This window comes from Rhinolophus sinicus, linkage group LG04 (assembly GCF_036562045.2).
Source record: "Rhinolophus sinicus isolate RSC01 linkage group LG04, ASM3656204v1, whole genome shotgun sequence".
NCBI lineage: Eukaryota > Metazoa > Chordata > Mammalia > Chiroptera > Rhinolophidae > Rhinolophus > Rhinolophus sinicus.
In genome coordinates, this window is record NC_133754.1 from 158,788,914 (window position 1) to 158,859,901 (window position 70,988).

Genomic DNA, 70,988 nt, shown 5'->3' on the forward strand with positions numbered 1-70,988 from the left:
TATCTTGGGATTCGGGAAGGGGAAAGCGAAAAAAATTCCTGAGAATCTGTGGGAATTCCTGCCTGGAAACCCTACCCCCAGAGGACCTCAAGGAGGCTGGGGAGCAATCTGGGAGAAAGGTGAGGAAGCCACGACGACCTGTACAGGACTGTTTTTATACAACCCACTTGGCTCTGGAGAAGGAGATTGGTGTTTGCATGGGGTGGGAAGAGAGGGGTGGATGATACTGTCAATATATTAATTAATGTGAATTATTTATTCTGTACATTTATTTACATGGAAAGATGTTCACAGTACATGTTGCCAAGTGAAAATGATAATGACAATACATATAATCCCATTCTTGGGGGATAAAGGAAAGTCTACCTTCGTGCCCATCTGCTTATTGTTACTTACATGTAAAAAAATGAGGATCGAGGTGGTCCAGAAAAAAAATGATGTGAATTTTTGTGCCCAATACTTAAGATATTTGATGCTTCAGGAGAGAATGATAGAAGAAACTAAAAAACAAACAAACAAACAACAACAAAACCCCAATAACATTTGTTTTATGATTCAAAAACCGAAGCGTTGGCTGTGTGAAACTCCCCACCCACCCAAAAAGCCTGCATTCGGGGGGCCTCTGGGCATCAGCTTGATGCCATCAGCAGTTGACGTAAAGGGTACTGCTCAGAAAGAGCCAGCGTTTCCCCTCTCTGCCCTCCCCGCACCTCCTAGGTGCGGGGACTACAGAGAAGTAAAGTTTCCCCAGGCTGAAGGAGGAAGAGGAATGGAGGGGAAGCAAGAAAGTATAGAGGATGGTGGGGCTTTTGAGAGGGGGCCTTCTCCCTGACCCCTCTCCCTGGGGCTGGCCTGGAGGTGGGGATACTGATGCCCCATAAACTGGGGGATCTGAGAACAGAGGGGACTAGAGCTTTGCCGCCCTGCTGGATGGAGGCAGAAGGTGCCCACCACCCCACACTCAGCACCAGGCAGAAGCAGGGGATGGAGACGGCTGCTTAGAATGTTTGGGCAAATCCACCAGGGCAGACTTAGAGTCTGAGCAAGAGAGCCACAAGCCCCCAGTGTACCCAAGAGCGTGCCCAGCCTCTTTGCCAGTCCCCACCCCATGCCCTGCTGTCCCTCTGCTTTTCCAGCCACGAGCTGAGCTGTGCTCCTCAGAGCTCAGACAGTCTTGCCCTGAGTGGCCCAGGAGGGGGAAGGGCAGCAAGCCCAGCTCCAGGAGCTGCTGCTCCGAGAAGGGCTCCGCACTGGATGCTCGCATGTGTTCCCAGGTGTGCAGCTCTCCCACAACCCTGAGAACTCACTCTCTTGTCATTTACAGATGAGATCAAGGCTCAGAGAGGTTATGTCATTTGCTTAAGTCACACAGCGTGAAATTCAGACTGTGGTCTCACTTTTTGTTGGTTTCAACTGACTTTAGCACCAGGATTCTTCTCTCTGTTCAGTGGAGACAAAGAGAGCCAAGAATGGCAGTGCCACATTGTGTGCCCTCAGCCAGGCCTGCGGCCACATAGCCGGACAGGAGGAGAGAAAAGAGAAACCACCAGAGCCCCTGTATCTCTTAAGTATGGCTTGCTATATTCAAATTAGATGGTGCAATCTCCATGAATAAAATTACAAATCCCAAAGGGATCACTCCCAATTTAAATGTATAAGAGGCCATTAATGGGCCAGGCTGGCTATTAGAATTAAGCTCCAGTGTCATTTGTGGTGTGGCTATGCTATTATACCAGTAGCACTGGGAATAATAGAAATGTGAGGCACCCTTGGGCAAAGCCCACCTTGAGAGTGCCCCCCTCCCCCACCACCCAGAGGACTGGGTCCTCAGGCTGGCTGGGTGCTGAGAACCAGGGTGCCCAAGAAGCTCTGACCTGCCCTCCTGAGATTAGCAGAACTTCCCTCCATCTGAGACAGACCCCTTCGGGGGCTCCAGCCCCCTGTCATCTAGCTGAGTGACCTTGACAAATGTTGCAGGTGAGTTCCTGCTCATTTTGGGGGGAAGAGGGCTAAGTGTGAATAAGGGTTTTTGCCTTGTGTCAATAGCTGGTCTTTGGCCACAGTAGGGGCTGGTTCTTGTGGTGGCATGGGTAGTTGGGTGGCATCCCCAAAGAAATGGATGGGCCATTACCACCTCCAGCATGAGAGTCCTGAGTGGGACCAGCCTGCACTTTGTTTTATGGAAAGGCATTTTTATAAAAGTCACATAAGACCATTATAGGAAATTTGGAAAAGAGGAAAAATAAAATTACCCAAATCCATTTCTTAATACCATCCCTGAGATATTGGTGTGTTTCTAGCCAGTATTTTCCGTAAGCGTGGGTAGGTGTGGTCTGCTGCTGTGTCTCTTATCTCCATATCACGTGGTAGAGATCGTACTGTTCATGCACATTACCTGCTTTTCCCACAAGCCTCCCTGCCCCCACCCCCATAACACCTCTGTATGTACCAGCTATTGCTCATTAACAATCCAACTGAAAATTCATGGTTTAAAGCAATATGTATTGTTGTTCATGAATCCTGTGGGTCAAGTGGGCAGTTCCACTGGTCTGGGCAGGCTCAGCTCATCTTGATTGGGATTGTTACATGCATCTGTGGTCAGCTGGTGGGTCAGCTGGTTGATACAAGATGGCCTCATTCACATCTTGTGGCTGGCTATTGCCTGGGTGACGGGGATGACTGTGCCAGGTATCTCACCCTCCTTCACATTCTATTGGTCAAAGCAAGTCACAAGACCAGCTCAAGTTCAAGTGGGAGGGACTATACAAATTTCAGGGAAAGGGGCATGATAGAGGAAAGCCAGTAGGTGCTGCATCAATTATTGCCATCAATCCACCGTACTTCTAGTTGTCATAGCTGCCATTTTTGATAGCAGTAGAGTTAGTTCTTCATAGATCTACCACTTTTCATACACGTACCATTAAGTGGGGACGTACTACATTCAATCTGTTTAAACTTTTTCTCTAATAACACTTAAGCAAACAACTTGGTAGAGTCTTAATCTTTAAGGTCACGAAAAGCAATGTTTCCCACCCTTAATCAAAAACCCAAGGTCAAGCAAGAAGATTGAGCCAAAGTGTTTCCAAGCCCCTTGGAAGCAGCACCACCTGCAGACCTTCCTAAGTTCCTTTCTGATCGAATTCAAATGTGTCCGTCCAGAATTCTCAGGCAAGTCCTGCCTGTTGAAATCACTTTCAAGAGTCCCTTTCCATCTCCGGGCCTTGGTTTCCCATCTATAAAACTAGAGGGTTGGACTAAATGCTTGGAGTGTTTGGACTAGAACAGTGTTTCTCAAATGACATCACTCAGGTCTAAAAGCCAAAAAGATGCCAGTGACATCCTTACATGTATTTTTAAATACATAAGAAACACAAGGCACATCTGTAACATTCTTCCTGCCCTGCAGAGACCCACTTTTAAGAAGTGGTGTTGTGTGCAGAGCAGAGGAGGCAGTGAGAGAGGTACCCACTGGCACATGCGAGGGTGACGTTAGATGTGTGTATCCAGGCCAGGCAGCCATCACAAAGCTGCCAGTGATCGCAGGTTTCTGTTCAGCGTCTTGTCTTGTAATCTCAACATGTATTTGTGACCTTGCTCTATGTTCATTGTCTGTTAAATGCACAACAAAATTTAATTCCCATGGTTTGTGGCTGAGCGAAGGAGCTTTGAAAACAGAGGTTCTGTGCATTCTCACTCATGAAGTCTTCTCAGTTTTAAAGTATTTTATTTATTTATTTTTTGAGCAGTTTTAGATTTGCAGCAAAATTGAGAAGGTACAGAGATTTTCCACTGACCCCCCTCCTCCAAATATGCACAGCTTCCCCTATCGTCAACCTCCTGCACCAGAGCGGTACATTTTTAATCAAGGATAAAGCTATGTTGACGCATCATAATTACCCAGAGTCCACAGTTTACATTGGGTTTGACTTCTGGTGTTGTACATTCTATGGGTTTGGACAAGTATATAATGACATGTGTCCACCATTATAGTATCTTCACTGCCTTAAAAATCCTCTGTGCTCCATGTATCTATTCAACCCTCCCCATGGCCCTCCACAGATCCACTGGCCCCAGAACCACTGATCTTTTTACTGTCTCCATAGTTTTGCCTTTTCTAGTTGAAATCATACAGTGTGTAGCCTTTTCAGATTGGCTTCTTTTACATACTTAGTCATACGTATTAAAGTTTCATCTATATCTTTCATGGCTTGATAGCTCATTTCTTTTTAGTGCTGAATGTGCCACAGCTTATTTATCCACTCACCTACTGAAGGGCGTCTTGTATGCTTCCAAGTTTTGGCAATTATGAATAAAGCTGTGTTCAGGTTTTCGTGTAGACATAAGTTTTCAACTCCTTTGAGTAAATACCGAGGAGCACTATTATTGGATCCTATGATAGGAGTATATTTAGTTTTCTAACAAACCACCAAACTGTCTTCCCAAAAGGCTGCCTCATTTTGCATGCCCACCAGTAATGTATAAGAGTTTCGGTTGTTCCATAGTCTCGACAGCATTTGGTATTATCAGTGTTCTGGATTTTGGCCATTCAAATCAGTGTATAGTAGTAAATTGTTTTAATTTGCATTTCCATGATGACATATGGTATGGAGCATTTTTTCACATGCTTATTTGCCTTCTGTATATCTTCTTTGGTGATATGACTGTTAAGGTCTTTGGCCCATTTTTAAATTAGGTAGTTTATGTTCTGATTGTTGAGTTGTCAGAGTTCTTTGTGTATTTTGGGTAATAGCTCTTCATCAGATGCATCTTTTGCAAGGGGCACCCTAAACTTCTATGATGCACAGTCTGTTCAGCTGCATGCAGAATGGTGCTCAATCATTGCCCAATCACCACCTCTTCTCAGAAAGCCCTCCTTGATTTCTCCAGGCAGAGTCAGTTACACCCTCATCTCTGTTTCCAAGTACTTTATAAGAAATTTACAACATGGAATTAATCTCTCTCTGTATTGCAATTTATATACATACACACCTGCCTCATCGGACTGGGAGCTCCTTCAGGATAGAAACTAGGTCAGTTTAGCTCTGTTCCCCCAGTGACCCAACCAAGGACTGCTTGGGTGTAAATTATAATCAAATCTCTACAGCACACCATTGAGATGTCTCACCTAGTTTGTTGTTTAAAAAAAAAATCCCTTTGTAATTGCCACAGAAAAGTACTGTAGCTTAGGAGTCAACAAACTTTTCTGTAACGGGCCACATTGTATTTTAGGCTTTGCAGGCTAAATGAGCTCTGTCACAACTACTCCAACTGCTCCTCTCTGCCACGATAACACAAAACGCCACATGTAAACAAATGGGCCTCGCTTCGTTCCAATAAAACTCTATTTATAAACACTATAATTTCATATAATTTCTATGTTTCACAAAATATTATTCTTCTTTAGATTTTTTTCAGCCATTTAAAAATGTAAAAACCATTCTTAGCTCTCAAGCGACACAAAAATGGCACCTGGCAAGATATGGCCCACAGGACTTAGCTTGCTGACCCTGGTGTAGATGATCAGTGGGCATCTCCTTTTGCAGGGAAGCCTGGGAGTGTCAGCATCTCTCTCCTGATTGTGGGTCCCCAAGCAGGAACAACTGTCACCTAGTACAGCAGCCTCAGCCTTGGCCTGCCCTCACTATGTGGGTGGGAGATTTGGGGCAACCTTGGGGTGATTCACAGACTCCCAGAATGTCAGGGTGGCAAGGACCTTGGGCAACCAACCACACAGTGCAACCTCCTTACTATAAACCCAGGGCCCTGAGGCCACTTAAGCCTGCCAAGTGGTTCAAGGCCACACGCCTTGACAAGTCTGGGTCCCATAGGAGCTGAGTATGTGGTCCTCAGGAGGCTTTCACCAAACCACCCAGACGTGGCAGCAAGAAGAGGTGTATGTCTTAAGCCACAATTCTCCAGGTGCTGGCTTCGTGTTCACGCACCCTCATGAGTTTGGCACTCAGCTGCCCCCATGTCCCCTCATCCAGAATTCTGCCAAGCTGTGGTAGTGTGACAGTGGCCTTCCCCACTCACCCGTGAGGCCCACGTCTATGCCACATGCTGTGGGCCTCACGTTCTGGGTCCCTCCTAGTCCCACTGCCCCCCCCCCCGAGAGCCCAGCCCATAGAGCCAAGGAGGCACCTTTGTACAGGGGTCTGTTTCACAGACCCAGATGGCTCCAAACACGTCTTCTCCATCTGCAGGAGATAACAGACATGCATGTAAAAAAAAGGAATAAATACATATTTAACGATTTAGTTTAAGTAACTGGGCAAATATTCATTTTCTTAAAATGTTAATACATAATTAACTGATAATAAAATTAATTGAGTAAAACAGTCTAAAAATAATTCAGCACTTATTACATGAGGGAATACAACTGCATCGGAAGAGGTTTAATTGTTCCAGAGACCGACGAGTCCCCAGAAGCGAAGAAGGGAAGAGTCTTTCTCCTGCCCGCCCTTCTGGAGTGGGTGGAGGTGAAGAACGCCTCTTGCACCTCAATAACTTGACCATGGATTTGGAGCATATCTCAGTGTCCACCCTAGTCCTGAAAGCACTGCTTTACCACCACCAATTCCCCCCCAAAAAGAAAATAAGTGCCAGACCCCGGGCTGGACCTGGCAGGGAGGTGACCCGGGTGAGTCTCTCTTCTGGGAGGCCTGGGATGACAGGGGAAAGAAGATATGGACACAACATTCCCATCACAACTGCAGAAAGAAGTGAGCGTGCAGGCAGGGTGCAGGCGGAGGAGGGGAACGAAAGCTGGGACCGGCTGGGACCAGTGAGTCTGGACAGCACAGATCAGGACGAACATGAGCACAGGAGAGGCAGTGAGGGACAGGTGACCCACAGGAAACAGCTAGGACTTTGTCCGACTGACACAGGACAGTCAGAGCACAGTGAGAGGTGGGGCTGGAGGGGTGAGCTGGGGGAGGGCAGCAGGGTGCGAGAGAAAAGCAGCTTGGCTCTGGCCAGAGGGCTCTGGGTCCCACCGCAGGCAATGCCTTTTATTACTAATCTCTCTTGTGAATTCAGGTGGGGAAAGGTCTGCCAGAATTCACAGCAGAGAGATTCTGTAATTTTTTTTAGCTCTGTGACTCTGGACAAAGTATTCAGTATTAATGCAGTTGACCATGACGTCTTGAGTGTGTGCGACTGACAGACCAAATTACCTTTCCTTATCTCCTGGGGAGAAAAAAAGGACCATTTATTTGACATATTCCATAATCATTTCACCTGCTTGCCCCCTACAGAGAGTACCGGTGACCTGGCTCCCTCCTCTCCTGCAAGGTACAGGAAGCATGTCATCTAATAAAGCCCACTTTCTAAAGAATGTTTTTAATCTTGGAATAGTGAGTATGATTTTCTATTGTATTTTTAATTCTCTACCTGCTTTTTAAAAGCCCACGTTTCCAGTCTCTCTAATTCTCATCTTGCCTCATCAGAGCTGGGAGGGAGCTCGGACATCACACACTTCCATCTCCTTCTTGGTCTTTGACACATGGAGAAGGCAATAGGTGAAGTCACCTGTGAGGCCATGGGGAGCAAGCCGGAGATTCAGGGCTCTGTGCTCTCAGTGCCACTGGGCACCATTCTCTAAGTGGAGGCTTGGAAACCCCCAGCCTGGGCAACCATAACACTCCAGAAGCATTTTTTAAAAATTGTGGTGACACATAACATAAAATGTACCATCCTAACCATTTTTAAGTGTACAGTTCAGTGGCGTATATACCTTCATATTGTTGTGCAAAACATCACCACCATCCATCTCCAGAACTTTTTCATCTTGCAAAACAGAAACTCCATGCTTATCAAACAAGAACTCCCCATTCTCCCTCCCCCGAATCCTTGTAACCACCATTCTACTTTCTGTCTCTATAAATCTGACTACTCTAGATAGCTCCTATCAGTGGAATCATACAGTATTCATCTTTTTGTGACTGGCTTATTTCACTTAGCGTAATGTCCTCAAGTTTCATAGAATGTGTCAGAATTTCCTTCCTTTTTAAGGCTGAGTAATATTGCATTGTAGGTATATACCACATTTTGTTTATCCATTCATCCATTGAGGGACGCTTGGGTTGCTTCCATCTTTTGGCTACTGTGAGTAATGCTGCTATGAAAAGAAATGTCTCTTTGAGTCCCCGCTTTCAACTCTTGTGAGTACATACCCAGAAGTGAGATTGCTGGATCATATGGTAATTCTATTTTTTACTTTTTTGAGCAGAAGCATTTTTTTTTTTACTTACCACCTCTCTATCCTTCTTCCACTCCTCATGCCAGAGGCCAAGCCAGGCAGCATACGAGAGCATGAGAAAGCAGCCCTCACCCAGAGGTTCATGCGCCCGCCGGGGCTCCTGAGGGCTTCTCCTAACAAAGGGAAAACTGACTGTGAGCAACTCTGTTCCTGCCTGCCAGGTTCTGTACATGGCCGCTCGGGGCTTCCTCCGTGGATTTCAAGCAGTTTTTCTGGGGTTACTGAGACCCTGGCTCTGGACCCTGCCCTTGGGAGCCAGTGGAGTACACACTCACACATCAAATCAAATAATAAATGCCGGGAACTTTCACGTAGTATCTCATTTAATCCTCACCTCCACCCAAGAAGGTCGCTACAATCATATCCCATTACAGATGAGAGCACTGGTGCACAGAGAGGTTAAATAAAGGGCCCAAGCTTCAGCTAGAAAGTGGCAAGGCTTAGATGCAAGCCCAGCTCTGTCCATGTTCTTTCTATTAATGCCTCAAGCTGCCTCTACTGGTGCTTAGGTATTTAGGTGAGAGGTCAAATGTCGAGCTATAGGAAGGACTGTGTGGGGCAGGAATAGGTCCTGTATTTTAGCAGGATCTTGAAGAACAGGTAGATGTTGGAAGATGGAGAAGACGGAGAGATCTGTGTGAAGAACTCCTCGGATGGTTCTCTCTGAATAGAGAAAAAGATAGGTAATAGATCTTAAATATGGTAGAGATTTTTTTGAAGACTGTAACTAATCTTACCACACAGGCCTGGATTGCCATATGGGAGTTACTCCAACTAACAAGTACTATAGTAAATCTAATAATGCACTAAGAGACTAGAGAAATGACCACTGGGTAGGTTTGTGGAACCAGGACACACTGAGAACTAACTGGACTCTACTACCTAAAGTAGAGGCCCTTATAAAAAATAAAAATAAATAAATAAATAAATAAATAAATAAATAAAAAGACAGTAACTAATAAATTTGAAATGTTTACAAAATGGGTAATTTCCTATGAAAATAAATATTTATAAGATTGATTCAAAAAGGTAGAAAACATAAAGAGGCCATGGAAGAAATTGGAAAACATTTTTAAAAGATTTTTATTAAAATACCTGGAAATTTGGACCACTTATTCCCCTTCACTTTCCCCAACCTTTTTGATTTTTCAATTACAGTTGACATTCAATATTATTTTATATAAATTTCAGGTGTACAGCATAGTGGTTAGACATTTATATAATTTAAGAAATGATCCTCCTGATTAGTCTAGTACCCACCTGGCTCTATACATAGTTATTACCATATCATTGATTATATTCCCTATGCTTTACTTTACATCCCCATGACTATTTTATAACTACCAATTTGTACTTCTTAATCCCTTCATATTGTTCACCCTAACTGCAATGGGGGCTGGTAGGTGTTGTGTAGTTTGTGCCCAGGAGGAAAGGGAAACAGGTGATAATGCATCATTTCTTAATGAGTGCCCCACCATTGTCTCCTGGAGTTTTTTGCAAGTTGCTGACACTTTCTGCACATTCTAACGTATGGAAGGCAGACAATAATGGCCACCTGAGCACCAGTGATTTTAAACACATCCCAATTTCAGAAATTTAAAATGTCAAAAATTTAGAATCAATGAAATACTGTATATGAATACTAGACGAAATTATAAGAAATGTTGTATTTGTAAAAACCCATGGAGAAACAAGGACTTTCCATACATGAACCCAAAGGCAAAAAACACAAAAAATAGACTTAATACATGAAAATGAAAAAAATCCCTCACATCAAAAAATAAAATTAAAAGCAGAAGGACCCATCAAAGGGGAAATATTTGTAACATGTATGATAGACAAAGAATTAGTACACTTACTATTTTAAGGGCCCTTACAAATCAACAGTGAAAAAGATGAACACTCCAGGATAAAAATGGACAAAGAACTGTAACAGGAAATTAACCAAAGAAGAACTAAAAATGGTTAAATATATTCACCGCGTAAAACGATTTGGTAGTCAAAGAAATGTAAATTGAAACCACAATATGTTACCTTTTTTAAAATCATCAAACTGGCAGAGATCTGAAAATTGATAATGTGTTTGCAAGGACTGGAAATGAAAGACTATTACCCTTCTCGGAGGGGTGAGATTGGTGCACTAGCCAGCACGTGGGAAGATCTTAAAAACCTGCATAACCAGCAATCCCACTTCTGGAATTTATTCTAAGGTATCAAATAAAGAAATAGTAAAGAGATACACATGAGTCTGCTCATCACAAGGGTTTTATTTTTTTTAATTTAGTTTTTATTTTTATCAAAGTTATACATGCACGTAATTTTTAAAGTTGAAATTTTCTCCGTGGTTTGTTATGAAAATCAGCAATTCCCTGACCTTCCTCTGACCTTCCATCTCCCCACCTTACTCTTCTTTCTCAGTCCCAGAGATACTGCTTTCAATTCTTCTGATATTTACCGTATTTTCACTCATGCTTCTAATGCTACTTCTTTATTTTTGAGGTTTGGGCATATCTAATGATTTCTCATCATGGAAACAGAGGATTAACTCTCTCACCAACACCCTCCCCCAAAATACACCCCCCCACAAGCACATACACATACTCCATTCTCCCCACCTCTCTCCCCACCATACACACGTTACCCCTGGTCAAATCAGCCTCCCAATATAGTTATTTGTCATTCTGATTAGATCAATATTCATTATTTACCTTATTTTAACTAGAAATTTATTGTCAAATGTAGTGTATAGGATTCTATCATTTTATTTTCCTGCACAACATTTCATTTTCCCTGGAATTAATAATTGACTTTTTTTTATCATTGGCTTAGTTTGCTAATTTTTATCACCAATTAATTTTTTTCAGTTTTTGCTTTGCTCTTTAAAAATCATTTCACTAGGACAAATTCCAGAGGAAATAACTGGTCAAAGTATACAAATGATTCCTAAGGGTCTTGCTCTGTTCTGTCAAATTGCTGTCTACTGAAGGGTTAGCCCTGGTGACATGTAGGTATGTATAGGACATGGCACCTCTTGCCAGGAAGGTCTACTCCTGCTGTAGCACAATTCAAATTTCACCTAAATCAAGACTAATCCTAACAAAAGACGAGAGGAGACATTTATATTTGTTTACCACTTTAAAAAATGCCCTGTTTGGCAATGTTGTCAATCTCTTTTGCAGCTCACTTAACTAGACAGCTTTGAAATTGTTTCTTGACATACATTTTAAAAGTTGGAAGAATTCAGACAAAATGAGACTTTATTAATATTTCACATTTGATAAAATATTTACCTGGCATGTTTCAAATGCTCACAAAAATGCTACCACACATGCTGTGCTAGTTTCACCACACCGTCTCCACCACTGGGTGCTATTATTTTGGTGTGTTTTTTTCCCTAAACAAATTGGTCTTTTTCTAATTACTAAATTTGCAGTTCCAGGCCTGGAAGATCCATTTGTAAGGCAAGGAAGGAGGAAGATTATATATATATGCCTTTCTTGTAGCCAGCTAATAATTATATGCTCTACTTTGTAAGAATCGACTTACTGCCAGGCGCTTTTCTTTGATCCTATTAGTCAGGTAAAATTACTGCCCTTGACAGACATGGCCATTCTGGATGCAGTAGGTAGAGAGCAAAGGTAGGACTGATGTCAAGGGGCAGGGGTCTGGTGCTGACTCTGTCCCTAGTTTCTGGCCCATCGTTCCACCTGCGGGCCTTGTCTTTACCCTGGCAAGAGGCTGAGGCCCGGGGCATGGTCGTGCGACTTCTTCACATCCCACAGGTGGGTCCTCTGGGCCCTCTGGAAGGGGGACTGACTGCCTTTTCTTTGTCCCCACAGAACACCAAGCGAGTTGTGATCTTGGGGTTCAGCTGAGCATAGGAGGGGCCACGCCAATCACCCAGGCAGCACATGCTGTGCTTACAGTCTTTGTTGCTCACTCAGGAGCCCTAGAAGTCAGATACACACCTTTTTTCATTCTCCCACAGTTTTTGATCACCAACCGTGAACACGGCAGGGATGCCATGGGGCCAAAGAACCCAGCACCACTTCACCTGTGATGCCAGCAATGGGGCTGGGTAAATCACTTCTGTGGCCTGTGACCGCAGCTTCCTCATCTGTAAAATGGGGATAAAAATGACTACCTCAGAGCGTTGTTGTGAGGCCACACAAGCCAAAGCAGGCTCTCCAGGTGTTCTCTGGGCATGACTCAGGGGCCCACTAGGGAGTTCACTGACACCCAAAACAGGCCACAATGGGGAAAGTGTCAGACTACGAGAGGGTAGGACAAACTTTCCCTGAGGGTTGGGAAGGGTTCTTAGAGGGCTCCTGGAAAAAGGTGGTGTTTGCATCAATGGCAATTCAGTCCTGTTGAGTGATTAGAGCTGCCACCTGCTACTAGATTCCATTTAGAACCTGGACAGCAGATTTCACACCGGAGGGAATGTCAGGAATGTCACGCACCCAGAGCAGATACCCCAGAACACCTAGGCGAAGTCTCCCAACCTCTCTGTCAAATGACAGGTGTGCTTCATTCATTCATTCATTGGATACATATGTCTTGAGCATCTGCCACGTACCGGGCATTGCTCTCAGTACTGGAGATATGTCAGCGAACAAAACAAACCCCCTGCTCTCAGAGCTTACGTTCTTTAGGGGAACAGAGGGAAACTAAACAACAACAAAATAAGGCTATACCAGATTGGCATAAGTGCCAAGGGGATAAATAAAGCAAGGTGAGGGGAGTGGAGCATTAGGGAATGGTGGGGAGGTTGCTGCAAGCAGGGAAGTTTGTAAAGGGCTGATTTTTGAGTGAGATCTGTAGGAAATGAGGGGAAGAATGTTCCAGGCAGTGGGGAACAGCAAGTTCAGGAGTACTGCATGCTCCCTTGACAGAGTATAAGACAGCAATGACCCCAGGGAAGCAGGAGAAGGGAGGGAGGTCAAAGGGCACCTTGTGGGCCTGACAGGAGGAGATAGGACTCCAGTTACCCCATGGGGGATAGGAGCCCTCGGTTTGCTCCTCACAGGAACTGCGTGCAGGGCTCTGGCTGCAGTGAGGAGACAGGAGCAAGGCAAGGCAGAAACAGGGGATGGCCAAGAGGCGATTGATTGCACAGGGGACAGTGGCGTAGACCTGCATGGAAGCAGTGGAGGGGGAGAAGTTGGATTCTGGGTGTGCTTGAACGTATAGCCAAGAGGACTTTTCTGATGAACGATACCACCCCCACACCATTGCCCTCCTTCCCAATCCTCCCTGTGGCCTCACCAAGCACCACCTGGGAGCCTCCTCATTCTGCAGGTGATTGGGGAAATAAGATCTCAAACACTTCATCTGGGTTTTTTCCCTTAAATAAAACCCAATGTAATCACTGTAAGAAAAGCCCCACCTCCAGGGCGCTGCTCCCTCAGGTGGAGGCAGGGATTAGATGAGATTTGCAGGACTGTGTTGACTCCCAATTTAGATGCTTTCCATAAATTAATTACAGAGGCAAAGCCAGACAGAGAGGCCCGGGGGCCGGTTCCAGGGCAGCTCTTCCCAGACAGCTGGGCTGCTCCCCGCTATGTGCTGAAGGCTCTGGAAGGGCTGGGACTCCTGATTTCTGCCTGAAGTTTGCTGCTCTCGGTCCCTGTGGGGTAAGCACCTTCACCACCAGGAGAGGAGCTGGGAGAACGCTGGGGCTTAGGTTTTCTCCTGAGGGCAATGGGAGCCATGAACAGTGGCAGACAGGGAAGGAACAGGACCAGGTTCCTTTTTAGAGGGGACTTCAGGAGACTGGGTTGTGGGAGGGGAGGCTGGAAGCCAGGAGATCCAAGTGGGGCCCTGAGGGAGGGGAGGAGAGAAGGGAAGTGGGGTCAACTAAAGGTGCAGGAGTTACCACTGATGCAGAGGCACCTGCCTGGGCTGCCCTCGTCAATTGTAGCTCTGCCCTTTGGGCCCAAGCCTGGTGCCCACCATGCCCAGAGCCCAAGCTCCTGTTGGTGCAGCCTCTTGGGGCCCAGGTCAGGCCAGTGACTCATTTCTGAATGGTTTTAGCCAAATAAGACAGTTCTATCCTTCACCTCAGCTATTTGTCTCTCCTCGTCACAGTTCAGGGTTTTGGCACTAAACAGCAGCACATGAGAAAGGGATTTCCGGAGGTGGTTTACGGGACTTTTGCCGAAATAACTGAGTGAACGTCACCTGCAGCCTGTAGAAAGCAGCCCCATTCTTCTGAGCTCCGTGCTCCTCCCTGGTCTGTCCTAAATCAAGGATGGGGCCTTGGGCCTCATCCAGGTAGGAAATGCCAACCTCGGCCTCCTAGAATGTGCCTGAACTCCGTCCTCAGGTCCTGCTCAAACCCGTTTCCTCAGCAGAAACTGCATGTCCTGCTCAGTCATCATACATCACACAGCAAGGACATACAGCACCGTGTTTCCCCGAAAATAAGACCTAGCCGGATCATCAGCTCTAATGCGTCTTTTGGAGCAAAGATTAATAAGAACTGGTCTTATTTTAATATAAGACCTGGTATAATATAATATATAATATAATATAATATAATATAATATAATATAATATAATATAATATAATATAATATAATATAATATAATAATATAATATATAATATATACTATAAAACTGGGTCTTATTTTAATATGACAGGGTATAATATATTATAATATAAGACCGGGTCTTATATTAATTTTTGCTCCAAAAGACACATTAGAGCTAATGGTCCGGCTGGGTCTTATTTTCAGGGAAACACGGTAGCTCCCCCAGGAAGCTGCCCAGATCTCCCTAGATGGTGCTGACTGACAAGGTCCAGGGAGTATGGAAGCCCAGCTCCTTTGTCTGGGTTTCGACAACCTGAGACGTAACTACACTCCAGAGACCCCCGCAGAATCAGACTGAAGCTACCCTCTGCGGGACTCAGCTGGAAATGGGGCTGCTTGTCGTCCTCCCCACCCCTCTCCGGCTTCCTGCTCCTCTCCTGGCTAGTTCTAGGAGCACTTCCTGTGTAAATCACTTGCACAGGAATCCTCAGTTCTGCTAAGAGCCTGCTTCTGTGGAACCGACCAGGACACGTCTATGCTTTTACTTCTGCTGTTTCCTTTTCTTAGACCATCCTCCTGGGCAGCTCCCTAACAAACTAGAATGATGCCTGCCAGGCCTCACACAACCTCTCCTTCGGCAGGGAACCTTCCCAGTGGGAATGGCCCACCCTGAGGCCCCCTGGCTCCTGATGGCTCCCAGTGCTCTTGGGAGGCAGCCCCTCCACTCGGCTCCACCCTGCTGCACCCACAGTCCACTCTACACACAGAATTGTGCTGCCCTGTTGGCTCTTCGTTCTGCCCCCAACCTCGCAGCCTCCCTGGGCCTCTGTGTACCCATCTGCATAATGGGGGTGCTGGGCTCTGGCCCAGTGTGAGCACTGCTGCTGTTCCAGTCCTGGATCCTTGTTCCCTACCCTCCACCCCTGCAATATCTGAGCTCATCGAGCAAAGAGGAGCCAGGCTCTTAGAAAGAACAGTTGTTCCCCACTCACAGAACCAAATACTCTGGCTGTTACAGCTCATTACTAAATCCCAGCCATGCCCTGAGAAGGATTAAGGAAACAGCTCTGGTAAAAATCCCCTGCAGGAGCGCAGAAATAACACGCTCCTGCCACAGGGAGCCCCAGAAATCTGACTACAGTAATCTTCTCCTGGCCCTCTCCCCTGAAGCACATTCCGGTGTTTGCATGCCAGTAAGGCCAGCTCGCATCTGGGCGATCGCGTCTGCCTGGCGGACAGCAAGGTGGCAGCCTTCGGGTCTGTGTTCAGGATGTCGGGCGGCATAGCTGCTGGGGAAGTTTGTTCCCATGGGGGAACCGGAGTCCCGGCAGTGGGAGGCCTGGTCAGGCCACTGCTCTCCCTGGAGCCTGCCAGTGACTCAGGAAGGCCACGGTCTCCCCTAACCCTTGGTTTTCCCATTTGAAAAGTGGAGGTGGTGTCCACCCTTGCGGGGGTTCACTCACTCACAGAGAACATGTTTACCAAGAGTCTACCCTGGCTGGGTGCTGAGGCCTCAGAAGAGGCTTGGATCCTACCCTGTCCTTGCCTGGCTGCAGCTGCTGGTTCATAGGCAAGAAGTGTATGGTGAGGCCCACGTTAGCACAAAAGCAGAGGCTTGCAGCCAGCATCCCAGGCGTTAGGGCAGAAGCAGATACCCCGCATCTGAGATGGTGGATGAATCAACAGCTGGAGATGTGACTAAAGGACTCACCAGGGCTGGCTGGTGACGTGGGTCGGGGTCAATCCTGGATGTTGTGGTCAAGCTTTGGTGTCACATTGACCTGGGTTTGAGGCCCAGCTCAAACTTGGTGACTTTGGGCAAGTCCTTCCACCTCTCTGCACCTCAGTTTTTTCTACTTGAACATGGGAATTGTAATGGTGCCCACTCTGAGGGTGGCGTGGTGGTGAAGAGCACAGTGAAGGCCGACGCACAGCTGGACTCAGTCTGGATAGGGGTGCCCACCCCCCCGAAGTCCCCAGGCTGGGCTCTCTGCTCCCCAGAAAAGCAGGCTGTGAAAGGGGCAAGTGGATTCTTAGGCTGGATGCAAGGCTGTAGCAGGGCTGAAAGTCTAAGGGTGATCCAGGTCCACTGAGAGCTGGGACAACTGGGCACCCTCCCCCACCTGGTGAGTCTGGCCTCCAGAAAACCTGTGGGGCAAGTCCAGCCAAGCCTCCCTTTCTGCTTTGGGGAGGCCCTGGCCCTTCAGCTGGTATTTCCACATACTCACCCTGTCCCCAGAGACATGCCTCACTGGGCTCTAAAACTCAAACACATTTCCCAGGGGCCTAGGCTGGCCAAGGGGGTCCAACTGGGACCTCTGCTCCTCTCTGTGGTCAGGGCTCAGTCCTTTGTATGGTAGCCTCAGCTTCCAGCCGCCACATGGGACCCCAGGCAGGGGCCAAGATGAAAGCCACACTAAGCCTAGCTTGGTGTACCTCGTCTGGGAAGTTCTTTCCCCTCTCTGGGCACCAGTTTGCATATCTGTATAATGGGCGAGTAAGAGATCTCTGAGGTCCCTTCACAAGTCATTATAGCCATTGTACTCTGAGGCCCAGGGAGGTGAAGGGAACCCAGGCAGAGCCAAGACTAGAACCCAGGCATTCTGCCACCCAGGCTGGGCCTCTAGAACCATGAGGGCGAGCAGAGGGAGGACCCCTGGTAAGGCTCTGTGAAGCCTGCGTCAATAAGGAGAAGCCTGGAGCTCAGGGCTATGAGGTACAGCCCCTAGCTTCTCACACATGCTCCACCAGCATGCCTTGCCCCAAGCCCAAGCCAGGGGCAGGCACTCCCATCAGGGCGGAGAAGACAGTTAGATGATCTAGACCAAATCTAGCTCTGCCCCTTACCAGCTGTGTGACCGTGAGCAAGTCACTTCACCTATGTATGTCAGTTTTCTCGTCTATAAAATGGGGACTCTGAAATCTGCCTCACTGGGCTTTGCAGGAATTAAATGAACTCCTGTGTGTGTGAAGTGCCTGGTATGAATCACTCACTCACTAAGATCAAATACTCACTCCCTTTCCTTGGGGCGTCTTCCCTTCCTCTTATGTCATTATCTGACTTCATCTTCTGCTGCCCATCTCAGCTACTTCTACTGTTCTTTCCTTTTGGCATATGCCCATGCTTTCCAGCCTCCAGACCTTTACTCATGCTGTTCATCCTGCCATGCCTACCTTTTCTCCCTCTTTCATTCCCACCATTCCAAATATTATTGCCTTCACTGTTCAGCTCAAATGTCACCTCCTCCAGGAAGCCTCTTCTCCCAGGAGCTCTGTGCGCTCTCGACAAGAACACAGATAACAGGAGCACCACAAGGGGCCGCTCTCTGCCCACGATGGCCTCCTTTACCTTCTGCTTGGGTCAGACTCAAACAAGTAAGAGCATTTTTCTCCCCCACCCCGCAGTACACAAAAGTGCCCACTAGGTGGTGATAGAACGACAAATTCCCAGCGGAAATGAGTAATAAGGGAGGCCAACGGCCTGCCTCATTCATTTCTTCAACAAATATTTGCTGAGCACCTGCCATGTCCAAAACTGTAGCACAACAGTGGTAAACAAAGTAACAAGGTCCCAGCTCTCGAGTGGGGGGAGGTATGCAGAGGGAGGGGGAGACATAAAAATATAGGAACTAAAGCAAGAAAAACGTGGGACAGAGGTGAAGGCTGTACAGAAATGCTGGGGCCTGCTTGCATCCAGACCTCTGACTGAGCATGTTTTCAGTGAACAGCAAGACCAGTAATCAAAGCAGCACTTAGGACCTCAGAGACTGGCCAAGTTGGAAGATACCCTAGCCCCGTGGCAGTCAAAGTGCAGTCTGGCCCAATGTCACAGTCCGGGTACCCAGGGAGGCTGATTCAGACTTAGGAGCACCTGCACTGCGCTGAGTACTGGTGGGCACTCTTCTGTGTTGCCTCTTGCAGCCCTGCCCTATGGCCTGGGAGGGAGCCACACGCTTCCCTGTCTCTCACCCTGCAGCTGCTACCCTGGCAGTTTGATCTTCAGGGGTCTTCAGTCTGTGCCACATGCCCAGGCTGCCTCAGTCTATGCCTGAGTGGGCGTGGTGAGGGCGCTAGGTTACACAGACAGCCCTGGGGTGCTGTGGTGGAACGCGAGCCCAGAGGACCAAGGCTGGACTCTAGCCAGGGCTAGAACAGTGGAGAAGAGAGCAAGGTAGGTCCCCAAGACAGCTGCTCAGGGTTCAGGAGGGTAACTGCGTTGGCTCAGGAGCTCAAGGTTCCAGCTTCCAGAAGTCAGGAGTGGGGACAAGTCTTAGAGATCAGGCAGAAGCCAGCTGACCTAACAGATGCCCAAGGGCTGATTGGACCCCTCAGCCAGAGTGCTGTAGGCCGAGACCCCTGAGCATTCCACACCCCTCCCAAGGGCAGGAGAGGTCCAGGGCCTGGAGCATTGGGGGAGCCCGCTGGGGGCAAGTATCACAGCCGTGGGGAATGAAGCCAGTGGGGACAGGGAGGCAGGCAGTGCCCGACGTGGACACGGATGTGGCTTGGGCCCATTTTCTTCCCCTGGCCAAAGGGGTGAGGTTGAAAGTCAATTCCATTCTGTCAACATTTCCTGTGTACCGCTGAGGCCCCAGCGCCGCATTTGGCACCTACCAACCACCATGACATCAACAGATTATCCCCATTCTGTAGTTTGGAAACTGAGGACCAGACAGAAGAAGTGCTTTGCCTGATGCCCCCTGGCCAGTTTGCAGCCAAGGCAGATTTTGTGAGCCAGCCAGCCTTGTTCTCACAACACCTCAGAAATGCACAAACCACAAGCACCTAACTTTCTGCTTCTAAAGAAATCTTCAGATGTGTCTTCGCCAATATTAGTGCACTACTGCTGCACAGCAAATGACCACAAACGTAGTGGCTTAAAACAACAGTCCTTTACTGTCTCACATATGACTAGTCACATATACTAGGTAGATAGAAACAGAACAGAATAGAATGTAAAGTTCAGAAATAGACCTTAGTAGACCCAAATTGAGTATAGGATGGTAGAATTTCAAATTAGTGGGGAAAAGATGGATTATTTCATAAAAGGTATTGAACAACTTGCTGGCTATCAGGAAAAAACAGACAGAGATAAAAATCTCAGTAAAAAAAAATTAAATCATAAAAGTACCAGGCCTAGAAAACATGAGAGATTTTTTTTTAAAAAAAACTAACCCCCATGTGGAAAAGGCGTTTTTATGTGTGGCAATTTTAAAACATGGCCCCCAAAGTCTTCCATATTCTTCCCATCAAGACATGGGGTCCATGGCCCCTCCTGGAATCTGGGCTCTGTGACTGGAAGACCAATGGAATATGGCAGAAGTGATGCAGCACCGTTGCCAGGCTCAGGCCTTAAGAAACGGAGAGCTTCTTCTTTCTGTCCCTTGGAATGGCCCAGGCTTGGAGCCCAGGCTCCAGGCAGTGAGGAAGTTCAGGCCACATGCAGAGATCCTGTGTCGATGTTCAGGCTAGCAGCCCATCTGAGGACCTCGCTGACAGTCAGACTTACGAGTGAAGAAGCCTTCAGCTGATTCTAGCCCAACCACCATATGACCACACAGCATGACAGAGCCGGAACCAAAACCCCTGGCTGAGCCCAGCCAACCTCCAGAACCATGAGAGATGATAATAAAATGATTGTTGTTGCTTTAAACCACAACATTTTGGGATCATTCATTATACAGTAAGAGGAAACTGATATACTATGCGTGACCAAACCGAGAAACCATACGAATAAAAAATTTCTGCGTTAAAAATAATTAACAAAATCATAAGACAACAAACCAGGGCAAAGACCATATTTGCAACTCATCTTACAGACAAGGGGCTAATTTCCTTAGGATACAAATAGTTCCTACAAATCACTAAGACAACAACGCTCAACTCATCTGAACAGGCAAAGGATATCAGCCCATAGTTTGCAGCAAAGGAAATAGCCCTTAAATGAATGAAAAGTGCTCAACTTGGCACAAAAAAGAACTGTAAATTGAAATTACAATAAAACACCATTTTACAAAATAATACACTGGAGAAATAAGTGCTTTCATACATTACTGGTAGGGGTGCTAATTGACCAACTTCTATGAAAAGTGTTTTATCAGTATCTATGAAAATTTATAGTGCACATATTTTTTGACCCAGGAATTCTGCTTCTAGGAATTTACCTTACAGACGTACTTACACATGCACAAAATGACACCTGCTCATCCTTGTGGCACTGTAATGTAAAAGATGGAAGCAACCTATGCGTCCATTAATATGGGACTGTTCATATTTGTGGTCCACTCCCACAGTGAAATACTCTGCTTCAATAAAAAGAATGAGGCACGGCTATGTGTACTGATGTGAAACGATCTCCAAGATATACTGTTCAGTGAAAAACCTGGGTACTACAAAGTGTATATGCTACTTCTCTGTGAACGATATGTGCATATTCTTATATAAACATGAAACATCTCTGGGAAAATGTGATTGTCTCTAGGGAGAGGACCTGAGTGGTGAGAGACAGAGTAGAAGAGAGATACTTTTCACCTCACAGCCTTGTATACCTTTGAGAATTTGTATCTTGTGTATTTACTATCTATTCCAAAAATAAAAACACTCATTTCAAAATAGTACTTGAATAACTAGTTAACCATTTGGAAAAACATTAAGGACAGCTCCACCTCAAACCAAATGCCCAAAATATTTCGAATGGATTTAAGATTTAAATGCAGAAGTGAAATTATAAAAGTCCTACAAAAACTTCTTTTCTTACTGTCCTTTTGACTTTTTGCATGCTCTACATTTCCATCCCTCTGCTGGCGCTGTGGTCCTGCGCCTCTGTCAGTGGCCCAGGTGTCTCCCACATTGCGCATCCACGCTGATGACTCTGGAACAGCAGCTGCAGCCCCCACCTCTCACTGACCTTTAGATTCGTTAGCCCGCTTCTCTCCTGGGCTCCTCCACTTGAGCACCCCCCGGGCATCTGGAACTCAACCCTTTCCAGGCTAAACTCAGCCACCTTCTCACCTACCACCCAACACGTGCACATCCCCTGGATATCCATCAAAGTGACAGCCACCTCCAAGAGTCCCCCCCAGCCAATACCTAAAATTCCTCCCTCACTTGCCCCCTTTACCTTCTGTTATAGTCTGAATATTTCTGTCCATCCCCTCGATTCATATTTTGCAATCCTAACCCCCAATGTGAAGGAGGGGCTTTGGGGAGGTGACTAGGTCATGAGGGTGCAGCCCTCCTGAGTGGGATTAGTGCCCTTATAAAAGAGGCCTTGGAGACCTCCCTTGCCCCTTCCACCATGTGAGGACACGGTGAGACCATGGCCCTCTGCCAGCACTTCGAGTTTGGACTTCCAAGCTCCCAGAACTGTGAGAAATAAATGTCTGTTGTGTAAGCCACCCAACCAATGGCTTTCTGTTACAGCAGCCCGGATAGACTAAGATGGGCCTTCTTCACTCCCAAGAGGTTTGCCTAGTGCTTAAGAGCTTGGGTCTGGAGTCAGGGTGTTGGGCTTAAATCCAAGCTCTGCTTCTTATTAGCTGTGTGACCTTAAGCAAATGACTTCATCGTTCTTGCCCTCAGCTTCCTCAGCTGGGAAGTACGTAGAGTAACAGTATGTACCTTACAGGGTGTTGAGACGTTTTAATTACAGTGAGTTACCATGTGCTGTGCTTAGGACAGGGCTTAGAACTTGCTAAGAGCTCCATCAATCTTAGCTACTTATTAGATGACCAGTTTTACCCTGTGAAGCCCAGATCAGACCTCCGGCTCCTCTCCAGTCTGGATCCTTCTTCTCCCAACCACTGCACCTGATCCCTCCTCCTGGGCCCTCAGTTGGCTCCATGTTCTGGCTCATGCCCATCACCCAGTAGCACTTACTGAGCTCCAGCTGAATGCTTTGCCTTGGGGGAGGGGACCTACTGATGTGTCATGAACCCTTCTGCCCCTGGTGGACAGCTTGCCCAGTGTCCTTGCCTGCCCTGGTGTGTGGAAGGAACTGGACTCAGGTGTCACGACTGATTAACAGAGGTTAGAACCACAGGGACAGTGCTGTCCTCAGCCGGCCTGACCTAAGAAGAGAAAAATACCTCGTTGTGTCAATGTTTGAGGTATTTCCGAAAGTGTCCCTGAGGTGGCCTAGCAGTGCAGATAACGGTCTGTGGGAAAGACATTTATTAATGTGTTACTTAAGAGAGGAAGGTGGAGGTTAGAGCACTGGCCAGGGATCCAGGTGGCCTGGGGCACCAGCTCTGGACTCTCCTGAGTCTTGCTGTATAGCCCTAAGCTGGACATGTCTCCTCTCTGTTCCTGTCTCTATTCCCTATCTGAGCGCCAAGGGGGTAGAATGCATTCAGATAAAATCAACAGAGAAGAGACCATCAGGCAGGGTTTTGCCCTCTGGGCGCTCCCAGGCCTGGGAGCAAGTATTTGAACAGTCTGGCAGAGGTGAAGGCCAAAGAGCTGAGGGATAGGCCTGGTTCCTCCCATTTGTCCTGAGTCTGGCTTTAGCACCTGTATCTCTGATCAACTGCCTGCCCCAGGGCACCAGCATGTGGGTTTCCTGGAATGTGTTACTAGTTGTCAAGCACCCACAAGATGTGTTACACCTTGTCGTAAGCCCATAGCTCACGCTCTCAACAAGCCATGAGTCAGGTACTATTATTATCCCCATTTTATAAATGAGAAAACTGAGGCATACAGCAGTTCAATGACTTGTCGTTAGTATGTGGCAGATTTAAATGCAGTCTGTGTCCAGAGTCTGAGCTCCTCATTCTCTCCTCCATGGCGTCCATGCTTGATGAACACCCAACATGGCCCGGGGCCCACGCAAATGTTGCTTGTTTAATCATCAACAATAACCTCAAAGGAAAGTGCTCATAACCTCATTTTGTAGCTGAAAAAATTGAGGCTTATGAAGGTGTTGTGAACAGATCAAGGTCACACAGATTGTAAATGGACCAAGATTCAGACCCTGTTTCGTCTGACTGCAAACTCCTGGTCTGCTCCTGACCCCACGATGCCTCATCCAGCACCTTGGCCCTGGCCCTATACATGACCTACCTCCAGCCAGACAGCAGGTATCCAGCGAGCTGGGTGGCCCATGACCAATTAAATTCCCCCTCACATCTGTGGGCTTCATATGGGAATTGCACCAAGTATTGAAGAGGCCATTCCTGGATGCAGACTGCCCTGGTCCAGCTTCTTGTGTTTGCACAAAAGGCAAGGCTCAGAGCCCAGGCTGTGTGACCAAAGGGCCCTGCCTGGAACAGTGTGACCATGATGGAACAGACTTAGCAAGGATGGTCAGGGCCCTGGGAATGCGGATGGTCTCTGACTGCATCCCCCCTCCGGGAACACAGATACACACTGACAGCTATAGGTGCCCTGCCAGACACCCACACACTCACACAGGACTCTCCCATGCATGCACCTTTAACCACCCCAGCCACCCCAACCCCCGGACACCCCTGCCAGTCTCTGAGACCCTGGGGCAATGGTGCCCAGAGAGAGGCCCTGGAGGGCAAGGGCCAAGGCACCAGCCTGGCGGCATCACCCAGAACGAGTTCCAGATCCACTGAGGCTTAATCACACACCTACAGTTGCACCGAGGCGCACACTCGGGACCTCACAGTTACACCGCACACAAAGACACACTGTCACTGCCTGAACATACGCAGTCCCGGTACAGCTACAATCCTACGCGCCCCCACACGCGGCCCACTCGCGCCCCGCCCAGCCCCGGGCCCGCCCCTTCCGAAGCCCCGCCCCTCCCCGGCCCCGTCTCCTTGTCTCATCCCGCTTCCGGCAGGCAGGATTCGGCTCAGTGTCCAGCGGCAGCAGGTTGAATGAGGCCAGTGCGACTCATGAAGGTGTTCGTCACCCGCAGGATCCCCCCCGAGGGCAGGGCAGCGCTCGCTCAAGCCCCAGAGTAAGAGCCCGATGCCCTGCGGAGCCACCCCCCACCCCCCCACCCCTGGAGCGCGAGGGTGGGGATTGTGTCGGGCAAGGGGCTGCGGAACCCCGGGCACCTCCCCGGGATCTCGTGCACCCCAGTACACAGGGTGACTCAGCGTCTCTAGGAGCTACTTTGGGGGTGCCCGGGGCTGCGCCTGGGCGGACTGGGGCGGCCTCGAGAGACCCCAGTTATTTTTGGTGGAGACTGGGACGGTCCCAGGGGCCAGAGAGAGCCGGAATCCTGCGCTTGGGCCTTGGCTGGACTTTGCAGCCTGTGCCCGGCCGGGACGGATGAAACTTCGGAGTTTTGGGGAGCCTTCAAGTTCTCAGGGGCCCAGCTCTCTCCAGACCCGTTGCAGTGACGCTGGGACCTGCCTCTCTCCTGGCACTTGCCATGGGGGTGAGGGGGGAAGACTGGAGCACTTCGCAGTCATGGCCTGGGGAGAGAGGAGAGACCTCTGATGCAAAGTCCAGGCTGTTAATTCTTTACCCTGCAAGGTCACTTGATGGGGTCAAGGACCTTGTCATTTCACTGATCTGGTCCTTTGGACGCTTGGCAGGGGCCTTGGGTGACATTTCTTAAATTGAACCCTGCATGCCAGCCTTGCCAAGTGCTTCATATTCATAAACTCTTTTAATCTTTGCAACACTGTGAAGTTAGTATTATCCTCATTTTGCAGATGAGAAAACAGGCTGGGCGAGGTTAAGTACTTTGCTCAAAGTTACACAGCTTTGCGTGTGGCAGGACTGGGATTTGAACTCAGCTCTATCTCACTGTAGTCTGAGCACTGCATTATACCCATCTGTCCTGCCAATGTCAGGCAGGGAGAAGGTGGAACCCAGCCTGAGAAACCAGTGCCAGGGGAAAGTGAGATTTAATTCGTTCAATGCAACACAAGTTTTGCTGAGGACCTGTCCTGTACTGAGCATTGAGGGGGAGGAGGGAAAGGCAGGAACAATGGCAGTAGCTCACTGTTGTAGCCCGTGGCCACAAGCTCAGGGAAAGGAGGATGAAAGGTGACCTGTGCCTGGGGCTTAGTGGGCCAGATGCTGCAGCAGGGTGTTCTGGGAGCGCCGGCAGCTGCTGTGTCTGACACACGTAGATGCTCCTACATGTTGTCTGCACTGAATTGAATGGCCAGGGCTGGGGGACTGGGCAGCACCTGTGAGGAACATGCCCGGTGCCCATACGTGTACTCCTCCATGTTGCATTGCTTTGATCTTGCCTGCCTGGCAAAGTCCAAGTATGAGAGTTTTTCGTCTCATGGACTCACAGGACAGGACATGCAACTGGACATGGAATCCAATCCCATTTGATGCAGCACAGCCTCCACCCGCAACTGGCCTTCCCAACCATTGGCCACCTGGGCCAGGATGCTCACTACCTGGGAGCCTCCTGTGAGGGTGAGGAAGCTCTTCCTTGTGCTGAGCTGACAGCTGTCCCCATGACTTTCTTCTTTCAGTTTAGGCTCTTGTCAGCCCTCTCTGCTCTGTGATAACCCTTCACCCTTCAGCCTCCCTCTCAGGACAGTTCTGAAGTTGCTCATCCCTGACACAACTCCCCTCAGCCAGCCCCAGGCAGCCTGAGGCCAGAGCAAGCGGAAGGCGCTGTTTCACTCGGAGAGGGGGACTGCGGATGGGGCTGGGGCGACTGTGCGGGCCTGGGAGCCTCTTCAGGACTCCTCCTTTCTGAGTGGTCTTTCCTGTGCCCTCAGCTGTGAAGTGGAGCAGTGGGATTCGGACGAGCCCATCCCCAACAAGGAGCTGGAGCGAGGTGTGGCCGGGGCACATGGCCTGCTTTGCCTCCTCTCTGAGCGTGTGGACGAGAAGCTCCTGAACACTGCAGGTGTGTGCACGGGGCAGGTCTGGGAGGATTCTGAGGGTGTCTCAGACTGGGGGGCACATCAGCCGGCTGCTGCTAGTGCCCCGAGCGGGTCTGCGGGGCCCTCTCTGAGTGAGGGCGTCGGCTGTAGTACGAGGCCAGGGGGAGCAGTTTGGTGCAGCTCCATCTGGCACACGTGTTGCTCCTCTCCCCTGCCTGTGAATCCCTGGAGGAAGGCCTTTGGAGGGCAGAGACCATGTGTGGAGGCAGCAAAGTGTGTGTGGGGGCATCCCGATGTCTGAGGCCCTTGTCCAGCCCTCCCACAGCTATGCTTTCTGACCTCCAGCAAGGCCCTGCCCCTCTGGGCCCATCTAAAGAGTGCGGGAGGGGCTGAAAGCCACGAGGAAAGGTAGAAACAATGCTTTTTCTGCACAACAGGACCCAATCTCAAAGTCATCAGCACAATGTCTGTGGGCGTGGACCACTTGGCTTTGGATGAAATCAAGAAGCGGTAAATGCAGCTTGGGTTCTGGAAGGGGGCCCGGAGTGAGGGGTGACTATCGGACAGGGAGGGAGGGGAGCTAATCCCTGACCATTCAGTGAGAATGTGAGGTGGCTGATGGTAAAATCTGTCCACATGTGCACAGGTCAGTTAAAATAAGCCTGAGAGGTCAGAAACAGTGGGCAATAGCTGGCCAGGTATCACCCTTTCACATTCATTATCTTTTTTTTTATTAGTTTCAGGTATATAAAACAATGTACTAGTTAGACATTTACACCCCTCACAAAGTGATAACTTCCTCCCCCAATCTACCACCCCTCTGACATCATATACTGCTATTACAATTCCATTGAGTCTTTTCCCTATGCTGTGCTCCACATCCTGTGACTCTATATATTAAATTATAGTTGCCATTCATTATTATTCAATTTCAGCTTCAGCAGTGGTCAGACATCATTATCTTTTCTGATCACAACAGCCCCTTGAAGTAGAAAAGGCATGTATTATTTTTCCCTTTAGATTAAGAAATGTAGAAAGGTTAAGTATAGTAGTTACTTGCTCCAGATTTTGGACCTTCTTTCCCATCTTCATATCCTTCCCACAGCGGGAGATAATTGAAATGGAATGAGGGCTGACCATTCCTGAGTACTTATTTACAGCTCTGAGCTTCCTGGTAGGCAGTGCAAAGAGGGAGCAAAGCAGCACCATGGAAATGTCCCAGCATTAGAAATTGGTGAAGGTGCTTGAGGCCAGTGTTACCACCAAATGTTTGATTCATAGCGGGATCCGTGTGGGCTACACCCCAGATGTCCTGACAGACTCCACTGCAGAACTCGCTGTCTCCCTGCTGCTCACCACATGTCGCCGGCTGCCGGAGGCCATTGAGGAAGTGAAGAAGTGAGTGAACACCTGGCGGGAAAGTTGGCTCTGCCCAGCAGCTGGCTACTGAGCATCCAGTGTTGCCTTCACCCAGATGTGATCCCTGTCCCCAGATGTTCCTGTCCCCAGATGTTCCCCATCTAGTGAGGAGGACAGATTAAGCCCAAGTAGTAAAGTACAAGGCAGAACTGAAATAAACGGCTTGAAGGGAAATCGTGAGAGAAGAGGAGAAGGAAGGTGAGGTAAGGGGAGGATTATGGATCCCGGAAGACTTCACAGAGGAAGTAGAAGGTGGGCGTCATCGTGAGTGCTTAGAAAGACAGGTCCACCATCCCTTACAATGTGGAAATCCGAAAGCTCTGAAAACTGGAGGTTGTTTCATGAATCTTTTGGTAGCAAAGCTTGACTAGAACTAACAGGAGGCTGCTTATGGTTTTGATTTCTCCCAGTCAGTGTGAATATTCATGTGTTTTGCTACAGATAGACCAGAGTGTTTGATACAATGTACTACCCCAGTCATTGCTGAGGGTGTTTCACAGAAAATAGCAGCTGCACTATACTACCTTTCTAAAGTCTGAAAATTTTGGAATCTGACCTGAGGGTTTCAGATCAGGGGTTTGGGTCTGTATACCCAGAGTTGAGGAAGGCAGGAAGGCATTCCAGGTGCAGGGCCTGGCCTGTGCAAAGTCCGGGAGACATGCAAATGCAGGCCCTCAGAGCATGTGGCCCAGGAGCATGGGCTCCGGGCAGGGGCTGTGCACAGCAGCGTGCGGCTGACTAGACACTGTGCTGAATGCCCCACTCCTCCTCCTCTCTAGGGAGTCAGCACCTTCAATGGAGGCTCCATTCCGCTGTCCACCTACGGCAATGGGGTGGGCCTGTGGCTTTACTTTTTGTTGCTTCCCTAGGACACTGAGGATACTGGTTTTGGAATCCCAGATCCCAAGTTCGCAACCTGCTGCTACTAACTCTGAGCTGGCTGGATCACCTCAGTCAGGTCCCCCTTTCTGGTCTCAGTTTCCCCGTCTGCAAAATGTGATGAGCACTTCTAAAGCTGCTTCCAGCACTCAGGTTCTGAGTCCCCAGTGGCTATACAGGAAGATTCATTCCTGCTGCTTGTCCGCAGCACTGAGTGGCTAAGAGCGTAACTCACGCCACTCTCAGTTCTTAGACCTGGAGGGCAGTTGCTATCCCTTGGACCACAGCGCTTGCCCGGGGGTGCTGGCTCTGTGAGGTCACAATGGGCCCTCATCTTTGCCCAAGGCCGGGGCGTCTCACCCACTCCTCTCTCTTCCCCGCAGCGGTGGCTGGACCTCGTGGAAGCCCCTGTGGTTGTGTGGCTACGGCCTCACAGGCAGCACCGTCGGCATCATCGGGCTGGGACGCATCGGTAAGGCCACCTACCCTCTTGCCTATCCCTGCTCGCATGTCTTGGTTTGAATCTCCAACATGTGTCTGGATGCTGACAATCCTTTGGAAAGGGTTGTCATAACGGCGTGTGATCGGTGCACTTTGCATGCAGTAGGGATATTTCTAATGGGAAGACACAGCTTCGTAACACACAGGCAAAAACAAAAACAAAAACCAGAAACTCAGGTGTTTAAGAACTCAATAGGAGAAGAAGCGAGTTGTAAGAGCCAGGGTTCTTTATGGCTACAGCGCCATACGGAACAGATGAAAGCAATGATGAAGATGAGGGGGTGGGAGCCTTTAATGGGGCTTTACTGTGGGAGAGCCTGTGCTCCTCTAGGCCGGGGTTTTGGAAAGCATTTGACTCATAAAGCCTTAACTCAGGAACCTCAGGGTCCCATGGGCGGAACTTACCTGAGATGCTGCAGACGCGGCAGAGCTGTTTTTCTTCCAATGGTCCCTGTTTGGAGATGCCTGGCGTAGAGGCTTGAGCTCAGCCAGGCAGCTCTCGGTAGTTCTCTGGCGTCCTGTCTGCTGCAGAGATGAGAGTGAGGATAGCAAATGTAGATAATCTGTCTGGCCAGCTAGGAGGCCTACCTTTCACACTAGAGAGTTGCTTAGAAGAAACCACCAGCTTTGGGTCATGTGCTGAGTCTAAAGTCCAGCTGCTCAAGCCTGTCTCAGCAGCAGCATATGTGAAAAGATCTTACAGATTAACGGCAAGTTGGCAGTTTGGCAATGCCACCAAAACGTTAAATGAAGGGCAGCTGGATGGCTCAGCTGGTTAGAGCGCAAGCTCTGAACAACAGGGTTGCCAGTTCGATTCCCACATGGGCCAGTGAACTGCACCCTCCACAACTGGATTGAAGACAATGAGCTGCCGCTGAGCTGCTGGAGGGGTGGCCAGATGGCTCAGTTGGTTAGAGCGCCAGCTCTCAACAACAAGGTTGCTGGTTCAATTCCTGCATGGGATGGTGGGCTGTGCCCCCTGCAACTAAAGATTGCAAATGGCAACTGGACTTGGAGCTGAGCTGCGCCCTCCACAACTAGATTGAAGGACAATGACTTGGAGCTGATGGGCCCTGGAGAAACACATTGTTCCCCAATATTCCCCAATAAAATTAAAAAAAGAAAAGTTAAATGAGGTCTGGAACTGCATTAACACAAGCAGAGGGTCCAGAAAGATGGGAGGGTACTGTTTGGTCAGACCTCTCCTGGGATGCCAGGTCCAGTACACAGGGAAGCTTAGTAAATGGCCCTTGAGATGGCTGGGACCATGTGGGGACAGCATAAGCCAATCACAGCCACAGAGGAGCTGTGGTGCTGCCTCCAGCACTATGAAGATCTGTTACATGGACCCCTGCATGTAGTTTGGGCTGGCTGGGGGCTGGTTACACTGGGGCAGGACCAGTTAACATTGGGACTGTACTGATGAAAGGATCTGCTCCCTCCTCAAGGGGCTCCCTGCCCCTGGAGCTGCTGGGTGCTGTCCTTGCCTTCTGAGGGTTTGGGAACAGCCATGACGCTGACTCCCTGTCTCCAGGCCAGGCCATTGCTCGGCGTCTGAAACCGTTCGGGGTCCAGAGATTTGTGTACACAGGACGCCAGCCCAAGCCTCAGGAAGCAGCAGAATTCCAGGCAGAGTTTGGTAAGGAAAACTTTGATTTCCACAGGATCTTCATCTGTGCTCAGTTAGAGGCTTCTCCCTATTTTCTGTAATGGTAGCATTTGCAGGCAGAATGCAGGAGCTCCAGGTGTGTCTGGGGCCTGTGATGGGCCTTCAATGTTATCGGATCTACTTGCCCTGGACGCAGAGGCCCACTAAAGGAGCAGAGACTTATCCAGGCCACTAGCGAGTTCTCTCAGTGCCAGGAAAGCACTCTAGGTCTGTCTTTCAGAGTCCCTTGTCACCATGGGCAGAGCAACAGGGATGATGACAGACAGAAGGAACTGCTGGGAACTTTCACTCAGTTTCCTTAATAATCTTGTGAGCACCACCCCTCAGCCTGTGTCCAGGTGAATCCAGCCCCCTGGCAGGATGCACAGCTTGGTGTGCAATGGGCAGGCTGAATTTCAGCAATTCCTCACCGCCTTGGCACTTTGGGCCCTGAAGTTGGTGAAAGCCAGAGTGGCCCAGACCCCACTGTGTGACCTTGAACAAACTCCTGCCTCTCTCTGGCTTTAATTTCCCCATCTGTTAGACCAGGGGGCCGGATGAAATGATATAGTACACCAGGGTCCCATGAGTGGCTGTCAACGTTGTACAGTTATCAGAGGTGTCCAGGTAGAGAGAAGGCCTTCAGGAAGTACCTGTGGAGTTTCCATTATGGGAGGAGGAGAGAAGGATCTGGTCTCCTACCCTCTTGCGGCCCCTAACCTGGGACTCAGCATCTGATGGAGCCATGCCTTCCCCCAGTGTCCACCCCCCAGCTGGCTGCTGAGTCTGATTTCATCGTTGTGACCTGCTCCTTAACACCTGCAACCAAGGGGCTCTGCAACAAGGACTTCTTCCAGCAAATGAAGAAAACGGCTGTGTTTGTCAACATCAGCAGGTATCCTGGGGCCACCCAACATCCCTGGGTCACTGGGCTGTCCTTGCTTCTGTGATCTAAGGATTTTCTTCCCTGTGGGTTGTCAATGAGACCTCAGGCTGAGCTTGCCTTGCCGCTCTCCACAAAATAACCAACAGCCAACTCAGAAACACAGTAACACAGTAAAGGCCATGAGAGAGCAGCCAGGCTGGGAGGAAGAGCAGTGTGAGCAGACCCTGGCCTGTCTGGTTCCCAGCAGTACCACAGCTTTGCTCAGGGGTGTTGGTTCAGGGAGTGAAGGCAGGATGGCAATGAGTTCCCAGGTAACCTTGGGCAGCCCCTGTTCATCTGTATCACAAAGGGTTGGACTTAATGATTTAACAACCCTTCAGAGGCCAGCCTTCCCTTGCACTGAACCTGGGTCTGTCTGTGTGGATTAGTGACAGCTTGAACATTCATGTTTCTGGGAAGACAGACCCAAATCAAGTTGTCTTGGTTGCTCAAAGTGTCCCCAGGGTGCCTTCAGGCTACGGGGCATGGTATGGGGGCAGACTTTCCCTCTCTGCCTTTCCAACCCCTTCCTACCATGTTTCCCCGAAAATGAGACCTAGCTGGACCATCAGCTCTAATGCATCTTGTGGAGCAAAAATTAATGTAAGACCCGGTCTTATTATAATAATATAATATAATTAATATAATACAGGACAGCATAAATATATAATATAATATATCAAATTATATTATATTATTATATTGTATTATAAAGGCCGGGTCTTACAGTAAAATAAGACCGGGTCTTATATTAATTTTTGCTCCAAAAGACGCATTAGAGCTGATGGTCCAACTAGGTCTTATTTTCGGGGAACACAGTAGCTGGTGCCCTTTTAACCTGCTTAAATCAGTTTGGAGGTGACAAACATGAGGGAAGGGGTTGGATGAGATCACCTTCTAGGGATCTCCATCCCAGAGACCCCTGTAATTACTAATGTTTAGCTATCAGGTTGGTGCAAAAGTAATTGTGGTTTTTGCAATTTTTTTTAACCTTTTAAACCACAATTCCTTTTGCACCAACCTAATATAAAGGAGGTGACCTGGAGGTAGAGTGAACACAGGGTTCATGCTGAAGGCCAACAGTGTACAGCTTGCATTACTAAGCACCCACACGGACCCAGTACTGTGCAGGACGCTGTGTGACTTCTTATTGCACAAGTATTATTTAGTGCACGATATGAAGTCTCTAGCCAATCATTTCTTCAGTGGTTCAGTCATAGGAAGACTTACTCAGGTGGATGTAGTTAGGTGGGTGCTCCTGTCTCTGCTCTCAGGCAGATAGGTGATTGATGGTTTGCTGCAGTGGTTCTCAGCAGGTGGTCTGGGAACCAACTAGATCTGAAACATCTGGATGGGGTCCTATACAAATGCAGATTTCTGGGCCCTGGTTATGCAGTAGTGTATGTCAGTAAGCTTAATCCTCCCAGGACTCCTGGGAGTTAGGTGGTATTTTTCCTGTCTCATAGAGGAGGAACTTGAGGCACAGAGAATCTGAGACACTTGCCCAAGGTCACACAGCTATAAAGTGGCAGGGCTGCGGTTCTCTATTATAAGACCTGTGTTACTATACAGATATAAGTACCTATACTGTAGGATGTACTGCTTTAAAAGTCAGTGCCAGGGTCAGTGGGAAAATTCATTCTGTGGGTTGTTCTGCCCTAAGGGCAGCCTGAGTGGGGGGAGCTGCGGGGCACCCACATCACCACTGTCATTCCCAGGGGAGACGTGGTAAACCAGGACGACCTGTACCAGGCCTTGACCAGCGGTCAGATTGCAGCTGCTGGGCTGGATGTGACGACCCCAGAACCACTGCCTACAAACCACCCTCTCTTGACCCTGAAGAACTGTGGTAAGAACTGTGCTTTTTGAATGCAGTCAGCCATCTGCTGTCCAGCAGGAGCAGAGGAGTAGTTAGAGGTGGTTTGAAGGTGCTGTGTGTGAAGCTCCCACACACAGTACCGAGCGCCCTAAATGTTTATGCCATTAGTGGCACTGGTACATGATACCATGGGGCAGGGGCCTCCTGCGTGTGCTCACCTCGGTCTGCGTCCCTAAAGGAGTGAATGGAGGTAGGGGGTGAATGGATTGGTTTAAAAAGAGTGGGTTGACTACGTGTCTGATATTCATAGCTAGTCACATGTAACACGGGTAAAACCCATTACTATAAATTGCCGTTATCAGTTTAAGTGTGAGAAGTCATAGGTGTAATTTCAATACCAACATTTGTAACTTGTGCCAGTTACTAAGCTCTTGTCTCTTGACTCCAAAGCTACCCTGGTGTGTCCTACTTTTGTTGTGCAGGGGCTGGGACGCTGCTGGGCCCTGTCAGTGTAGATGCTGGAGGCAGCCTGGCAGGCCTGAGGCAGCAGGATGTGGCTCCCTCCTGCCTTCCTGTCTGTGAGCGGCATGCAGCAACTTCTTCAGGCAGCAGTTCTTCCTGTAGTGGTTTCGGTTTGCAGTTTTCCCAACACCTGGTTTACCATTGAGCCCCCACAGACACAAGCCACAGCCAGTGCCCCACACAGGTCTGAGCTGCAGCTCCAAAAAGGCCCCCTAAGTGTTAATAATTCTACCCTTTCCCTCGGTCCCCCTAGTCCTAGGGTGGTAGGTGCTCCCACCAGATGCTGTCTCTGCGATACCTCAGTAGTGTTTCCCAAATTCGGTTCCTTAGTCACCTGGAGGGACTGATTAGACACAGGGCACTGGGCCGCCAAGGGTTTCTGCTTCCATAGATCGGGGGTAGGGGGGCCTGAGAATGTCCGCTTGTCTGACATGCTGCCATGCCAGTGCTGCTGGGCTGGGACCCACTGCCTTAGTGTTCTTTCTTAGCCTCCTCAGTTACCTCGTTAACAACTTCACACCTAGTTACCAGTTCTTTATATTCAGCTCTATCTGTTCAGGTAGCTGGTGTGGTTTGTGTCTCCAGACTAATACATAGCTGTGAGTGGTAAGGGCCTTAGGCAGTCTGGGGCAGCCCCTGCCCTTTATTTACATTCTGGAATGGAAAGCCAAAGACAAGGTCCTTAACTGCCTTCCCCAGTGAATGCTCCCATTGTTGTAGCCCTTGGAAATGCTACCATCCCCACCCCCAACCAGCCGAAAAGGAACATTGGCTGTCAGGCCCATGCCCACAGTTGCGAAAACTGTCCCCATCCCAAGGCCTGGGAGTTCGGCTCAGTGCCCAAGGTATTGCTTTCTAAAGGCACTCTTTGGGGACAAGTGACCTATCTTGCTTGGCATTGGGGCCACAGGAAGCTGTGCTGTGCAGCATTTCATCTTGTCATTATTTCTGTAGGTCAGAAGCCCTGCGGCAGCACTTTCAGGGGCACAGGGTGTGGATGAGCAGTTAAGCTGGCACCATTCATGCTCTGATACCTGCAGGGCTGGGATCTAGATAAGTTCACAGCTGACATTCTTGTATTTAGGAGATGAATCCCTTGTCAGCCTCGCACTTGGGTGTCAGGCACCTGGATTCCCTTCACTCTTACTGGACGCTCAGCAGCGGGGGAATAGAGTGCTTAGTGACAGGAGGGAGGGCAAAGAGAAGACTATTCTATTGAGACAAGCTCTCTTTCTTCTTCTCACTGGCTAGCCGAGCTGTGGAAGGGCCTGCTTTAGGGCTCTTGACCCAACCCCCTTACCTCCCGCTCCCTCTTCTTTGCAGTGATCCTGCCCCACATTGGCAGTGCCACCCATGGAACCCGAAACATCATGTCCCTGCTGGCAGCTAACAACCTGCTGGCTGGCCTGAGAGGGGAGCCAATGCCCAGTGAACTCCAGCTGTAGCCAGATAAGACACCGAGGGCCGGGGGGCTGTGTCCTAGGATGCTGTCAGCTGCGCCAGGCTTGATTTGGACCCACAGGGTGGGAGCCAAGGAAAAGTCTGACCTATACGGATTCTCCCCGGGGACAACTGGTGCTGACAGGTGTGTTTGCCACTTTTGTGGTTGGAAACATCTGAGCAAAAGCGTGTAATTCTATTAAATAGTTCTCTGAGACACGGTGTTGGCCTGTAACTGGCAGAAGCTAATGACAAGGGCATCTGCTTTACCTTTTCTAAATCCGGGCATCTAGTGACCTATGGGTTTAGCTTCACACCTCTCTCCTCGCCCCCTAGCATTTTAATTAGAACTTGTCCAAACCACTTGACCCCTCTGCTCGAATTCCTTCATGTCCGTCACTGAGAATAGATGACCATGGCCTAGTGGTGACCGTATTATTTGAATCTGCAGCCTAGACCATCGGAGCAAATTAAATATACATGGCAAAGAGAACCAGGTAAGAATAACTGGAAGTAGGTGAGTTTCTAATTTTTATTTTAAAATTAGTTTTAGCACCTTCACACTTTGCTCCCTTTGTGCAGCTGGTCCTCATCCCCACCCCCCAGGTGGATGCCCTTTTTCTAATCACCACCTCACTCCTCGCCAAGGCCAAGGCCACCAGCATTGCCAAAGCCCTGCTCCTGCTGAAGGAGTCGGGTTCCAGCTCTTCCTTATGGCCAAGCCAGACTGGCAGGTGGAGTTTTCAACCCAGGAGGCAGGTCAGGGAGCAGCCGAAAGCACAAGATTAAGCAGGCCCTGTAACAGTAAACCTGGGTGGACTGAGAACAACCTTCACACTCATCCATGGCTCAAAGACAGAGAGAGTGCAGGCAAGGCCGAAGGGACTCACTCGAGGAAATGACCAGTAATAGTTATTGACAGCATTCGAGTATTTTGGAAGAGGCTTGGTTAAAAAGAAATATTGGTCAAAGCAGCATTAGCAAAGAAAGCAATACTACTTCCCTTTTTTGTTTTAACCTTAATAACCTAAGAGAAGAAAAGGAACACATATTGAGTTAGAGGCATGAATGTGACAAATTGTTTTTATTTCAAAATCTCAAATTTTGACCAGCATAGCACCACTGACATGGGTGCCCTGATAGAACTTTATGAGTTGATCACCAGAAATGATTATGCCAGGCTATAATTAAGGCTAACCAATCAAAATCCAGGTATGCAATACCAGTTAAAATTCAGGTAGAAACTATGGATCCTAGGAACCCTGGGACTGGTTTTCCAGGGCACCTCTGAATTACCTTTTAAGTACTACAGCTTGTATGAGGACAATGGCCCGCAAGCTTGCTTCTCACACGTAGAAACTGACTGACTAAGAGGTAGATGAGCAATTCTAGATTCTGTTTAGCAGTGGAGAGGCAGGGCTCCAGCTGTTGTATCGGAGATAGGCCCCAAAGCAAAGTCCATGTAAGCCCGAGCTGAGGGCAGGGGGCAGAATCCTGGCACCACCTCCTCAAGACAGAAGGGAATGAGAGCCGCCACTGCTCTTCCCGGTGTCACTGGTTCCTCTCCCCGGGCCCAGGCAGGGCCCTTGTTGTCCATGCTGACCCAACTGCCTCCAAAGGTTAATCTCACAAGACAATGGTCCCCACGGCGTGTAGAGGGGTGGATGCAGAACCTCCTCGCAACAAGTCAGAAAATGGCTAACAATTAGCCACACACACAACTGAGTTTCACAGCTGACCCCACGTCCTCCAGTCTCTTCCCCACATCTGCTGGAAAGGAGAAGACTCCCAAAGGTTCCCTCTCCTCCCCGGGAATCTGTTCACAGGAGATGTTAAGCCTGACTATGACACTGAGTTTATCCACGGACAGATGTGTAACTGCACACACTAGAGGAAGAGGAGAAAACACGCTGATTTTTGTTTTAGGCTACACACACTTAGCTTTCTCAATGTAAGAACTGAAGGATTTCTCTCAGTTGTGCACAATGGTTGGTATCTAAAAAAGCTGTATAAAAACAATGAACTCATGGTCACACATGAATTAAACTGACTTCATGAGCTGTACAGACACATTAACCTATGCTGTTTCCCTGAAAGCACACAAGCCAGGTGTCAGCCTGACACAGGTGCCACCAACAGCCCCGATGGCACAGGGTCAGGCCGCCAGGTGGGCTGGGGAAGTGAGGCAGTGGGACCAAAGAGGCCCTGGGCAGTGACCCAAATGTCTCTTCCAACAGTCTCAGATGCTACTTGGTGATTTCTATGCTCTGGGCTGCCCAACTCTCTTACCATCTGGAAAGTATTCATCCATGAACACTGCTACGCTTGGACTTCAAACATTCAGGACTGAGCTGGAGCAACAACAACAAAAGTTCAGGTCCTATACTCGAAAACTAGAGTATATATATATAACAGTAATAAAACCCACGGTGGGAGGGGCTTGACCTCATTTTTGGTTAGTTTGCAACTGAAAACAGCAATCTGGGTCTTGGAATGATGCCATATAGGGTGTGAGTGCGTGAAGAAGTGAAGCAGAAAACAGGCTTGTCACTGGGTGGACTGGCCCCCAAAATCTGGATGGAGCAAAAGGTTAAAAGCGCTTTCAAAGATCCCACAAAACTGGACTCCACATCATCAGAACAAAGACAAACACTAGCTCTTTTCTGACCTCCAAACATGGACCTGTAACATAGGCATACAAGTTGGTTAAATACTGCTAAAACCGCACATACAGAAACAACACTTGTCACTCCCTACAAGTATATACTCCATTTACAACTTTGTTTTTAAAACCAGGAAAAATTATTAAAACATCTATCCAACAGTGATGTTTTCAAAAGTATATACACCTAATAGTCCAGAGAATGCTCGCTCTGGACCCAGTGTCAGCACCATCAAAGTGCAGTGCCTGTGACTGCAAATCAGACAAAAATAAAAACTACAGTACTTTCTGAGGCCGAGGACTAGCTCCTCATAGACATTAAAGCATCTGTGGGGACAGGCCTGTCATCCAGGGCCTTTTAGACGGGCACAAAGTTGCCATTGGTTACATATAAGTGCGTTTTGCATCACGGTACAGGTATATAATATTCCCATCAGAAGGTATAGGAAATTTAATTAAATGCTTCAGAGTTCTACAAAAATTGCTAAAAAAATTTTTTGCACTTCAATTTTTAATTTTTACATGTGCCACTTTTAACAACATCAATTACAAACTACTTTCTGACTGCTTTAGTCAACCCTAAGGAAGAACTTGGTATGGGGATTGCATCCCTCTCTGAAAGTGTGCATTTCATCCAGAAATGCAGCAGCGCAGCGCTACATGTATTAGTTCTCCACTTACTAGCCATTGAAATTTACAAGAGCCATCGGGGCAGCTGGAAGCCTCAAACCCATGGGCCTCAGCCCCCAACCAAACGAGATTTTGGTTTCAGTCCTACAACTGGCATCGGCATTCTCTCAAGAGGTCGGGGTTAGAGCAAAGTGCTGGGAAGACTGCTGCTCTGCCAGCGCAGGCAGGTTGTCTTCGAATGTTTATACAGGTGGCTGGACTGGCTGAACCTCTTGCCGCACTTGAGGCAGGCATAGGGTTTTTCACCTGTGTGAACACGGATGTGCTTCTTGCAATCTGTCAAGGTCAGGAAAGTCTTGCAGCAGATTTTGCAGGCATACTTGCGAGCTCCCTCCACAACCAAGACGTTGTGCTCTGATAAGGCCTTCTTGCACTTGGATAGGACATCAGCAGATGCCCGGGTCAACTGCGGAGGGCCAGGCTGGGAAGGATGGCCATTTTCAAATGAGGACGTGGCCCCATTCATCATTAACTGGGAACTGGCAGAGTTTTCTGGGATCTGTGAGCTCCTGACAGAAGTTACAATTGGCATTTTGGGAGCTATGCGGCGGTAGTATGGAAAGTTACTGGCCTTTCCTCTTGAGGAGCCCATCATTACCCTGGAGAAGGAGGAGTGGAGGCCCAATCCAGACCTGGAAAAATCCATCCCAAACTGTTCTCCTTGATAGCCTGAAGTCTGCACACATGGCAGGCCCATCGCCTCCTGCATGGGCCTAACAAAGTGGGAGTCTGCAGGCTCGCTGAATGGGTTCTCCACGTGAGACCCGGGCGCTGAGGAGGGCCCGCCCGCAGGCCCAGCCTCTGGACTCAACAAATACGGGCCCTCACACTCCAGCCTGCAGTCACTTGTGGTGTTTGGGATATTATCGTCATTGCTCTGATTTGCACTAAAGTTACTTCCTCTGCTCTTGTTAAGGAAATTTGAAATGCTGAAAGTGGACTTGTGATCTAAGTTATTTGTGACTTCCAAAATGTGGATGTCACCTACCCTGTCCGTGCTCGACTGCGGATCTGAAAAACTCCGATCGCTGCTTTCCGGGCTGAGGTCTATCTTCTCGGCACTGACCACAACTCCTTCCACTTCCACTGACTCGCTGCCTTCTGCTTGTGAGGTCACATCACTCACTTCATCCTGAGGCTCAGGAGAGCTCAGCGGCTCAGATTTGACCACCACTCTCATGTGCTCCTTCTCACCGAGGCCAACCTCAGGGTTTTCGCACTGAAAACCACTTTTCTCAGTTGCAGCTTCCTGCTCAAAACTCGTCTCCACCTGAGTTGCACGGGAAGCCATGGCCAGTGGGGCCATGTTGCCGGCGCCGTTGTCCGACTGGCTGGGCACCTGGGCATCTTCTTGCGCACCGAAGGACTGGTCAAACATGATGGCGCTATCTTCCTGGTTGTCCGTCATCCCGTCGGCCTTCGGGTTCTCCACAATTTTCAGAGAATCTGGTGAGAAGAACTCCTCCCGAGGATGAACCCCCGACGGCCCATTCTCTGCTGTAACATTGGACATGGCCGACTCGTCCAGGGCGGGTCGGAGGCGCTGCCTGGCCCGTTCCTCGGCAGACTGCTTGCGCTTATGAAGGCGTCTCATGGGGAAGGGCGTCCGCGGGTCCAGCGTACTGCGCATTGAGGAGCTCATGGGGGCCGGCTGCTCCTCGCCACTCTGGTTGGAATTGAGGGCTGAGCTCACGATGCTTAGTCCGAGCTGCTGCAGCATAAAGAAGCGCTGCATGCGGGCGCTCTGCTCCTGAACACGCTCACTGGGGGGAGACATGGGCAGTGTCCTTGTCGTTAGGTAATGTTTACAGGCCTTAACCACCGAGTTCAAATGCAGGTGAGAGGCTGCCAATAAGACATCCATAACATTGCTCTCCCCCAGCATGAGGGTGGACGTGTACATCATGTCAATCAGCGCGGCGAAGGCCTCCGCCGTCACCACCTCGCTGTCCAGCTGGATCATGTTCATGGTCTGATCTCCCTCTGCCACTGAGAACAGGGCTCGGAAATGCGTGCTGCAGGCTGCCAGGACAGAGCGGTGCGCCTTAAAGTGCCTATTCCCCACTACGATGACACAATCACAGAGCTGGCCGTGAAGTCTTTGGTAGTTCAGCTGCTGGAAGATCTGTTCAAAGTGTCCAGGAAAATCCATGATCCTACGGGAAAACAAAGAAAGAAAGTGTGAAGACTTAGAACAACTTAAGACAAGGCCAGGGGCCACAGGAAGTGATGAACAGAGGTGTGGATGACCAAGCCTGGGCCTCTGAAAACTGGTGATGTTTCCGATGATGGGCACACAGACTAAAAACCTGTCCAATAAGGAGCAAATGCTCATTCAGCTGCAGCGCTGGAAGCATGCACACGTGTGGGACCAGCTACTGGCTGTTTACAGGCTCCTCTTCCCTCTTCCCATGACCTGCTTTTAACACTTAACATGCTTTTAACTTGTTAGAAAAGACCAACATGTGAACGATAGAATATCTACCCCACAGAAGTTAATTTGTGTTCTGTATTCCCTAAAGACAATGAATAAGCTCCAAGAATTCCAAACCAGTCTTTTAGCAACCTTACATGAGTGAAAAGGGTAAATCAGTATTAGTGAGGAAGATGTCTAGTTATCATAGGTGGTAGTATTATAGATTGCGCACACACATTTACCCCCCACTCATTCCTGAAACCCCATTAAAAATACACTAAAGTTTTTCGGTTTTGTTGTTGTTTGAAAGGTATAAACACACAAGGAAAAAAACAAATGGGAAAGAAAAGGTCAATAACATTTTGGAAGCTGGTGAACAGGTGAGTGATTGAGTGCTAGCTGACTTAACACACCTAGAAAGCTAAATCCTAAACCGGCAGTGGATAAAACACCCTGACTTATATATAAGCCCCCCATCCACCCAAAGGCTCAGGAACTGGTTGCCAAGGTACCAGGGGAAGTGGGATGGAGGTGACCAAGACAGGAGGACTGGACGGAAGTCTATTAAAAAAAATAATAATCCAATGGACGCTCTCTGCCTATGACACAGAAAAGGTACATGTACAGAAACAGAGCGTAGATTACTGGTTATCTGGGGCTGGGGGTGGGACACGGAAGGACTGCAAATGGACGCAGGGACTTTTGGGGGGCTGATGGGAATGTTCTAAAACTGGACTGACTGTGGTGATGACTATACAACTCATACATTTTCTAAAAATATTTGTTCCCTTAAAATAATGAATTTTATGGTATGGACATTATACCTCAATATAGCTCAACAAATTATAAAAAATAATGGGGAAAGAAAAACAAGAGATGAACAAGATCCAGATGAGGGGGACATAAAAGACTAACTTTTCAAATAAATGATCTTTCAACCCAGCATACTGATTTTAAAAAAATAATGCTATTTTGTCCAATGCCTTTCTTCCCCAACAAGCAGCAGAAGTACGATTATCTGCGGGAAAAAGAAGCCTCCTTATTTTCTGAAATGTAAGTTATCTTGAGTATAAGAAACCACCACTCTTTTCCAGAAAAGGTCATTCACTAGAATGTCAAACTCTTAATGTTCAATCCCTACTTTCTATAAAAAAGGCATAGGCAGCAAGGAAATTGTGGCCTGAGAGGCACCATTTTGAGGAAATTCCCAGCACCCAGAGATCTTTGAGAAAAGATTACCGAGGTACTAAACATGACCCCAACAAAGGCAGAGGTTTAAGTAATGTTGGCAGTAAAGTGTCCATTCAACCATTTAGCTTTCCCATTTGCCTAAAGATCAGCAGCCCTACACGAGATGCCCCAACGTAGTCCTCGAGAGAAACTCAGCTTTTCCAGGGTCTTCTCAAAGCACTTTAGGGATGCCTGGACTGTCCTGCTCTGCCTTGTGGTCAGGCCATCTTCAGAGCAGTACAAAGGCTAAGGCTTCTTTTGCTCTTAAGGGGCCCTGGGGGAAACTAACATGGTGGTGACATTAGAGATGATCAAACCTGGAGAAACACCTGTTCTCTAAGTTACAACAGTGTGCAATTATCCATTTTGAGATACTCCAAACTTATTTCTCCTGAATGACAATATTCTTTCATCCCAATATCACTTAATCGGTCAATTTATGATCATTTGGATTAGTGACGGAAATCAAATCCACCAGCTCAAAGATAATCTTAGCCATAAAACTGGCTAATTATTCACTGTCCTTCCTTCCCATATCGAGGTGTCAGAAAGGACCTCAGGATTAAGTCAGCGTCCTTAACTGAATACAACAGTCTACTCAGCTGACTTAAGGAGAGAGGGGAACTCACTGGCTCGTGACATAGGAAGTCCTGGGGTGATGCTAACTATAGTCACGGCTGGATCCCAGGGTCTCCATATCATCAGGACACTCTTTGGGGCTGCTCTCTTCTATGAGAGGCAAAAATGGCCACGATCAGTGCTAGACAGAACTCGCCCTTCTCGCCTGCAATCTGGGTGATGAGACTATCTTTCTTGACAGTACCAGAAAAGTCTCCAGGGCAGACTTTTACAGGCAAGGCTTGGGTCACATACCCATCTCTGAAACAGTCACTGTAATCAAAGGGGACTGGCCTTGCTGGATCATCTACCTCTGGAATTCAGAGGTTTGGGGCATCTGATCTGTACCACATAGACAAAGAATAGGTGAAAAGTGATCTCCCCCAAAGATGTAGTAGACAGACAAAAACAAACAAACAAAAAGGGTCCCGTGGAGATAGTATTTGAATGTTGATTTGTGGGAAGATGTTAACAAGTTTTACATTATTGCAGTTTTTTGTTGCTGTATAACAAATCACTTTAAAACTTAATGGCTTAAAACAACAAAAATCATTTTATTCTCTCTTGACAGTTCTAGGTGTTGACTGGACACCGGTGGTTCTCTCTTGGGAATTGTCATGTGGTTGTAGTCAGGTTGTGACTGGGGCTGAAATCATCTTGAAGCCACAGTCACATACCAGGCAATGCAATTAAATACGGAAATACTGGCCCATCTTTCCGAATGGATCGGTAGGGATGAGCATGCAGAGAGCAGGGCAACCTGTGCTGTGAGTACACTGACAGACTTTTAAGAGAAGCTATGTAATATCCAGCAACACATGCATAACTCAATTAAGGTAAAAGTGGAACCATGAGTGAAACCAAAGAAGAAATGCAGCTGATGCACTAGCATCATTTTCATGTATGTTTGGCCATCCCAAAGTGCCACCGTCAATATTCCAAGAATGAGTTGGAAATATTAGGTTGCTGCAAAAGTAATTGCGGTTTTTGCAATTATGTGTAACTTTTCAAACTGCAATTACTTTTGCACCAGCCTAATAGCAGGGCATTACTATGATACCCAAAAGTCATTCCAAAGACTATGAATATGAAGAAGGCTTAGATTTGTACCATCTGAGGTAAGGTTTTCCCAGAAGCAGACCATGAGAGAAGGATTCAAGTGCAAGTGATTTATCAAGGAGGCACTCCCAGGGGAAAATGGGAGTGGGGAGTATGAGGGGGAAGCAGCAGCAGCCAAGCAAGGGTGCGATTTGGGGCAAATCCAAGCCTTAACCTGGTCTAGCAGGGGAGCTCTAAAGTATAAATGTGTTTGGGGCACCTCAAGGCAAGGGAACCTGTCTTTGGCAGCGCTGCATTAGTCAGTCAGCAGCTAAGAGCCTCTCCAGGGGGATGGACACGGCCAGGCACTTCCGGCTCCCTGGGCCCACGCACAAAGGGATGCCAGTCACCCGAAGACCCTGTCCTCAAAGAGTCACAGACGCTGCACGACAGGTGCACAGAACTGGCAAAAAGGATCAAGGGGATCTGATCAGAGCCCAGACAGCATCTGCGACACATAGTTGGTGATACTACAGAATAAAGTGATGTGGAACCACATAGATAAATACATGCTACTGTCTGTTAGGAAAGGACATTTTTACATACTTATGTTTTATTCTCAATCCCCCACTGCCATTCCAAAACTATTAAATCAAGGAGAAATTAGATAATAACTTTATTTCAATATTGGATCACTGGATGCTTCCTCTCCTAAAATGGTTTAAGTAACGTAAGAATGATCTTTTTCATAGCATTGGATAGATATTTCCTATAAAACTATTGGTACTGATGCCTTTTCTGGGGTGGGGAGTAATTCTTTGACAGTGTTTTCTGTGTGTGTGCTGGGAAAAGGGATACGGTCTGTTCAGGCTCTCTTTCTTTTTAGAGTTTTAAAAACAAATTTTACCAAAGGCATACAAAGTTTGCTAGGTACACATTAAAGAATCAAATAGTTACACAAGATTTGTTAAGACAAATACCAGGGCCCAGCCTCTCTGCTCCCCATGTTCTCTTTTCCAAGGCTACCACTTTAAACTCGTGGCTAATGCTTTTGATATCTACATACATATATTAAATGACATGCTTGGAGCTCCTTAATTTTTCAGTTAGACATTATCTATTGACTTCCCCTTGGTTAGAGATAAGAATTTTGATAAAGTGATGACAGTCTTTAGTTCTAAGTTATATACCTCATGGTCCTCTGAGTTTGCTCGAGTTGCGGGAGAGTTTTGAATAACCATGATATCGATTCATGATTACCTTCCATCAGAGCAGAATAACAAATTTTATATCTCCCAAACGAATTGAATTTTAAAAATACCTCTTCAGATACCTTTTGTAAAAAATATTTTCAAGTTTATTTTCAGGGTTCTTGGCTGCAGTATAGATGTTGATTGACTGCAGCTAACTTAACCAAAAAGCCAGTTGCCACAAGGTTACTGGTTTGCTCACAGAATTGAAAGGAAGGCTGGACACCTGAGCCTGGAGGGGCAGCAGGAACAATGTGGCCGGAATGCTGTCTCTGTACAGCTGTGCTGGACTCAGCCACTACCACGCAAGTGCTGACTGAACAGGGCATCTAATCTTCCCTCCCCTTCATTACTGTTACTTAGTCTTGATTCTTGAATACATGTCTCGTTTAATGTAACCGTGAGGTGAAATAGGAAGGACACTTGAAGTAATTGTGCTGCACAGTGAAAGATGACATTGTTTCAAGGAAGAGTACTTGTGCAATTTTTGAGTCGCAAACTGCACTCATTGCTTTTTCATGGAGCTCCATTTTTACTTGGAAGAACGAATGACAAACTATGGTTATTTAGACTCGAGTATTTGCCAGATATTTTCTTGGAAATGAATAAAATGAGCTTGTCATTTCAAGGAAAACAACTTACAGTGTTTCTTGCCTATGATAAAATCTAAGCTTTCGGGGGAAAATTGGACTTCTGGAAAATCTGTATCTGTCACTGTGGGCCTGATATCTTCCCAATGCTCACCCCCTTCTGATATGATTGTTAGTGATATTAATGAAATATGATTTTTGAAAAATGTTGTATAATAAATGTGTCAACATTTGGAAGATCTGCATAACTCTGTGAATCCATATTTTCCAAATGATTAATGTTGGAATCATGATGTTACAAAAGAAGGTATAGGTAAAAAAATTCATTCAAAGTGCAAGATAAAAACAAGTGTATTTGAATGTAACAGGATATGAACAGTTCATTGATATAGTTTCAGATTCCACATGCAACTAACCACTTAAGAAAATATCATTTGCTGAGTGTTGTTATAAATCAGAAAAGACTATCCAAAATTATCTGAAAAAGCTACTGAAATACTCCTCCCTTTTCCAACCACATATTTGTGTGACGCTGGATTTTCTTGGTATACTTTAATCAAAAGTATATCACGACAAATTGAATGCAGAAGCAGGTATGAGAAACCACCTGTCTTCTATTAGACTAGACATTAAAGAGACTTTCAAAAAAAGTAAAAGAAGGCCACTCTGAGCATTCCCGGTACCCAGATGTTGGATTCAAATACCATTCGCTAATAAAAGGAACCAGGGCTCCTTGGACAAATGGCCAATGCTTGGACTGAGGCAGGAAGTATACAAGATAAGCCTGCAGAATTTTGTAGTGCCAGAAAGTAAGGGCGTGCTTAAAACAAACAAACAAACAAACAAACATGATAATGGGAGTACTTGAGAGGGACATAGGATTCCACAGGAGAAAGCGCTCCCAAAGACCAAAGCTGGAACAGCTTGAGCAAAAAGATAAATAAAATAGTACTGGTTTATAACCCAAAGTGTAAAATAAATATCCATAGGTCCATACTGATTTAAAGTATGGATTCGATAAATAAATGGGAGAGAAGAGACAAATCTTTTGTGCAGAAGAATTTCAAATAATTTATGTAGCTATTCTGCCCTCAAGGACATGGAGCATGTATCTCCCCACTCCTTAAGTGTGGGCTATGCCCAGTGACTTCCTTCCACAGGACAGTAGGGAAAGGGAGGGGAAAAGAGGAACTTCAGACTTGAGAAATCTGACAAACACTACCTCAGTCAGGTGATGGAGGGCAACACCAAAGGTGACAAGTCATGCTGACAGTAAGTCGTTAGTAAGCGTCATGTGTTCATGTGATGAGAATGACACTTCATTTCTGTGGTCTTTCCCCTGCAAAACCTGGAACCCCAGTCTAATCATAACAAAAACATCAGACAAATCCCAATTGGACATTCTACAAAATAAGTGATCAGCACTCAACATTATCAGTCACCAAAAACAAGGCAAGTATGAGAAACTGTCACAGCCAAGGGGAGCCTAAGGAGACATGATGCCTGATTGAATGTGTTTTCCTGGATAAGATCTTAGAATAGAGAAAGGACAAGAGGTAAAACTAAAGATAACCTGAATAAAGAATGGACTTTAGTTAATAATAATGTATTAACAATGATTCATTAATTTTAACAAATGCACCCTACTAATGGTAAGATTAATAACAGGAAAACTGGGTGTTGGTATGTGGGAACTCTCTGTACTGTCTTCACAATCTTTCTATAAATCAAAAACTGTTCTAAAAATAAAGATTTTTTTCCAAATGCCACTATTTTTACTACACACTTGTTTTGGAAAATAGTTATTTTTCATAAAAATATGTTATTTATGTTAACATGTAATGAGCTTATCACTTTTAATGAATGCTTAAATCTTTTTCTCAATTTTAATTTCTAATATGGTTTATACTGATAGCTACAACCCACAAAAAAGCTCTTTGGAGTCATTGATCGGTTTTAAATGTGTAAAGGAATCCTAAAGTCAAAAGTTTGAAAACCACTGAAGTAGATGTTTCACATACGTGTATACGGAAAATGCATGTATGTGGAGTCTCATTCTTCAAATATATAGGATGAATGAGCCTAAAGGCAGCCTTCCAGTTATACATACTCATATATTATGCTACTCAAGTGTGTGCAATGAATTGCCTGGCAGTTTCTCAGCAGTGTTACCTTCCGGGATCATCAGGAAGTATGCCTTTAACCTGTTACTATTGTAGCCAACTGTCAAAGCACCTATGCAGTATCAGTAACACCGCACCCCTTCCCATGATGACATCTATTAGTTGGGTGGCGGAGGATTAGTTGGGTGGGAATGAGAGAGTTGAATGCCAACTAAGAGCCAGGTTCTGTAGGTACTTTACATATATTATTTCTTAGGGAGGATTGTCAAGCAGTGACTGTCATCCTGTGTCTAGGGCTGACATCACCCAACTAGTGCAGTGAGTAAAGGAGAAGAGTTGTAAATCCAGATCCGACCATGAAACCTCACTTTGCTGTAATGTGAACAGCCCCCAGATAGACATGGGCCAGGTGGATGACGACAGGATACTCAGGAGAGGAGAGAACACTACATACTTACAAGTGTGAGCAAAGGCTAGGAATAAGGATTAGGAGATTGACGGAGTAAGGGGATGAAGCTGAAGAGCAGGGGTCAAGGTCAAGGATTGGGGGTGAGAGTGAAAAGACAAGTGCGTAAAATAACAGCTAAGGGAGTGAAAATTAGAGCAAGCGTTCTGGAAGATGTAGCAGGAGGGGCTTCTCTTCTCTTACTCAAATCCTCCAACGCTGCATGCCACCACCACCAACCACACTGCCAAAATCACCGACCACACTGCCAAGCCTTCACGTCCAACAGACTGATTTGGAAGGTGAGGAGGATGTAGGATGAGCTTTGCTTTCTCTTCCCACTGTCCCTTGCCATTGGCTCCTCCCCAAACCTGCCTTCCATGATGCTGTGCAGAACAAGAATCAGGGACCAGAGCTTTGGAGAGAAGGGAAGGGTGACAAAATACATTCCTGGCAGCAGGCTCACCTGTCATAAGGGGAGAATCTTGGTCTGCTCACCCCCGTCAGGGAGGTGGTCTGTCAAGGTGGTGGGCCACCAGCGGAGTGCTGTCTGAAGGATGGGCGTGTCCAAGACAGTTACATGACTCTGAAAACACTGTATTTAAACTTAAAAGTAACTTATGACACATTTCACTGCTTTATCCTGTTTAGAATTTTCTACTTACACTGTAACTAGCCTAGAAATTTCCCTTTCTTGGGTACTACATTTTCCTAAAACATAAAATGAATAGCCAGCTAGCTGACTCTCTAGATGAAAGAACATCTGGAGCCAGTTAACGCTCTAAAGATCATACAAACTTCATAAGCATATTAAAATCTATAAAAACCACTATAAATGACTTCTTTTAGCTACTTATAAATCTGAAAGTATATCTAGTTTAACATCTGCTTAAGTCTAAATGTATTTTCCCTTTGTTATTTAGAAAATGTTGCCTGCCACCCCCAGTTGCCCCCGTACACACAACCTTTTCAGCAATTTTTAAAAATAGCTTTCATTGCCTTTTACCCTTGACAGATCAAGAAACATATTTCTTAATGAACAAAAACTATTTTATCAAGAAAAAAGCCATGCCAAAGCATTGAAGACACCATTAGTGATGATGCCTTTCCAGTAGAGAAAATGAAAAACAGATTTAATTCGTTTTTATACCTAGTTTACTTTCTAAGTAGGATATTCCTTACTTCTGAATCATTTATCAAATCAATAGCATTCAGCAAGGGACTGATACTTTACCTGCCGAGTGGCTTTTGACATTCTACTCAAAGAATACAATGTATGTTATTAAATGTGTTTAGATTTTTGTAACCATCTGTTCTTTTCACAACTGAACCCGGAAACAGTGGGTTTTCTTCTCCCTGTCCTCCTCAAATCCTCTAGTAGAGACTAAGATAGGACTAAACAATTGAAGATCTTGCATATTTAGAGAAGACTGTTGAGTGGATTTTAAATTATAAACCACTAATTACGATATAGTGAAAAATCAGTTATCCCAAGTTAACAATCATATTCAGAAGAAAAGGGGGAGCAATTCTCCCTACTCATTTTAAACTTAAAAAGTTGGAAATAAAGCATTTGTAAACTTGTTATCAAGTACACAAAGTAACAGACTACCAAGTATAATTTCCAAAAGCAGACTCACCAGACAATCATCCTTTAAAGTTAGTAAAAGAAACAAAACTTTGCTAATTTCCATTTATAAGAAACAAGTATCACTTCCAACAGGATTCTTTCAATAGCAAACTTTTTTCAGAGTACAAAGGAAAATTAGTAAAATTAATTGGTTATAATTAAATGAATTAATTGGGTATAAGTCTTTTAACCGTACCAAATGTCATTAAATCTAAGATGCCAGTGATTATAAAATGCAACATATTTCATGTAACATTAGGAAAGAAAAAAAAAGCTGTCAATTAGGCCATAGGATAATGCTTACTGATAGCATCCTGTCTTCAAGATTAAAATGGGAACAAAACTGTTTTAGAATCAAGGAAATACTAGAACCTTAAACATATCATTCAAATATGTTAGACGATCAGAAGGTAAAGTATCTACAGATAAAATATAATCTTGAATACTAAGAAAGTAATCTATCTATGCCTACTCTATTACAATAAAGTCAGTGCTCCAATGCAATTTCTAATCTGTTTGAAGTGTGAGAAAGATAAATCAAAGCTTTTAGCAAATATATGCATAATTAATCAAGTGAAAGGCACCCCTCCCCCCAAATTGGTCTTGAAATTAAAAGTCACTTTCAGTGATGAAAATGATGAAAATAACTGTAAGAGCAATAGTTCACTCAGAAACAGCTGGTCTTTTAGCACATAAGTTCACTGAATACTTACCACACAAAAGGTGCAGTGTAGTGTTACATTCCAGCCCACCTGCTACACTAACAAAAGCTGGCTCTACTAGACAACATCCGTATTTGAGAAATGTTAAGTATAGTAAACGAAATCATATTCTTAAAACTGGAAGAGGAGGAAAAGTATTTGTTTACAACAAATTTACATTTTAAAAAATGTTGAAAGCTAACATGGAGTCAATACCTTGGGCTTTTCCTTTTCCCTGTCCAAGGAGAAACTGAAGCAGATTCAAGATTCTGTGTCAGCACCACAGCAAGCTTTGTCATATCTGACTGTACACACACTGAAGAACTCAATATAATTCATGCTAAGTACTTTAAAAACTAAAACACTTACATGCATTTTTGTATCCAAGTGATTTTTGTAAAACGACTTCAACTTCTCACCATAGTCTTGCGACAAAGCCTCTTTTGAGAGCACTGAGCCCCAAATTTAGGAAAACACTCCATTGTAAGATATTTTTCTTCCATATCTTATCATTTGCAGAATTTTGCTAGACACCTCAATTACCCAGAACACAGCTTGCCAGTATCTCCAGCTAACTACACTATGTTTTGACATAACTTGGAAAAGAAAAATGGCGGAGCAGGAAACAAGTTGATTTCAGGACTCTAAAAGTCCTGGTTCACTTATTCAGCAAAATCCAAGGGCCTAGAACAAGCCTCCAACCAAAGCGTCTTACCTGGCAGGTGATCAAGCTGGGTGCGGTGGCCAGGCCAGTCTTCCCAAGTTTGCTGGGATTTCCAAAAGGGATTAAAGCAATAATGCCAGGCCTTTGCTTGGTTTAGGGACGTTTCTCTAAAATGCTTTCTTCTCTCCCCATCTGATCTCTTCCTCCCCCAGCCCCCAACTTTATTCTTTAAGCTTATGGACAACCACCCTCACCACGGAAATCCTAAGACTTTAGCAAATGAAAAGCAAGTTTTCCAGAAGACAGAGGCGCCCAGTCCATCTTCTAAAAATTATCTAAAGCACAACAACCCATACAAAAATAACAAATCATCAATGATGACGAAGGCACAGCACTCTCTCCAACTTGTAAAGAAAAATCCCACCGTATGTAATATCTTCTACTTACCACAACTGAAAAGTATATTAACATAATATGGAAAAATTTTGTTTCAATTCTTGAAGGTGAAGGGTTTCTCCTATTCATTCAAATTAACAGAACCCAAGCATACTACTTAGTAATCAAAACTACCGTGTTTTTACCTAAAATTTTTTCTCCAAGTTAAATTAGAATTTGTCTTCTTTTCAGAAATTAGCTTCTACAGTACCCTCCACTATACCAGAATGCAGACTGACTTAATAACAAATGACTTTGGGAAGGAAAAAAGAACCTAACCGTCAACACCGCCCCCCTGCCCCCACGCCTTAATGCACTGCCTTATATATTTATGTACAGATCTGCCTGGCCTCCAAACAAGGGGAGAAGGTACAACGGCTGTTCTTACACGAAGCCTGGAAGTAGTGGGCATTCAATAAATGCCTATAAACACTTTTCCTCTGATAACAAGTTGGGCATTCCAAAACACTAGCTCCACCCCTCCAGGGTCAGCCTCCAGTTCCCAATTCCAGACCGCCTTGGCCTTGCTCTGGTGAAATGAAACCTTGTTGCTCAAGGACACCCAGGATGGGCGAAAGGAAGCCACATTCGACCCCATCCCGCAGGGAGGGCAGTTTCTCTGTTCACCCCGCCAGGCTGTTGGTCCGGAGACCTACCCCACCCGACCCCTCCATCCCGGTAACCAACGTCTTCAGCCCGCAGATCGAGGGGGCAAGAGCCCCCGCCCCACCCCGCAGACAACCAGGCGTCGGGACACAGGGGACGCCTGCGCAGAAGAACCCGCCTCCCATCCTCCTGGCCCCTCTGCTCTGAAGGGTAACAATACCCCCTCAGAAAAGACAACAGAGTAGGCGAGGGACACCGGTACGCGTCTGCGCGCTTCCCAGATGCCTTGTCGCGACCCCACTTGCGCCGCCAGCCCAGCGCCGCTGGTGCTCAACCGTCTCCACGTGAACGCGCCCGCGCGCGCCACCACCACTCGCTCTGACAGGGTCTTCTCACCTGAGCCGGGCTCCGCCCCCCTTCTCGCTGGAAGAGGCAGTGACCCTTCCCCGATCCGACCCGACAGTGTCGGAGGAGGCGGGAACGTCCAGGCTGGCGTCTCCGTAATGGGATTTCCTCCCCCTTCCGTCCACCCTCCCCGCCCACCCCGCCTCTCGTCCCCCAGATCCTTCAGCCCGTTCGCCGCCACACTCTGAGAACACCGCGGCAGCGGCCGACAGTAAACGGAAGTGACGCAATGCGAGAGCACCTACTCCGCCTCCTCCCCTCTGGACGAACTACAACCAATCAGCAAGGCAGGGGGCGAGGCCCGGGCAGGAGGGCAGCCAGCCGGCGCGCGGAATCCGGAGGAATTGACTAGGCCGCACCGGAACGCTGACCAATCCACGGTCCCGGGAGCCTCGCTGTGTTTACTAACGATTGAATCCGTGAGCTCTGTGACCAATCACCGTTTGCTTTACAACACGTAAACTGTTATCAAACGCCTTTAAGGCGGGATTTATCACTAAGCGGTGTTAGGTTTGGGCTATGAAAAAGCTAATGTGTGTCGTAGCCAATCAAATCACGTTGTGGTTGAGGCAAGCGAGTTTTCCGCCTAATTTCACCAATCACAACCACGACTGCCAAGAGGCGGGCCCTCAGGGTAATGCGGGTCTCACCATTTGCGGGACCTGGAGGACATCCCCACCCTCCAGACGCCGGCCCTTCTGTGACCCCCGGCTCCTCCTCCAAAGCGAGTGGCCTTAGCGAGACTCACCCACATCGCGTCGTGGACTTTCTCACGTCGTGGACTTTGGGAAAAATAAAATTCCAAGAAGCTGTTAGGTTGAATTAGCCAAAATCTGGCAAACATCCATCTGACAGCAGTTTAGTCCGACAGCGCCCGAAGTCCGGTCCCTGGGCTGGCTTCTCGCAGTTCTGAAACCTGAGTATGACCAGCAGGTACCGGCTTCCGACTTGCTTGCTCATTGATCCACAGTTCGTTCCGCAGGTCCCATAAGCCTGCAGTCTCCAAAACCAACCTCCCCCAAAACAAAGTTGGACACCTGGACGGTCCTGGACTATTGTGGGATGCTGTCAGAAAAGGGCAAGCTCTGGGGTGGCTCCCGGGATCCCAGGTGCACTCTCAGATGGACAGCCCGATCCCGGAGGGAGACCAGCCCACGTGGTGTCCGAGGGCACCAGGCACTGGAGCAGGAAGAAGCCCTCCTTCCTCGGGTGAAAAGGAGAGAAGAAAGCTTGTAAGGGGCCTTCCCGAGGGAGCTGTTGGGGAACTCCGCGTGGCTCCAGAGATAAAGGCAGGTTGGGGACTGCCTCAAGCTTCTTTTGTGGGGAGAGAAGGGAGACACTATTTTTAAAAAGGAACGTCCTGCTGTGTCAGAGCTTAACACCCAAATATTATTACAGCTGCTCCATCTCTTCAGACGTTACAGGTTGGAAATACTGCCTTTGGGATTTCTTTAAGGCCTCAATGAAGTCTGATGGTAAATTCTGTTCTTTAAGATTCCCTGACACTTTATAGCCCTTACAGATGTTTTATTGCCAGATTGGCTGGACGGTGTGTGAGCTATTTTCACAGATGACCCTTACAAAAATGCTGTGAGCTAGATACTACCTCAAATTTACAACTTGGCGAAAGCTTAAAATATTTGTATATTCAGTACTTTCCGTGTTTCCCTGAAAATAAGACCTAGCCTGACAATCAGCTCTAATGCATCTTTTGGAGCAAAAATTAATATAAGATCTGGTCTTATACCTGGTATTAGATTAGATTAGATTATACCGGGTCTTATAGTAAAATAAGACCAGGTCTTATATTAATTTTTGCTCCAAAAGACGCATTAGAGCTGATTGTCCGGCTAGGTCTTATTTTGGGGGAAACCCGGTAGGAGAGTACTGAAAAGGCCCCCTCCTATATTGTTGATGGGAGTATCATTGACACTGTTTTTGAAGATAACGTAGTAGTATTTATCAAAATTTTAAATATGCATTCATTCCCTTCTAGCTGGCAATTCCTTTCTAGAAACATATTCTGAAATACACAAGTTAACCTAGATGAGATACACAAATGTAGGAGAATATATAAGAAGCCATTGATCACAGGTTTGTTAGTAGGAGAGAAAAAAAAGCTGAATGTGCATCTACAGAGGATTACAAAAAATTGATACATGCATTTTATGGCTCCATCACTAATGATCTCATACATACAAAACAAAATCAATGAAAACCTGCATGTGGACGTACACATAAAAATTTGTAAATGTGTGGCTAAGTGTGAAAGGATACTATCAAGCTATTCACGAGTTACCTCAGTGAGGGGTGTTGGGGAGGGGGGAGTGATAAGGAAATGTTTAAAGAGGGCCTTCTTAGTTTATAGTCTTTATATACTTCTGTATTTATATAATGTTTATAAAAAGCTTTATTATTTTAGTAGTATTTATGAAAACCAGGACTTTTAGTTTGTGTGGGTTTTCAATCCATTAACAAAATTCTTCCTAAATTAAGCTATAAATTTCCCAATAAAAGTCTCAATGAGATACTTTTTAGAACTAGACACACTGATTCTAAGATTTATAAAGGAAAACAGTATTGTAGGACTAGCGAAGAAAATTCTGGAAAAAAATCAACAAGGCAGCCATAGCCCTAACAATTACAAATATATTTTATAATGCTTTCTTATGTTTCAAAAAAAAAGGGGGGGGGGGGAGATGATTCTTCAAAGATGGCAGAGTAGGAAGCACCAAGAATCTGCCTCCCCACCCAGACAATTGCAAGGGCAGAATCTATCTAATGTAACTATTTTGGAACTCAAGAGTCTATTGAAGGCTTGCAACTTCTAGGGAAGGGTTTGAAAGGTAAATTGCAGTTAATTTTGGTCAATTTTAGCTCTTAGCACAGGAGAAGTAACCCATCCTCCACCCCTCAGCCACATGGTGAGTTGTTATGCATGGGTTCCTGGAGCAGTTTGTACCAGCTTGTGGGAGCCACAGTGGACAAAAAGGACCCTGTCCTCCAAATATTTGAGATCACTGATTGCTGCTTGTGATCACAGAGATGCAGATCAAAGAGGCAGGTAGCCATTGTTGCTGTACCTCCCCTTCATTGTTACAAGCTCTTCCCCCTCCTGCTGAAGTGATTTCCATGGGATTTTGGAGCAAAAGCTGACAGAATTGAAGGGAGAATAGATAGTTCTACAATAATAATTGGAAACTTCAATATCCCACTCTCAATAATAGACAGAACAAACAGACAGATTATAATAAGTAAGGAAATAGAGGACTTAACACAATTAACCAATGGATCTAATAGACATATACAGAACACTCTATGCAACAAAAATAACATACACATTCTTCTCAAGTGCACCTAGTACATTTTCCAGAATAGACCACAAATTAGGCCACAAATTTAAGTCTCAATAGATTTTTAAAGATGAATATCATTCAAAGTATCTTTGACTACAATGGGATGAAGTTAGAGATCAATAACACAAGTAAAACTGGAAAATTCACAAATTTGTGGAAATTAAACAACACCCTCTTAAATAACCAATGGGTCACATTAGAAATTACAAAGGAAATTAGAAAATACTTAAAGATGAATGAAAATGAAAATACAACAGACGAAAACTTATGGGACACAGCAAAAGCAGTACTAAGGGGGAAATTTATAGCTATAAATGCTATTGAATCAGTAATCAAAAATCTCCTGACAAATAAAAGCCCTGGATCTGATGGCTTCACTGGTGAATTCTGCCAAACACTTAAAGAATTAACACCAATTTTCTCAAACTTTTCTAAAAACTTAAAGAGGAGGGAATACTTCCTAGACTCATTCTATCAAGCCAGAATTACCCTGATACCAAAGCCAGACAAAGACATTATAAGAAAACTACTGACCCATGTCCTCTATGAATATTGATGCAAACATTCTCAACAAAATATTAGCACACTGAATTCAGCAGCATATTAAAAGGATTATACATTATGACCAAGTAGGATTTATTCCTGGAATGCAAGGATAGTTCAATATACAAAATTGATCAATGTAAAACACCACATTAAAAGAATAAAGGAAGAAAAAAAACATGATCATCTCAATCGATGCAGACAAAGCATTTGACAAAATTCAATACCTTTTCAAAAACAACAAACTAGGAGTAGAAAGAAACCACCTCATCATATTAAAAAATGTGGAACCACAGCAAACATCATACTCTATGGTGAAAGACTTAAAGCCTTTCCACTAAGATCAGAAACAAGACAATATGCCCACATTCACAACTTCTAGTCAACATAATACTAGAATTTCTAGCTAGAGCAGTTGAGGGGGAAAAAAAAAAAAGAAATAAAAGGTATCCAAATTGGAAAGGAAGAAGTAATATTATCTCTGTTGGCACATGATATGATCTTATATGTAGAAAATCCTCAAGAGTCCCCCAAAATCTGTGAGAGCTAATAAATAAATTCAGCAAACTACAAGGATACAAAGTCAATACACAAAAATCAGTTGCATTTCTACACACTAATAATGAACAATCTCAAAAGGAAATTACGAAAGGAATTCCATTTACTATAGCATCAAAAAGAATAAAATACTTAGGAATTAATTTAACCAAGTAAGTAAAAGACTTATACAATGAAAACTATAAAACATTACTGAAAGAAATTAAAGAAGACATAAATAAGTGGAAACACATTGCATGTTCATGGATTAGAAAACTTAATATTGTTAAGATGTCAATACTGCCCAAAGCAATGTGCAGATTCAATGCAATTGGTATCAAAAATCGCAATAATATCTTTTTGCCAAAATAGAAAAACTCATTCCAAAATTCACATAGAATTTCAAAGAACCTCGAATAGCCAAAACTATCACGAAAAAGAAGAATAAAGCTGCAAGACTCACATTTCTTGAGTTAAAAACTTAACTATGAAGGCATAGTAATTGAAACAGTGTGGTGCTGGCATAAAGACAAACGTAGACCAATGGAATGGAATAGAGAGCCCAGAAATAAACTCAGGCATATAAGATCAAGTGATTTTGGACAAGGTGCCAAAACCATTCAATGGGGAAAGAACAGTCTTTTCAACAAATGGTGCTGGGAAAACTGCAAAATAATGAAATTGGACCCTTACTTAACATTATTTTAAAAAACAACTCAAAGTGGATCAGAGACCTAAATGTAAGACCTAAAACTATAAAACTCTTAGAAGAAAACATAAGATAAAAGCTTGACATTGGATTTGGCAATGATTTCTTAGAGATGATACCAAAGGCATAGACAACAACAACAGAAAATAGACAAATTGGACTTCGTGAAAATTTTTAAAATGTGCATCAAAAGACAATATCAACAGAATATAAAGGCAACCCATAGAATGTGAGAAAATAGTTGCAAATCATATATCTGATAAGGGATTAATATCCAGAATATTAAGAGAACTAAAACTCAACCAAAAAACAAATGTAACTCAAAAATGAGCAAAGGACATGAATAGGAATTTCCCCAAAGAGGATATACAAATGGTCCATTAGCATATGAAACATCTCTGATCAATAGGGAAACAAATCAAAACTACAATGAGATATCTCCTCACACCTGTTAAGGTGGCTACTGTCAAAAACATAAAGAATAAACAAGTGTTGGTAAGGATGTGGAGAAACTGGAACCCTTCCTTATGCCCTATTGGTAGGAATGTTAAATGGTACAGCTGCTATGGAAAATAGTATGGCGGTTCCTCAAAATTTTAAAAATAGAATTACCATATGATTCAGCAATTCCATTTCTGGGTCTATACCCCAAAGAATTGAAAGCAGCATTTCAAATAGATATTTGTATACCTAGCATTATTCATAATAACTAAAATGTGGGAGCAACCCAAATGTCTACCAATGGATGAATGGATAAGCAAAATGTGATATATTCATACAATGGAATATTATTCAGCCTTTAAAAGGAAGGAAACTGTAACATGCTATAATATGGGTGAAACTTGAGGACATTATGTTAAGTGAAATAAGCCAGCTAAAAGAAGACAAATACTGATGATTCCACTAAGTAGGATTCCACTAATGTGAGGTACTTAGGGTAGTCAAAATTATAGAAACAGAAAGTAGAATGGTGGTTGCCAGAGGCTTGGGTGAGATGGGAATTGGTGTTATTATTTAATAGGTATAGTTTCAGTTTTACATATGAAAAGAGCTATGGAGATGGATGGTGGTGATGGTTTCACATTATGAATGTATTTAGTACTACCGAACTATACACTTAAAATTGTTAAGATGGTAAATGTTATGTGTATTTTACCACAATAAATAAAACCCCAAAATTTGGTACTGGCATATGAATAGACAGACAATTCAGTGGATCAAAACAGAGGGTCCAGAATAGACCTAAATATATAAGAGAATTTAATGTATGAAAAAGTTGTCATTTCAAAGAAATGGAAGAAATATAGATTAAATTTTGAGCCTGTGAAACTGGGAAGTATTTTGGAAAAAATATATTGGGTATCTAACTTCTTACAACAAATTTATTATCAAATGAATGAAATATTAAAACCTTTTGAAACCAAACTATAAAAGAAGAAAACATGGAACATGCTGTCCATAGAAACCTGTTTTAAATATAAAAATACAAATAGGTTAAGAGTAAAAAGATAGAAAAAGATGTACCATGCAAACACCAATCATAAGAAAGCCAGAATGACTATTTGAAGATCAGGTAAGTGGACTTCTGGACAAGGAATGTTATGAGAGATAAAGAAGGACAATTCTAATGAGAAAAGGGTTAATTCATTAAGAAGAGATAATAATCCTGAATGAGTATAATCCTAGTAACAAAGATTCAAAACAAATAAAGCAATGAAACTGACTGAACTAAGAATTTCTAAAGACTTAACAGCATCCACCCTTAAGAGTGCTCTTTTCCATTTTTGTGTTCCTCCTAGCAAGTAATTCCTGAGGCCAAGCATTGTGTATTTTTATTCTTATATCTTCCAAAATGTCTTGGATAGTGTTAGAAGGCAGATCGCTTAAAAGATCTGAAAAATTTTGGAGTGAAATTTGACTGTGTATTAAGATTTTTAAAAAATGTTCATGCTCTTTGACTCATTAATTCAAATCCTAGGACCCCAACCAAAGAATTCATCCAAAAAAACACAAAGTTTTATGCTTAAAAAGTTCATGTAATGTTGCATGTAACAGTGAGAAAATTGGGAATAGCCTAAGTGATCAACTAAAGGATTGGATGTATAAACACTGTGGCAACATTCAATGAACTATCATGTGTGATTTGAGAAAATGCTTACAAGATGATTTTAAAATTTTTAAAAGGAGGATACACAATTGAATACAATAATGTATCAGTTATATAAACATAGATATTCAGAGAGACAAATCTGGAAAGGAATAAAACAGAATGTTAACAATGTTTGCCTTTAGGTGGGGAAAGGATCGTGGGTTACTATAATTGCATTCTTTATATTTTTCTGTATTTTCCCCAATATTGGACATCAAAATTGGTTTGATAATTATTGTAAATCTAAAAAATGTTGGGAAAAATAAAAAATCTGAGTAAGCTAAATCTAACACGATTAAATTTAACAGGCCTCACATAAAACTCTGAATCTTTGTTTTTTAAAAAAAAATCAGGGATGGGGTTACCAGTTAGCTCAGTTGGTTAGAGCATAGTGCTAATAACACCAAGTTTGCTGGTTCAATCCCTGCATGGGCCAGTGTGAGCTGCACCCTCCTTAAAAAAAATAAAAAATAAAAAATGCAGGGATAATGTGACTTAGCAGAAGCAAAATCAAGAATTTTTGTTTATCAACCCTAAATAAGTTAACTGAACAGTATAGATGCTAAGAATAAATTCACATATTGGTTTCATTAGGAGAGGCATGGCAAGTAGCAGAAGGGAGGTGATGGGTCCTCTTTATTCTGTTACCCAGCCCAGAGTTGGAGTATTGATCCATGTGGGGCTCCACAGTTTGAAAAAGATCCAGATGTACTAATGTATGTCCCGAAGTGGTGACCAGATGAAGACAGACCTAGGAACTCTGGTGTGTGAAATAGCTGAGGGGCTGGAAGGAATTGCTGAGGAACAGAGGAGCAGGTCAATGGAAAGTATGGTCAGAGTAGTCAGGCTTTTGAAGGGCTCAGGGCAGAGGAGTTAGTCGTGTTCTGTCGCCCTAGAGAGCAGAACTGGCACCACAGGTAGAAGCTACAGAAGGCAGCTTCAGCTCCATGTAAGGAAAAACCTAGCCAAGGTGAAACTCTGCCTTATGAGAAATGAGTCGTCCATGTCTATAGGTGTACAAACAGAATCTGCATCAGAAATATGAAGGAAGAGAAAAACAAAGGAGAATAGAAAAGTGAGACAAACACAGAAAAAGAAACAAAGGGATAAAAAATTGAGGCAGAGGCAGAAGAAAGGAAGAGAAAAGATGAAATAGAAGAAGAAACACTTTTGAGAGTACACAATGAGTGGCTAGAAACATACTGTGGGATCTGGTCTGCCTTTTCAGGTCTTCATTAGCGATATCTTGAAATGCCAGCAGATGGAGACATTACCCCAGGAAAGGAGGATTCTGCCTCATCCCTTACTTTCAAAATATATATCAAGTTTTCCTCTTCTGAAAAATGATACTAAGAGACAACTCCAGAAGTCGATGAATTTCCAAACCAAATTTACAAACACACATTTATGGTAAATTCTGCCCGTGATTAGCCTGATTCGAATTTAGAAGAGGTCACTATAACTTTTTGTATTTTGGTCACTGACTGAGTAGGGCTCTATATTGTCCTGTCCCACTTAACGTATATGTGTATTTATATGTATATGGTGTATATGTGTTTTGAATCATTGCGAAATAACTAAACAACATAGTCCCGGTCTCAACCATCCTGCCATTAACACTTTCCTTCCCCAGATAGAATCTCTGTCACTTTGAATTCTTGCCTGTGGTAATTCTGGGAGTCTTTGCTCTAACTCCATGTGTGGTACTCTTGGCTCTTTCACCCAGCTATAAACAGCCAATTCTGAGGACTTGCACAGACTTTGTCTGACTGGTAAAGATGTACCTTGAAAGGGAAACAGTCTTGTACAAGAGTGCTGCCCAAGCTTAAAGGGCACAGAAATCACCTAGGGATCTTGTTAAAAGTGCAGATTCTGATTCAGATGACTTGATAGGGCAGGAGATTCTGCACTGCTAACAAGTTCCCAGGTGATGCTGCTGGCCTGAGGACCACACTTTGAGAAGCAAGGTCATACACTATGTCCCTTTATCAGGAGGGGCCAGGACACTTCCCTCATGAACTACAATTGACTCCTTGTAGACCATCTTGTCTTCTTTGTCATCCCTTAGCTTTGATCTAACTGTTCATATTTTCATTCAACCAATCAACACATACAGAGAATCTACCATGTGTAAACACAATGCAAGTTCATTTTAACCAATATTATTAAGCATCTTGAGTTCCAGTCCCTATGCTAGGCTCCTAGGATTAGTGATGATTCAGAAACCAGCTTGATGGGGTTCCCACTGCCTAATCTGGGAACGTTTGAACATAAAAATAAATGATAGTAGCATATTCTAATCTACTGAGTAAAGTAGGAACCCATAAGTTCATACTGATGTAATTAATGAGTGAGTAAATCAGAAGTGTGATGAACAGGATACGATTTATTTAGTCTCTAAGTACCTGCATACAAAATATTTATTAATTACAAAGGAGAAAGAATAACATTACAGTAGTAAAGCCTGATTGATACCACTTTAATTAAGTGATCAAAGTTAATATAAACAGTAATGGGACAAATTGAAATTGTGTGCCACCTGATAGGATACAGTTAGAACAGTCTCATGTTCGTGATATTCCTGCCAACAATGCATAACCTGAAACTAATCACTTGGAAACATTAGACAAACTGAGACTGAGCAACATTCTACAAAATAACCAGCCTGTAATCTTTTAAATTGTCAAATTATGAAAGTCAAAGTAGAGTAAGGAACTGTTCTATTAATAGGTTGAAGGAGACTAAAGAGTTATGACAGCAAAATGCAACATGTGATTCTGGACAGGATCTTTGTGCTATAAAAATATTAAGATAGTTGGTGAACTTAAATGGAGTATGGTGATTATATGGTAGTCATGTATCAATATTAATTTCCTGATTTTGATGGCTGTATGTAGTTACTTAGGGAATGTCCCCATCTAAGGAAATGCTACAGTCTTCAGGGGTGATGAGTCATCAGGTTTACAACTTACTCTGAAAGGTTCAGGTCAAAAACAAATTCTTTGCACTGTACTTGCAATGTTCCTGTAAGTTTGAGATTGGGAAAAGCATTACAAGTGTTCAAAGGGGAGCTCAGTGTTAGGGTTATTCAAAACATCCTGGGTGTGTGTCTGGAGGAGATGAATCTTAAAGGAGATTTGGAGAGTAGAGATGAGTCAACCCGAGTTCTTGCCCTACAACAGCACTCGCCTTTGACAGTGCAAAAGGAGCCTCCTCCTGGGTCTGTCCTTAGGGATTCTGCTTCGGCCCTTCTGCTTTGATAACTGCCCATGTGGAGGGTTGAATCTTCAGGGACTATGAGACTTACCCATCAGATCCAACTCCCCCCCTACTAATCCACCGGAGAATCAATCCCTGTCCAAATGCTCTTGAGCCTGTGGAGCCTCTCCCCGGGTACATCCTCCCTGGGTTGGTTGGACCACAGGTGTATGCACGCCTGGGCCTGAGGAATGATCATGGCTAGAAGCTGTTTGCAGCGTTGTGGACGAAACTTGGACTTAAGGACTGGACACGTGTGGATGGAGGCCCTAGAGACCAACTGCTCTCTGCCAGCTGCCACATTTAGTTGGGGCTCAAGGAGTGCCTCTCAGAGAATTCTAAATTTGAAGTTGGCCTTTCAGGTCTTGTAGGACATATTTGTCACCACAGGGGAGATAGATCATACTCTACGTAGATCGTGCTGAGCAGGAAGAAAACCCACATGACTGTTAGAAAAAAAGCAGCAAGACTTTTAGGAACTTCGGACCCTTGTCCCACACAACCCTTCTTGCCCAGGCGGAGCGCTGGGCCAATCCGATGGAGCGCCTCCGAGAGGCAGTCCAAGGATGGGGCGGGGCACAGTGCAGAGACCACGCCTCTGCGCGGAGAGGCGGGGCGACAGGTGGGCGGGGATTGGTGCGCCTCGCGGTGTCTTGTGGGCCACGCCTCTTCCGGCCCGCTGTGCTACCTCGGAGTGTGGGGTAATCCGCGCGTGGCTCGGACCGTCTTAACTCCTGGGCTTGGCGGCCGTAGAGACGAGATGGCGGCGGAAGTGTTGTCGAGTGCGAAGTGGCTGTACTGTGGGGAGCCCGACGAGAGCCAGAGAGCTGTACTGGGTAAAGACTGCGGAGCTGGAACAGAGTTCCTCATAACTTCCGCTCCCGTTTCTGTACCTTTACAGCCCTCCCGCCCCCCCGCCGGACCCCTTTCCCAGCCGCGCCAAGAGCCCCCCCCACCCCCCGCCCCCTCCTTTGTCCACCACTACTTGGAACTCGGCCAGGGCTCCTCTGTCATCCCACCACGTTTCTGCCGCTACCTCCCACCCTGATGAGGACGTCCTATCACTTCCTCCCCAGGACTGTACCCAGGATCCTGTCATCCTCTCACTCACGAGGTCTTAGACCTGTTCCATTTCATTCTCTCCCCTGGGCAGGGATTCCACCGCTCTCTTGGTCTGGATGAGGCCTCCTCAGTTGGCCCCATTCCCCTAGTTATTCCTTACTGCCGCAGCCCTTCCCCAGGACCCCCTTCACCTCCCCATCCTCTTCCCAAGTGGACCAGGACCTTCTTCAGTCCCACTTCAAGTCAGGACCAGGGCTTACTTGCCATCCTCATTTTTCCAATCACTCCCTCCCACTGACAGTCCAGTTCCTCCCCGCCATACCTTGTGGGTCCTTCTGATCTCATCCCGTCTGGGAATGTGATCTTACAGTCCAGTTCTCCAATGGGAAGCTGCGGGATCCAGGCAACATGCGCTTTACCTTGTACAAGAACAATGACTCCACAAACCCCAGGAAGAGGACTCAGCGGATCCTGGTAAGTGCTGCAGTGGACAGTTGCCTCCACTCTGCAGGCCTCAGGACCCCTTGAGTGTGGTCGATGTGGGAGGGAGTGAGAGGAGAAAAGGGGGAAATAGCAAATGAGCCTTTGAAGAACTCTTCTGAGCTCCAGCAGGTAGGGGTGTGGGGACAGGCGCCATTCAGTTTCATACTTCGGGTGAAGTGATAGCCTTTCATTCATTTGTTCATTCAACAGCATTTATTGAGCATCCACCTGGCCCCACTCTGCGGGAGCTCCTATTCTAGAGCAGGGTTTCTCAACCTGGGTGCTATTGACATTTTGACCCAGATAATTCTTTCTTGTGGGGGCAGCCCTGTGCATCACAGGATGTTTAGCAGCTTCCCTAGCCTCCACTCACTAAATACCAGTAGTACCTCCTAGTTGTGACAACCAGAATGTCAGACATTACCAAATGTCCCCACGAGTGGGAATTCCCTGGGTTGAGAACTACTGCTCTAGAAAGGTCTTTGAGATTTTACCCAATCTCAGACTTACAAAACATTGCAAGTACAGTGCAGAGAACTCTAGAGAGTTGAGAGCTGGATGTGAGGGAGACTCATACAAACAGACAAAGCTTAGGGCCCAAGGGAGGGAGAGTACAAGGCACAGTGAGCTCCGTCAACATCTCTGCTGGCTAGAGTGTCTCCCTGGGAGGGCACATGGAGCTGAGCTCGGAAGGATGGAGGAGGGTTTGACAGCTGAGGTTTTAGTATTCCAAGTGAAGAGAATAGTGAGGACAAACATTGGGAAGCAGTAAAGCTTGGCTGTGGTTGAGGAGTGAATCAGCCATTTCCATGGTCCTAAGAGCATATAAGGAGCAGTCACGGGAGAGGTGGGCAAACAGGTTCAAGAAGGGTATGGACTGTGAACCCAGGAGGTTGCCTGCAGAATCAGTTTATTTAATGCCTGTAAGTGTGGAGAGCCCAGGGCCTGTCTCCCAAGTTCTGCGGTCCAGCTTCCCCAAGAACTTTTCAGACCAGCTAGAAGCCCCCACGATCTGCAGCTTCCCTTTCAAAAGTCCTCTTGCCTTTCCCTCAAGGGCATCCCAGATTCACTTAGAGATAGTGAGGCTGGATGTCTCCTAGAGGCTCTGTAGTTCTGATCGTCTGTAGTTTGAATTCTGAAGCTTTTTGCAAATGTGGAAAAGGGTGATAAGATGCTTAATACCTTTCAACATTGGTTGTAATGGAGCTTTTCCCCCTCTGCATTTTAGGCAGCTGAAACAGACAGACTTTGCTATGTGGGAAACAATTTTGGGACTGGAGCCCTCAAATGCAACACTCTGTGCAGGTAGGGACAGGGGAAGGGACAGCTGGATGGGGAGGGGAGTGGTGGTAGCAGCCCTGGTACTGACTGCTGTTGTGTCTACTTTAGGGGATGTTTACTTTAGGGGAAGTGGGGGAAATCTGGAGAGGTTTACCAAGTCCCTGTGTTCCCAGATGCAGGGGCCGTCACAGCAGCCTGTAGACATCCTTGAAAAGAAAGTTGACTTACATTTGTTGAATTTCCTGAAAACCTCATTCATTTGTAACATTCTTTAAAAATTTTTTTAAATTGGGATGTAGTTGACATATAACATTGTATTAGTTTCAGGTGTACAACATAATGATCAGATAGATATACGTGTAATGAAATGGTCACCAAAATAAATCTGGTTAACATCCATCACCACACATAGTTACACATTTTTTTTTCTTGTAATGAGAACTTTTAAGATTTTCTCTTTTAGCAACTTTCAAATATACAATACAGTATTGTTAACTATAGTCACCATACAGCACATTACATTTCCAGGACTTCGCTTTAACCGTCTTGTTTCCAAAAGGCCACTGTCTTCACTAATATGGAATGTATGATCAATAGGCCAAAGCTTGCCAGAAGTTTGCTTTAGGAGTAACTACAAAAAAAGGATTTGGTAGTGTCAAAGGCTTTAGGGTTTCTATCCAGCTCTGCCCCTGATTGACTGTCTGACTTTGGGCAATTTTAACTTCACTGACCCCTGGTCCCCCTCGGGGTACAATGAAGATTGCCCAGCCTGAATGGTCTATAACTGTCAGGGGCTGGTATAACGCAGAGAGGGTCCCTGTGATGGCATCCAACAGTGAACCACAAACAAGGCCCTTTCAGAGCCCCACTGGACCCCCCTGATAGAAGTCAGATTAACGAGTATCTGCTTAAAACTTGGCTCTGCATCATCCCTTTATACAAAGATTTTCTAGTTCAGACTGATCTTCTCCCTGTAGTTACCAGGGCTTTACTTGTCTTTGCCTCCATAAAATTTATGTGTGCAGTAAGTTCTAGTGTAATTCGAGATGCTTACATCCCAGAAGGGTTTCCCACTATAGCAGTGAGCCCAAATATGATCACCTGTTAGAATCACCTGTCGCTTTCTTTTTTCAGAAACACATCATGAACCCTCTCACCCCAGCCCCACGCAGAGAATTGCTGCTCTAGGGGATTATTGTTACTCCAGAGCAAGTGATGCATTCCTTAGGTGCATTGGGACAAAAAGAAGGTTGAGAACTTTTAAGCAGGAAAAAGGAAGTTGTGTAAACAACACCTTTGGAATAATCCGTTGTCACTGATATTATTCCTTCTTTATTCAGGCACTTTGTGGGCATTTTGAACAAGACCTCTGGTCAAATGGAAGTATATGATGCTGAATTGTTCAACATGCAGCCACTGTTTTCAGGTAGGTCCCAGTCAAGGCTCACAGAAATGCTGCATATTTTAGGTTTGCTGGATGAGTTTTGGATTTGTAAAACACTTTTGTAGTTATTTTATTTTTTTAAAGATTTTATTGGGGAAGGGGAACAGGACTCTATTGGGGAACAGTGTGTACTTCCAGGCCTTTTTTCCAAGTCAAGTTGTCCTTTCAATCTTAGTTGTGGAGGGTGCCATTCAGCTCCAAGTTGTTGTCTTTTCAGTCTTAGTTGTGGAGGGCGCAGCTCAGCTCCAGGTCCAGTTGCCGTTGCTAGTTGCAGGGGGCGCAGCCCACCATCCTTTGCGGGAGTCGAACTGGCAACCTCGTGGTTGAGAGGATGCATTCCAACCAACTGAGCCATCCGGGAGCTCAGCGGCAGCTCAGCTCAAGGTGCCGTGTTCAATTTTAGTTGCAGGGGGCGCTGCCCACCATCCCTTGCAGGAGTCGAGGAATCGAACTGGCAACCTTGTGGTTGAGAGCCCACTAGCCCATGTGGGAATCGAACCGGTAGCCTTCGGAGTTAGGAGCATGGAGCTCTAACCTCCTGAGCCACCGGTCCGGTCCTGTAGTTATTTTTAAAAGTGTGTCTTTCTGCCAGGTTTTTTTTCCATTTGAGCAAGTTTTAAGAATGTTTTTACTCAGCACATATTTATTGATGACCTACTATGTTCCAGGCACAAATTAGGGGCTGTGGATGTAGCAAAACAGTCCCAGATCCTGTCTCACGGTGTTTACAGATCAGATATTAATGTTAGCTAAAGCAAGTTGAGCAATGATCAGAGCAGAATATTAGAGGGCGTGTCTGATACTCTTTTTCCATTGAGGGCCTTGCTTAATTCTTAACTGTCCTAGTTGGGGTAGAGGTTTTAGAATCTCTGGCAGGTACTGGAAATTGCTTATATGTTGGACAGTAGCTTTCATGTTGATGCAAAGTCTCTATACTTTCTAATTTGGGAGGAGATCCATTTACTTTTCCCTAATCCAGTCGGAGAAATTGCATTGCTTCTCTGCTAGAATGGGATCTTCCAAAATGATAGATAAGAGGGTCAGATTCCAGGGGCTCCTGTTCCCTAAATCTGAAGTACTAAGAACCATGGTGGGGGAGGGTGTTAAATAAGAAAGGATCTTGGTGAATCTGCCTTATACCTTCAAAGGCATTAGTTCTAACTCCATTCTCTCAAAACAGTGGTCTCCACCCTTTTGAGAATCTGATAAGGACTTGGACCTGCTTCCTGGAAACATCGTAATATGAAGATACGAGATTTTGCATATAATCTTAAAGGGCTCTTGAGTCTCGAAGCCTATCTGTGAAATCCCTAGGGGTCCATAGTCTCTAGGTTAAGAATTCCCTGCCTTGCAAACAAATGTAACTACATTTAAATTGTCCTCCAAATGCTCTTCTTACTTTCAAGGAGGCCAAGACAATTGTTCATTAATTTGTTGATTAAACAAATTTTGGTTTCAACATTTAAAAAAATTTGTAAATATTGGTTTATTCTATCTAGCTTATTGAGCTGGGGCAAGTGATTTCATCTGGAGGCTTCATTTTTCCTTATTTGTAGAAGTTGGACCAGATGATCCCTTTGTTTCACTCCTTAATTCTCCAAATTCCCTTAAGCTACATACTAAATGTTCACAGTATACACTCATGTTAAGCTCTGAGACATCTGGAGTAAAGAAATCTGTTTTTCTTAGATTAACTGTTACACAAAAAAATATTAAACACTAGCTGTAGGCCTTACAGTTTGCTTATTTTTCTGTTTCTTGTTTTGTGTTTTGATAGATGAGTCCATTGAGAGTGAATTGACATTAGAGAGTGAGATCAAAACTTTCAGAGAGAAGGTAAGTGTGACAAACTAAGACGTGGGACCTTAAGTGAGTTCCTTCTAGGTCTGGGTTTCTCCATCAGTAAAATGAGCTGGTTGATCACAGGAGTCTCCCTGGCTGCTCTCAGCTCATTTGTTCTGTGGTTGTCTGGACGTTCACCAGCAGAGGCCTCCTTGGCCTCATGAAGAGCAGTTCTCCTGTCTGGGCCAGCCTCACACAGCTCTGTTCTGATGTTTTGAACTGGTTCTCTGGGCTGATGTAAGTGTAGCTTAACACTTGTTTTTAAAGATTTAACCCAAGTTTCAGAGAATACTGGTTGTAGCCTGGAAATGTTCACATTAAAACAAAGTAAACTTTAGGATTTTCAACGTAGGAGGTTCCTACAAAGCTCATCTCACCCCAGGATGGCAAATTCATTGAACCTTCAGTGCTGCCTGGAGCACTGTATTGAGAAGGGGTGTGAGGCTACTTGAGACTCACAGGGAAAGAGTGAGTGCTCTATTAGCAATGTCTGTCATGGGTGTAGGGTTGGAAAATGGTAAGCTGTGTGCCAAAGATTTACCAACCCTAATCGAGTCAAGTCTTTACATTTACAGGTGGAGATGCTGTTGATTTGTAAATGGCTCATTGCAGTTTACAAAGCAAGTTTTTCAGATTTGTTAATCTTATTTGATTCTTACAACAAGCCTCTGAGGTAGATAGCTATGATTCAGCCCAATTTACAAGTGAAGTCATGAAAGCTCAGAAAAGCTGAGAGTTTCCCCATAGTCACACAGCTAGAGGAAGCTAGCCTGTCCCGAGTAACCAAATTTGTCTCTTGCACAGATGGACTCTTGCATTGAAGCCTTTGGTACAACCAAACAGAAGCGGGCTCTGAACTCTAGGAGAATGAACACAGTTGGCAGTGAATCTTTGAATCGTGCAGTAGCTAAAGCTGCAGAGAATATTATTGATACAAAGGGTGTAACCGGTAAGTAACTGGAACTTTGGGTAAGAATCTGCTCACAGAGACAACTTTCTCTTGAGATCTTTTACTCGCCTCACACATAGAAATGGTGCGAGTTAGGGCTAGTTTCCTGCCTACCTCTCTCTGAGGGCCTTTGCAAGAACAGATG

General features: G+C 45.7%; 3 protein-coding genes and 1 long non-coding RNA gene across 8 annotated transcripts in view; 2 read left to right on the forward strand and 2 right to left on the reverse strand.

The window, feature by feature from the left end:
- Positions 1 to 8,565: 8,565 nt before the first annotated feature.
- Positions 8,566 to 10,185, reverse strand: LOC141571353 (uncharacterized). Its single transcript, XR_012496113.1, has 2 exons — positions 10,120 to 10,185; positions 8,566 to 8,923 (listed from the first exon to the last, which is right to left on the reverse strand). It is a non-coding gene; the product is annotated as an uncharacterized LOC141571353 (long non-coding RNA).
- A 14,381-nt stretch (positions 10,186 to 24,566) lies between these two features.
- GRHPR (glyoxylate and hydroxypyruvate reductase) lies at positions 24,567 to 35,944 on the forward strand. Its single transcript, XM_074330726.1, has 9 exons — positions 24,567 to 24,725; positions 26,467 to 26,597; positions 27,012 to 27,084; positions 27,856 to 27,972; positions 29,256 to 29,344; positions 30,908 to 31,012; positions 31,781 to 31,916; positions 33,665 to 33,795; positions 35,611 to 35,944. The coding sequence occupies exons 1-9, from the start codon at positions 24,643 to 24,645 to the stop codon at positions 35,730 to 35,732; spliced, it is 987 nt and encodes a 328-aa protein (XP_074186827.1). The 5' UTR covers positions 24,567 to 24,642; the 3' UTR covers positions 35,733 to 35,944.
- Positions 35,945 to 36,796: 852 nt separating this feature from the next.
- Positions 36,797 to 53,418, reverse strand: ZBTB5 (zinc finger and BTB domain containing 5). 4 transcript variants are annotated; one of them, XM_019729127.2, is made up of 2 exons: positions 53,222 to 53,418; positions 36,797 to 41,235 (listed from the first exon to the last, which is right to left on the reverse strand). In XM_019729127.2, the coding sequence occupies exon 2, from the start codon at positions 41,229 to 41,231 to the stop codon at positions 39,201 to 39,203; it is 2,031 nt and encodes a 676-aa protein (XP_019584686.2). In that variant the 5' UTR covers positions 41,232 to 41,235; positions 53,222 to 53,418; the 3' UTR covers positions 36,797 to 39,200. The 4 variants fall into 4 exon arrangements, with proteins under 4 accessions (XP_019584686.2, XP_019584687.2, XP_019584685.2 ...); XM_019729128.2 differs by having other exon boundaries at positions 51,836 to 53,228; XM_019729126.2 differs by lacking the exon at positions 53,222 to 53,418 and adding an exon at positions 51,490 to 51,580.
- Positions 53,419 to 64,437: 11,019 nt separating this feature from the next.
- Positions 64,438 to 70,988, forward strand: part of POLR1E (RNA polymerase I subunit E) — a 13,672-nt gene continuing 7,121 nt past the window's right edge. The window contains exons 1-6 of one of the 2 annotated variants that reach the window (XM_074330729.1): positions 64,438 to 64,618; positions 65,146 to 65,318; positions 66,556 to 66,632; positions 67,949 to 68,034; positions 69,830 to 69,888; positions 70,699 to 70,843. In XM_074330729.1, the coding sequence (XP_074186830.1) occupies positions 65,253 to 65,318; positions 66,556 to 66,632; positions 67,949 to 68,034; positions 69,830 to 69,888; positions 70,699 to 70,843 (433 nt within the window). In that variant the 5' untranslated portion in view covers positions 64,438 to 64,618; positions 65,146 to 65,252. The remainder of the gene's footprint in view (positions 64,619 to 65,145; positions 65,319 to 66,555; positions 66,633 to 67,948; positions 68,035 to 69,829; positions 69,889 to 70,698; positions 70,844 to 70,988) is intronic. The other variant, XM_019729134.2, reaches the window with a different exon arrangement.

What these genes read in the sequence shown, in the direction of transcription:
- GRHPR (XM_074330726.1), top strand. Translation starts at nt 24,643, where the DNA reads ATGAGGCCAGTGCGACTCATGAAGGTGTTCGTCACCCGCAGGATCCCC. An exon ending in TTGGATGAAATCAAGAAGCG is followed by an intron (nt 27,085 to 27,855) that starts GTAAATGCAGCT and finishes TTTGATTCATAG; the next exon opens with CGGGATCCGTGTGGGCTACA. An exon ending in AGAATTCCAGGCAGAGTTTG is followed by an intron (nt 31,013 to 31,780) that starts GTAAGGAAAACT and finishes GCCTTCCCCCAG; the next exon opens with TGTCCACCCCCCAGCTGGCT.